This window comes from Bufo gargarizans, chromosome 6 (genome assembly GCF_014858855.1).
Source record: "Bufo gargarizans isolate SCDJY-AF-19 chromosome 6, ASM1485885v1, whole genome shotgun sequence".
In the NCBI taxonomy this organism is placed as follows: Eukaryota; Metazoa; Chordata; class Amphibia; order Anura; family Bufonidae; genus Bufo; species Bufo gargarizans.
Window position 1 is genome coordinate 43,993,228 of NC_058085.1, and position 72,089 is coordinate 44,065,316.

The 72,089-nt window shown below is 43.6% G+C and overlaps 1 protein-coding gene across 1 annotated transcript; it reads right to left on the bottom strand.

Annotated features, from left to right (window-relative positions):
- Positions 1-7,487: 7,487 nt before the first annotated feature.
- LOC122941435 (urotensin-2 receptor-like) lies at positions 7,488-35,680 on the bottom strand. Its single transcript, XM_044298690.1, has 2 exons — positions 34,464-35,680; positions 7,488-8,355 (listed from the first exon to the last, which is right to left on the bottom strand). Exon 1 carries the CDS (start codon positions 35,609-35,611, stop codon positions 34,526-34,528), a length of 1,086 nt encoding a protein of 361 aa, XP_044154625.1. The 5' UTR covers positions 35,612-35,680; the 3' UTR covers positions 7,488-8,355; positions 34,464-34,525.
- Positions 35,681-72,089: the final 36,409 nt, after the last annotated feature.

The following is a 72,089-nucleotide window of genomic DNA, read 5'->3' on the forward strand; positions in this document are numbered from 1 at the left end:
TGCACATCTCGTATCTTCACAGCATAGACAATTGCCTTCAGATGACCCCAAAGATAAATGTCTAAGGGGGTCAGATCGGGAGACCTTGGGGGCCATTCAAGTGGCCCACGAAGTCACCAGACATCAACACAATTTCTATCCGCTCCGCACGTGTTACCCTCGGCGACATGTCAATGGCTGTAAACAAAGAGAAACTTGTAAATAACTCATGAAAGAATAAAGTTGCATTAAAACCAAGCACACCATTTCTTTTTCTGGGGAAATTCCCAATAAGTTTGATGTGTCACATTAACCTCTTCCTATTGAAAAAACTAAAGTTGGATTCAAAATGGCCGACTTCATAATGGCTGCCATGGTCACCACCCATCTTGAAAAGTTTTCCCCCTCACATATACTAATGTGCCACAAACAGGAAGTTAATATCACCAACCATTCCCATTTTATTAAGGTGTATCCATATAAATGGCCCACCCTGTATAATCTATCCGGTCCAGAACGTGATTCCAGGAGAGAATATGTCAAGGAAATTTTTCTTAAAGGATATATTAGGCCCTCTGTATCTCCTATGGGGGCAGGGTTCTTTTTTGTCAAGAAAAAGGACGGAAAGCTTAGGCCTTGTATTGACTATCGGGAATTGAACAAAATTTTGGTTAAAAATCAATACGCTCTTCCTTTGATTCCCGATCTGTTCAATCAAGTTCTAGGGGCTTCATGGTTCTCCAAACTTGACCTGAGGGGAGCTTACAATATAGTTCGTATTAAAGAAGGGGACGAATGGAAAACTGCTTTTAATACTCCGGGGGGGGGGGGGGGGCATTTTGAATACCTGGTCATGCATTTTGGGCTTAGTAATGCTCCTGTTTGTTAAATTGGAAAAATGTGTCTTTGGGGTTCAGGAAATCTTGTATCTGGGTTATGTTCTCACTCGTCACACTTTTAAAATAGACCCTGGTAAGGTACAGGCCATTTTATATTGGGTAAGACCAGGGCTGGCCAACCTGCGGCTCTCCAGCTGTTGTAAAACTACAACTCCCACCATGCCCTGCTGTAGGCTGATAGCTGTAGGCAGTCTGGGCATGTTGGGAGTTGTAGTTTTGCAACAGCTGGAGAGCCTCAGGTTGGCCAGCCCTGGGTAAGACCATCATCCCTGAAAGCTTTCTAGGATTTTCCAACTATTACTGCAAATTTATCAATTTCTTTTCGGTAGTTGCCAAACCTTTGACCGACCTCACTAAGAAGGGGGCGGATCTGGAGAACTCGTCTGTAGAGGCTATTGAGGCCTTCGAGACCCTTAAAAGGTATTTTAGGAACGCCCCAGTTTTGGTTCAGCCTGATCAAGAGAGACATTTCATTGTAGAGGTTGACGCTTCTGAGGATGGGGTGGGGGTGGGGGTGGTGCTTTCGAAGGGACCCTCTAATCTTACCAATTTAAGACCCTGTGCTTTTTTTTTTCATGGAAATTCTCTCCCACTGAGAGGAATTATGACATTGGTAATCGAGAACTGTTAGCCATCAAATGGGCATTTGAGGAATGGAGAAATGTTTTGGAGGGGGCTAAACATTGTATCACTGTACTCACTGACCATAAAAATGTATTGTTCCTCGAATCTGCTAAACACCTGAATCCACGTCAAGCCAGATGGGCTTTGTTCTTCATGCGTTTTAATTTCTTGATTACATTTAGACCAGGAAGTAAGAATGTAAAGGCTGATGCCTTGTCTCGAAGTTTCTGTGCATTTCAACCCCCTGACATTCCTCCTGAACCCATCGTACCAGCTAACATTATTGTGGCAACTTTGTCGGAGGAACTGGCTTCTCTCATTCAAGGGCAGCAACTTCTAGCCACAAACACCACCTGATAAGTTCTTTGTTTCTGAGCAGTTTCGTATCCGTTTGCTAAGTGAGTGTCACGACTCAGTCTTGTGCGGACATCCCGGTATTGAGGGCACCAAGGAACTCGTGTCCAGGTCTTATTGGTGGCCCACACTATCCAGGAATGTCAAATCATATGTCTCTGCATGCGAGGTATGTGCCAGGTCCAAAATGCCTAGATCACGTCCTGCTGGTGAACTACGACCACTACCCATTCCGAGTAAACCCTGGTCACATATTTCGATGGATTTCATCACTGACTTACCTCCCTCGGAAGCGAAGTCGGTGGTTTGGGTAGTGGTCGACAGATTCAGTAAGATGGTACACTTTGTTCCATTTCCTGATGCCAAGACTCTGCCTTCTGTGTTTATTGAACAGGTGGTACGTTTACATTTCAGGTATTCCTGAAAAAATTGTGTCCGACAGAGGTGTTCAGTTTGTCTCCAAGTTCTGGAAAGCGTTTTGTCAGAGATGTGATATATCTTTGTCATTCCCTTCAGCCTTTCATCCTGAGTCAAATGGACAAACCGAACGCCTTAATCAAGCCATTGAGCAGTTTTTAAGATCTTACATCTCTGATAACCAGCCACTATGGGTGAAATATCTCCCTTTAGCAGAGTTTGCCATCAACAAGAGGGTGAACTCCTCCACATGGGTTTCTCTGTTTTTCTGCAGTTTTGCTTTTCACCCGATATTTAGTTCTGTTTCATCTGTTCCATCATCTAATCCTGAGGCTGACAGTGTAACTGTAAGCCGTGTACCAGGGAGGGCTCCCCAGAATACAGCGAAGTCACAGACAAGGAAAGCGACACTGACACCAGCTTAATATGCAAGAACAGAAAACTTGCACCTCATTGCCTAGGACGAGTGGTGCAAGAAGGCAGGGACAGGGGTGTGGGTGGAGCCAGTGGTCACTACCCTTTACCCCTCTTTGTGACAGTACTGTTATATATGTATTATGTCCAGAGACCTGATTGTACATTATAGCATCGCACAGTACTGTTATATATGTTTAATGTCCAGAGAACTGACTATAAACTGTAGGATTGCACAGTACTGTTATATATATATATATATATATGTATAATGTCCAGAGACCTGACTGTACATTATAGGATCGCACAGTACTGTTATATATGTTTAATGTCCAGAGACCTGACTATAAACTGTAGGATTGCACAGTACTGTTATATATATATATATGTATAATGTCTAGAGACCTGACTGTAAATTATAGGATCGCACAGTACTGTTATATATATATATGTATAATGTCTAGAGACCTGACTGTAAATTATAGGATCGCACAGTACTGTTATATATGTATAACGTCCAGAGACCAGACTGTAAATATAGGATCGCACAGTACTGTTATATATGTATAACGTCCACAGACCAGACTGTAAATATAGAATCACACTGTACTGTTATACAGTTGCCAGAAAAAGTATGTGAACCCTTTGGAATGATATGGATTTCTGCACAAATTGGTCATAAAATGTGATCTGATCTTCCTCTAAGTCACAACAATAGACAATCACAGTCTGCTTAATCTAATAACACACAAAGGGTTAATACGAGAGGTTCCAGATAGGTGACGTCAAGGTATTCAGATAAAATATACCACAATATGCAATGTTCTGGTATAAAATAATATGCAATGTTCTGGTAAATAGTAATAAATACTAGTACAGGTGATCAGTCTGTCTAGTACAGTGATGGCGAACCTTTTAGAGACCGAGTGCCCAAACTGCAACCCTACCACCCACTTATTTATCGCAAAGTGCCAAGACTGCAATGGCAATGAATACCAATATAGTATATCTTCAATGTAATTCATCATTTAGCTATAACATCCTGCCTACCCTCAGTGCGCTGCCTGTGCTGTTCATAGTGCGCCCTGCGCTGATGAATGGCAGGAAAAGTCTAAGGTATATTGGTACACCATAGACTTTTTCCAGGGTGCGAGTGCCCACAGTGCCCACACCCGTGCCATAGGTTCGCCACCACTGGTCGAGTATATCGTCCAAGGGATGCCGAAACGGAGAGAGACGCAGGACACGTGCGCCCCAACGCCCCCCAGGACCAGACCACCGTCAGGATACAACGTTGATAGCCACCACTTGGGAGACACCACAAAAGGGGTAAGACTGTTCCAGTCTCCATATACAGCTGACTTAAATATATTTGGACATAACAAGGGATTGTATTACCCACAGTCAGAGGAACCATCTGATACCATCTGATTTGATTTTAACCTCATTATTTTTTGGGGATATCCGCATACCTACGTCATTACTAATTGTGCACCAAGGACCACACACTGTGCACATTGACGTAAATTTTAGAGATATACTAGACAGACTGATCACCTGTACTAGTATTTATTACTTTATACCAGAACATTGCATATTGTGGTATATTTTATCTGAATTCCTTGACGTCAGCTATCTGGAACCTCTCGTATTAACCCTTTGTTGTATACATATTTATATTTTTATTTCTATTAATCAACAATTTACTACATACAACCTGTATCCACCTATGTATGTACCTTGGCCATATGAGTGCCCTCCACCTCACAAATCCACTTGTTTATCTATTACTTTGGCAGGATGCGCTGCCATCTGGAGAGAGCACCTATCCGTGAATTGTTGACAGTAGAGCCTCTGTCATTTTCTATCTAATAACACACAAAGAATTAAATGTTACCATGTTTTTATTGAACACACCATGTAAACATTCACAGTGCAGGTGGAAAAAGTATGTGAACCCCTAGACTAATGACATCTCCAAGAGCTAATTGGAGTGAGGTGTCAGCCAACTGGAGTCCAATCAATGAGATGAGATTGGAGGTGCTGGTTACAGCTGCCCTGCCCTATAAAAAACACACACCAGTTCTGGGTTTGCTTTTCACAAGAAGCATTGCCTGATGTGAATGATGCCTCACACAAAAGAGTTCTCAGAAGACCTACGATTAAGAATTGTTGACTTGCATAAAGCTGGAAAGGGTTATAAAAGTATACTCCTACCCAAAGTTTCATGCACTATAATATCTATAGGCAGCTTTACAATAGGGCCGCCCACCATCAGACTTAAACATGGTGGCTTGATATCGGATGCGATCGTGTCGAGCAGATATTTAGAAGTCTCACAAAGTTTTTTTCCCAAAAAAAGAAATTTATTTTAGAGTCACTGATGTTGATTTGGAGGGGGACTCTGCATAATAAGACATTTAACGTTAATTAGTTTTTTAATAACTCGCTAATTTTACATCATATCACAAAATACATTTGTTACGTGTGCTTTCACAGACACCCCTTCATTGACCACTGGCCTATATCTAGATGTACTATATGCAAAATTTAAAATGTTACAAATTTTTGCAGAAAATGACCGATAGCCAGTACTCCTCAGCAAATGTGCAAATTTTTTCCACCCTAAGTAAAGCCTCTCTATTTTACATGAGATCTTAGTGCTGATTTCCAGGACTATGGGTTCCGCCATGTTGGTTTTACTTTCAACACCTTCTCCAAGATGTGGGACATTTTGTGAGAGTTAGAACCCGCTTGGTTTGGGACAACAGTTTGGGAAGAAGGAGGCAGAACTTACACACATTATGGAATATAGAAGTGATGCCCCTTTAAATACCCCGATTATGGAAATGGTTGTATAAACGTAGGGTGGTAACATTGGTCATTGGGCGTTAGGAGGATTTCTAAACCTCACCCCTTTAAAGCAATCCTCTTTCATTTGCCACACTTCTATGACCTTGGGAAGGCAAATAAGGAAGAGCTTTAATTTAGTGGGTAGGCTCAAAGGGCACCAATCAGCAGGGTCAACTCTATGAAACAAAACATGCTGTCTGGATGGGTTGATCCTGCTGATTTAAGTGAAAATCGGTTTCCATGAAAAAAGAGACTTTTATATGCAAATTAGGGCTTCAGCACTGAAAAGCTGGGGTGCACCCAGGGGATAGGCTCCCTGCTACTGCCATTCCACCACTGCCTCAGTCCCCTGCAGCTCTCTATCTCCTGTTCCTTTGTGCACAGGAAATGCCAGCTCAGCCAATCACTGGTTGAGGCGGGTCACATCTGTGGCCAGTGATTGGCCGAGGGCATATCCAGTTATTTTCTGTATGTCTAGACAAAATCAGGAAGTAGTGGGGACCTGGGAGTCATCGAAACAACACGATTTTAAGCCACCCTCAGCCCGCTGCCACTAAGTTTTTTGTTGCTCTGGAAAACCCCTTTAAGCAGATTTGGGTGGAGTTATGGTAAATAGGGGGCAGGATCCAGACGTATCACAAATTTTGGTTCCTGGAAAACATTTAAAGGGATCGTGTTAGAAAGGCAGTTGTCAACAACCTGTGGCTCCACCAGAGCATGTTGAGAGTAGTAGTGTTGCAACACCTGGAGCTGAAGAAATGACATCCACTCTTTAACTGTACCTTGAACTAAATTACTGTTGGTTGGTGTCAATAGTCCTGGACTCAAAACACAGAGTCCTCCAGGTGTCTGCTCCTCAGTCCATGTCTATAGGAGATCTGTCCAAATTTTGCATATTGAGTGATCTGTGATTACAACCACGAGGCGGTAAAGGGTCTGTGTCTGTCCCCTGATATTTTCTAACAGTTAAAAGGCGGCCATATTGAATTTTGTTTTTTACAAATGATGAAAACGTGCAAAATGTGTCAATTCCTCCCCAAACATAACCAACGTATAGTAGTGAGAAATCTTCTATCCTATTCATATGTGCACCATATGTCAGCATAGATCAACGTATAATGGCATTCATATAATAAAGAGCAAATCCAGTCACATCATAAGTTTCTATCTGTTTAAGTCCATCGAACTGTGCATAGTGGACAGTATTAGGGTATGTTCACATATACTGCGCTGATATTCTTTTATATAGGGGCAGTATTATAGTAGTTATATCCTTGTACATAGGAGGCAGTATTATAGTAATGATATTCTTGTACAGAGGAGCAGTATTATAGTAGTTATATTCTTGTACATAGGAGCAGTATTATAGTAGTGATATTCTTGTACATAGGGGGCAGTATTATAGTAGTGATATTCTTGTGCATAGGAGCAGTATTATAGTACTTATATTCTTGTACACAGGGGGCATTATTATAGTAGTTAGATTCTTATACTTAGGAGGCAGTATTATAGTAGTTATAATCTTGTACATAGGAGCAGTATTATATTAGTTATATTCTTGTACATAGGAGGCAGTATTATAGTAGATATATTCTTGTACATAGGAGCAGTATTATAGTAGTTATATCCTTGTACATAGGAGGCAGTATTATAGTAGTTATATTCTTGTACATAGGAGCAGTATTATAGTAGTTATATTCTTGTACATAGGAGGCGGTATTATAGTAGTTATATTCTTGTACATAGGAGCAGTATTATAGTAGTTATATTCTTGTACATAGGAGCAGTATTATAGTAGTTATATTCTTGTACAGAGAAGTATTATAGTAGTTATATTCTTGTAATATTATAGTAGTTATATTCTTGTACATAGGGGGCAATATTATAGTAGATATATTCTTTTACATAGGAGCAGTATTATAGTAGTTATATTCTTGTACATAGGGGGCAATATTATAGTAGATATATTCTTTTACATAGGAGCAGTATTATAGGAGTTATAGTCTTATAGATAGGAGGAAGTATTATAGTATTTTATTTTTGTACACAGGAGGCAGTATTATAGTAGAAAAATGGTGGAAACAAGTCCAGCACAACTTTCTTCTGAATCAAATGGAATATTTTATTGAATTCCTCTAAAACTGTCTGTGTACAGAAGCAAAAAACTTGTGATGCGTTTTGAGCCTCTACGATCTTATGAAATGCGTCATGCAATTTCTGCTTTTGCATGTACGCAGTTTTAGATGATCTCAATAAAATATTCCATTTGATTCAGAAAGAAGTCGTGCTGGACTTGTTTCCACCATGTCCGTGACGCACTTCCCTCAAGGCTATGGTGCTCTGCAGCTGACCCTCATCTTTTGCCGTATTATAGTAATGTTCTTGTGACTGGAATTGCTCTTTATTGTCTTCAGTTTATTCTTTCCTCATTATTTTCGTCACGTTTTACGTCTGTCCTTGAGTACTGTTCGTTGCTTGTAGATACACCTTTATATACTGTAACCTGTTGCTGTTTTTCCCGCAGTATATACTGGCATTGTTGGCATTGTTACATTCAGTATCTGTCTGTGGTTGGTGGGATTGATACTTTATGACTCCTATCCTTACATTCGGGCTTACACCTTTTGATTGACACATAAATTGTGAAGAATTCCTCTAGTCTTGACTCCTTTTTTTTTTAAGAATCACAGCTTTTTTTCCATATTCCAGACAACGCGTTTCATTTCCTTCCCATTGTCCTGAAATGAGGTAGTGAGTGAGTTTCCCTGGTAGCAGAGACGGCTTCTTCTTTCGCTGTAGAAAAATTGTGGGTTTCCTATAGAATAAAGGAAATGATAAATTAGTATAAGGATATATTTAGGATTTAAGGGGAACTCTCACCTTGAGAGGCCGGTGAAGTTCCCCTTTAAATGGACATTCCCTTTAAGGTTATGACATGAATGATATGGCACTGCTCAAGGGGACAACGCCAATAGCTTGAAACCACCATAAATTTCTATATTGACTGTATAGCAGTATTATTTACACATTGTATTGTGCGGTAATTACATTACATTCTGTATGTAGCTGTTATTTGGTTGGTCTATGCTGGTATTTGAGCACTATATGGCGGTGTTTGCTTAGGCACTGTGCAGTTTATTATTTTTGCAGTGTATGCTTTTGGCAGCATTGTATAGCATCTTATATTGGCAGTGTGTGCCACTGTATGGCGCCATTAATTAGGCATGGCTATTTGTACGCACGCCATAAGGGAGCATCACTAAAAATTGCTGCAGAGCTCCACATCTAATATGATTTTGCTGACTCTAGAGTCAAATGGGTCTGGCTTACACCTCTTTTTTTTACCCCAAAAATGGCACTTTGGGGGGGGGGGGGGGGGTTAGTTATTGGGTGCGAGCATGTTTCCTGTATGGTTCTGATTGATTACCAGTCTATCTAAGGTGTTGGTGTTGAATCAATCCCCCAATGCTCAATGTTGATGTCGTTTCACTTAAAGTGACCCCACACTAAGTGTGCCCCAGTCGAACCGCCTCTTAAAGAACCTACCCTTTAATCCTAGTGTTCCTTAACCACACACTACCCAGTGGACGCTGTCTCTTTAAGCAGAACCGTTCTTTTACGCTTTTCTATTCCTCTTGAATTTTCCTCGTGGCGGCTCGTCCATCTTCGGCCATAATTGAGCCCACAATTCAATTCCCGCCCCTCAATAAGTGATTGGTACTTCCCGGTAATCTGATCTGGTACCGCCGGACGCTGTAGGCTCTATTTTCGGCTAGATGCAAGCGGGTTTGTTGGGTTAATGATATTTAAGGGCATATAGGACAAAGACTCAGGTCAGCAGGAGGCAGGGAATTACTAGCCGAGCTCCTTCAATGCTTTCTTCTGCTATTTCTTAAAGGGGTTATACTATGATTGATGTAACAAAGCTAGGACCCTCCCGTTACCTCACATGGATCCAGAGATCTCCCCATTTATTGTTCCAAGGCCATACATAGTAAGCCATGTCCTTTCTGCTGCAGCTAAGGGGTGTTCTCTTTCTAAGGGGGCATGTCCTTTCTGCTGCAGCTAAGGGGTGTTCTCTTTCTAAGGGGGCATGTTCTTTCTGCTGCAGCAGCTCAGGGGTGGCTCTTTCTAAGGGGGCATGTCCTTTCTGCTGCAGCAGCTCAGGGGTGTGCTCTTTGTAAGGGGGCATGTCCTTTCTGCTGCAGCTCAGGGGTGTGCTCTTTATAAGGGGGCCTGTCCATTCTGCTGCAGCGCTCTCCCTGTATCTGGCTGGTGGCAATTGAAGAAAGGAACTGAGCATGTGCGTCCACCTCAGTAGGTGGACGTGCACCTTACTATGCAGATTAAACATCAGAGGGCGCCATGGATCTAAAGAGAATAATTCACACCTGGAGCACTTTTGTAGCAGAATATATATTACAGAAGTAACTCGTTTTTCATGCAATTATATTAAAATAACATTTAATGGTGGCACAGCCCCTTTAAGATATTTATCACTTTCCTGGTACCATAATATTTTAAAGGGGAAGTACGCTTTTTAGGCAGTCTCTGCAGTACCTAATGCATCTGTATAGAAAGTGTTGCTCGAGTTGCAGATACAACACCTGGCACAGCGCCCCCTATGTTTAGAACCTGGTAAAGATCCCACTTCATGAACCCCCCCTTGATTTTATCTTCTATATGACAATATGTGGCGGGGGGCTGGTTGGCATTTACAAAAATATTCCTACCCCAATTTTTACTAGTTACATTGTAACATCTCATGGTAGATTCAGATTTTTTCCCCAAAAAATAAAAATCAATCTGTAGGAGGGGGCGTGAATGAAGCATAATGCTTGTTTCTGCTTGCTGTCAGTGAACGGGAACATTCTCTGTTCACCTCCAAAGGAAAATCCTGACGTACTGCACGTGAGAGCTGCGGGTTTGTTACAAATGTATCCAGCCTAGAAAAACTCCCCTGTGAGGTCAATAGGACTGCCGCCGTCCAGTTTGTTACAATGTATCAGCGCAGGCTGATGCCTCTTTTATCACCGGTGAGCGTCCTGTCCCTATGAATATTTCATGACCGTGTAGCTGCGCAATTAACAAGCCCTTAGGGTCACTCGTACCGGAGAGAGGAAGCAATTACGTGTTTTTTTTTTTTTTTTCTGCAGAGCGTCCTGTTTATTTTGCAACGCTCTGCAGAAAAACATCACGCTGCGGAATTACGATGACGCGTTCTGCTAGACCTCATCACTGTTAATTGTCTGGGGATCGCAAACCTGAATACACCTAACCGCGCGAATTCTTCTGATCTCTCTTTTGCTCCCAAAGCAATAGATTGAATTGCTAATTTAAAGGGGAAGTACATTTTATTTCGTCAACATGTTCTTAAAGGGCACCAGTCATGACACAGGTCAGGTCAGCACTGCAATATGAGGGACTATACTGCAGTCTGTGGTCTAAAGCCTCTTGCACTCAAACATTTTTTTTCCGTTTCTGTTCAATTTGTTTGCGATCCGTATGCGGAACCATTCACTTCAATGGATCCACAAAAACAACAGAAGGTACTCCGCGTGCATTCCATTTCCGTAAAGAACACGTCCTATTATTGCTCACAAATCACTTTCTGTGTCTCCTTTCAAGTCAATGGTTCCGCAAAAAAAAACGGAATGCATCCGTATGTCTTTCGTCTCCGTTCCGTTTTTGCAGAACCATCTATTGAAAATTTTATGCCCAGCCCAATTTTTTATTTTTTTTGTACTTACTGTTTAAACATTATTGGATGCCTCCGTTTCCGATTTGCAAAAAACGGATCACAAACAGAAACCAAACGGAATGGCAAAACGGAACAGAAGCGGAACAGAAACGGAAACACTGAAACGGAACTGAAAAACAGATCCGTTTTTAAAATGGGCCGCAAAACCAGCCTAAGGCTACTTTCACACTCTCGTTTTGGGCGGATCCGTCATGGGTCTGCAAAAACGGATCCGTTACAATAATACAACCGTCATGAACGGATCCGTTTGTATTATCTGTAACATAGCCAAGACGGATCTGTCATGAACTCCATTGAAAGTCAATGGAGGACGGATCCGTTTTCTATTGTGCCAGATTGTGTATAGAAAACAGATCCGTCCCCATTGACTTACATTGTGTGTCAGGACGGATCCGTTTGGCTCAGTTTCATCAGACTCTGCAGGCAGTATTTTGGTGTTCGCCTCCGGAGGGTTATGGTGACTGATCGGAGGCAAACTGATGCATTCTGAGCGGATCCTTTTCCATTCAGAATGTATTAGGGCAAAACTGATCCGTTTTGGACGCTTGTGAGAGCCCTGAACGGATCTCACAAACGGAAACCAAAACACCAGTGTGAAAGTAGCCTTAGGAAGTACTTTTCTTCAGCCTAAGGGGGCATGTCCTTTCTGCTGCAGCTGCTCAGGGGTGTGCTCTTTATAAGGGCAGCTGTATACAGCACTCCCTCCCTGCTTCCTCTATACAGTGGTATGGCCCTGGTTGCAGGGTACTACTGGTAGAAGAACGTGAAAGTGGTCTCCAGAATTCACCTTACAGATTACTGGATCCACGGTAGACCAATTTTTGGCAAGGCAAGCAATGGTCTTGGTGCAGGGATCCTTAGTGGTCCCCAAGGATGAGAACAATCATAGCAATAATAGTAATCCAGCTTTATTTATAGGCATATGGCGGTCTTATTTAGAAGTGGATCTGCTTGATGTTGAAAGCAGTATAGGACAGTTTTATTTGGATAACATTTGCATATTTTGGACATTACTGTTATACAACTTATGTATGGCAGTATTATCCTGGTACTACATAGTGGTGTTATACAGAATGTGTATGGCAGTATTACCCTGGTACTGTATAGTGGTGTTATACAGGATGTGTATGGCAGTATTATCCTGGTACTATATAGTGGTGTTATACAGGATGTATATGGCAGTATTATCCTGGTACTATATAGTGGTGTTATACAGGGTGTGTATGGCAGTATTATCCTGGTACTACATAGTGGTGTTATACAGGATGTATATGGCAGTATTATCCTGGTACTATATAGTGGTGTTATACAGGGTGTGTATGGCAGTATTATCCTGGTACTATATAGTGGTGTTATACAGGGTGTGTATGGCAGTATTATCCTGGTACTATATAGTGGTGTTATACAGGGTGTATATGGCAGTATTATCCTGGTACTATATAGTGGTGTTATACAGGATGTGTATGGCAGTATTATCCTAGCGCTATATAGTGGTGTTATACAGGATGTGTATGGCAGTATTATCCTAGCGCTATATAGTGGTGTTATACAGGATGTGTATGGCAGTATTATCCTAGCGCTATATAGTGATGTTATACAGGATGTGTATGGCAGTATTATCCCAGCGCTATATAGTGGTGTTATACAGGATGTGTATGGCAGCATTATCCTGGTGCTATATAGTGGTGTTATACAGGATGTGTATGGCAGCATTATCCTGGTGCTATATAGTGGTGTTATACAGGGTGTGTATGGCAGTATTATCCTGGTACTATATAGTGGTGTTATACAGGGTGTGTATGGCAGTATTATCCTGGTGCTATATAGTGGTGTTATACAGGATGTGTATGGCAGAATTATCCTGGTGCTATATAGTGGTGTTATACAGGATGTGTATGGCAGTATTATCCTGGTACTATATAGTGGTGTTATACAGGGTGTGTATGGCAGTATTATCCTGGTGCTATATAGTGGTGTTATACAGGATGTGTATGGCAGCATTATCCTGGTACTATATAGTGGTGTTATACAGGGTGTATATGGCAGTATTATCCTGGTACTATATAGTGGTGTTATACAGGATGTGTATGGCAGTATTATCCTAGCGCTATATAGTGGTGTTATACAGGATGTGTATGGCAGTATTATCCTAGCGCTATATAGTGGTGTTATACAGGATGTGTATGGCAGTATTATCCTAGCGCTATATAGTGGTGTTATACAGGATGTGTATGGCAGTATTATCCTAGCGCTATATAGTGGTGTTATACAGGATGTGTATGGCAGTATTATCCTAGCGCTATATAGTGGTGTTATACAGGATGTGTATGGCAGTATTATCCTAGCGCTATATAGTGATGTTATACAGGATGTGTATGGCAGTATTATCCCAGCACTATATAGTGGTGTTATACAGGATGTGTATGGCAGCATTATCCTGGTGCTATATAGTGGTGTTATACAGGATGTGTATGGCAGCATTATCCTGGTGCTATATAGTGGTGTTATACAGGGTGTGTATGGCAGTATTACCCTGGTACTGTATAGTGGTGTTATACAGGATGTGTATGGCAGTATTATCCTGGTACTAAATAGTGGTGTTATACAGGATGTGTATGGCAGTATTATCCTGGTACTATATAGTGGTGTTATACAGGGTGTGTATGGCAGTATTATCCTGGTACTACATAGTGGTGTTATACAGGGTGTGTATGGCAGTATTATCCTGGTGCTATATAGTGGTGTTATACAGGATGTGTATGGCAGAATTATCCTGGTGCTATATAGTGGTGTTATACAGGGTGTGTATAGCAGCATTATCCTGGTGCTATATAGTGGTGTTATACAGGATGTGTATGGCAGCATTATCCTGGTGCTATATAGTGGTGTTATACAGGATGTGTATGGCAGTATTATCCTGGTAATATATAGTGGTGTTATACAGGATGTATATGGCAGTATTATCCTGGTACTATATAGTGGTGTTATACAGGGTTTGTATGGTAGTATTATCCTGGTACTACATAGTGGTGTTATACAGGATGTATATGGCAGTATTATCCTGGTACTACATAGTGGTGTTATACAGGGTGTGTATGGCAGTATTATCCTGGTACTATATAGTGGTGTTATACAGGGTGTGTATGGCAGTATTATCCTGGTACTATATAGTGGTGTTATACAGGGTGTATATGGCAGTATTATCCTGGTACTATATAGTGGTGTTATACAGGATGTGTATGGCAGTATTATCCTAGCGCTATATAGTGGTGTTATACAGGATGTGTATGGCAGTATTATCCTAGCGCTATATAGTGGTGTTATACAGGGTGTGTATGGCAGTATTATCCTGGTACTACATAGTGGTGTTATACAGGGTGTGTATGGCAGCATTATCCTGGTGCTATATAGTGGTGTTATACAGGATGTGTATAGCAGCATTATCCTGGTGCTATATAGTGGTGTTATACAGGATATGTATGGCAGCATTATCCTGGTGCTATATAGTGGTGTTATACAGGATGTGTATGGCAGTATTATCCTGGTACTATATAGTGGTGTTATACAGGGTGTGTATGGCAGTATTATCCTGGTGCTATATAGTGGTGTTATACAGGATGTGTATGGCAGTATTATCCTGGTACTATATAGTGGTGTTATACAGGATGTGTATGGCAGTATTATCCTAGCGCTATATAGTGGTGTTATACAGGATGTGTATGGCAGTATTATCCTAGCGCTATATAGTGGTGTTATACAGGATGTGTATGGCAGTATTATCCTAGCGCTATATAGTGGTGTTATACAGGATGTGTATGGCAGTATTATCCTAGCGCTAGATAGTGGTGTTATACAGGATGTGTATGGCAGTATTATCCTAGCGCTATATAGTGGTGTTATACAGGATGTGTATGGCAGTATTATCCTAGCGCTATATAGTGATGTTATACAGGATGTGTATGGCAGTATTATCCCAGCACTATATAGTGGTGTTATACAGGATGTGTATGGCAGCATTATCCTGGTGCTATATAGTGGTGTTATACAGGATGTGTATGGCAGCATTATCCTGGTGCTATATAGTGGTGTTATACAGGGTGTGTATGGCAGTATTACCCTGGTACTGTATAGTGGTGTTATACAGGATGTGTATGGCAGTATTATCCTGGTACTAAATAGTGGTGTTATACAGGATGTGTATGGCATTATTATCCTGGTACTATATAGTGGTGTTATACAGGGTGTGTATGGCAGTATTATCCTGGTACTACATAGTGGTGTTATACAGGGTGTGTATGGCAGTATTATCCTGGTGCTATATAGTGGTGTTATACAGGATGTGTATGGCAGAATTATCCTGGTGCTATATAGTGGTGTTATACAGGGTGTGTATAGCAGCATTATCCTGGTGCTATATAGTGGTGTTATACAGGATGTGTATGGCAGCATTATCCTGGTGCTATATAGTGGTGTTATACAGGATGTGTATGGCAGTATTATCCTGGTAATATATAGTGGTGTTATACAGGGTGTGTATGGCAGTATTATCCTGGTACTACATAGTGGTGTTATACAGGATGTATATGGCAGTATTATCCTGGTACTACATAGTGGTGTTATACAGGGTGTGTATGGCAGTATTATCCTGGTACTATATAGTGGTGTTATACAGGGTGTGTATGGCAGTATTATCCTGGTACTATATAGTGGTGTTATACAGGGTGTATATGGCAGTATTATCCTGGTACTATATAGTGGTGTTATACAGGATGTGTATGGCAGTATTATCCTAGCGCTATATAGTGGTGTTATACAGGATGTGTATGGCAGTATTATCCTAGCGCTATATAGTGGTGTTATACAGGGTGTGTATGGCAGTATTATCCTGGTACTACATAGTGGTGTTATACAGGGTGTGTATGGCAGTATTATCCTGGTGCTATATAGTGGTGTTATACAGGATGTGTATGGCAGAATTATCCTGGTGCTATATAGTGGTGTTATACAGGGTGTGTATAGCAGCATTATCCTGGTGCTATATAGTGGTGTTATACAGGATATGTATGGCAGCATTATCCTGGTGCTATATAGTGGTGTTATACAGGATGTGTATGGCAGTATTATCCTGGTACTATATAGTGGTGTTATACAGGGTGTATATGGCAGTATTATCCTGGTGCTATATAGTGGTGTTATACAGGATGTGTATGGCAGCATTATCCTGGTACTATATAGTGGTGTTATACAGGGTGTATATGGCAGTATTATCCTGGTACTATATAGTGGTGTTATACAGGATGTGTATGGCAGTATTATCCTAGCGCTATATAGTGGTGTTATACAGGATGTGTATGGCAGTATTATCCTAGCGCTATATAGTGGTGTTATACAGGATGTGTATGGCAGTATTATCCTAGCGCTATATAGTGGTGTTATACAGGATGTGTATGGCAGTATTATCCTAGCGCTATATAGTGATGTTATACAGGATGTGTATGGCAGTATTATCCCAGCACTATATAGTGGTGTTATACAGGATGTGTATGGCAGCATTATCCTGGTGCTATATAGTGGTGTTATACAGGATGTGTATGGCAGCATTATCCTGGTGCTATATAGTGGTGTTATACAGGGTGTGTATGGCAGTATTATCCTGGTACTATATAGTGGTGTTATACAGGGTGTGTATGGCAGTATTATCCTGGTGCTATATAGTGGTGTTATACAGGATGTGTATGGCAGAATTATCCTGGTGCTATATAGTGGTGTTATACAGGGTGTGTATAGCAGCATTATCCTGGTGCTATATAGTGGTGTTATACAGGATGTGTATGGCAGCATTATCCTGGTGCTATATAGTGGTGTTATACAGGATGTGTATGGCAGTATTATCCTGGTACTATATAGTGGTGTTATACAGGATGTGTATGGCAGTATTATCCTAGCGCTATATAGTGGTGTTATACAGGATGTGTATGGCAGTATTATCCTAGCGCTATATAGTGGTGTTATACAGGATGTGTATGGCAGTATTATCCTAGCGCTATATAGTGGTGTTATACAGGATGTGTATGGCAGTATTATCCTAGCGCTATATAGTGGTGTTATACAGGATGTGTATGGCAGTATTATCCTAGCGCTATATAGTGGTGTTATACAGGATGTGTATGGCAGTATTATCCTAGCGCTATATAGTGATGTTATACAGGATGTGTATGGCAGTATTATCCCAGCACTATATAGTGGTGTTATACAGGATGTGTATGGCAGCATTATCCTGGTGCTATATAGTGGTGTTATACAGGATGTGTATGGCAGCATTATCCTGGTGCTATATAGTGGTGTTATACAGGGTGTGTATGGCAGTATTACCCTGGTACTGTATAGTGGTGTTATACAGGATGTGTATGGCAGTATTATCCTGGTACTAAATAGTGGTGTTATACAGGATGTGTATGGCAGTATTATCCTGGTACTATATAGTGGTGTTATACAGGGTGTGTATGGCAGTATTATCCTGGTACTACATAGTGGTGTTATACAGGGTGTGTATGGCAGTATTATCCTGGTGCTATATAGTGGTGTTATACAGGATGTGTATGGCAGAATTATCCTGGTGCTATATAGTGGTGTTATACAGGGTGTGTATAGCAGCATTATCCTGGTGCTATATAGTGGTGTTATACAGGATGTGCATGGCAGCATTATCCTGGTGCTATATAGTGGTGTTATACAGGATGTGTATGGCAGTATTATCCTGGTACTATATAGTGGTGTTATACAGGGTGTGTATGGCAGTATTATCCTGGTGCTACATAGTGGTGTTATACAGGATGTGTATGGCAGCATTATCCTGGTACTATATAGTGGTGTTATACAGGGTGTATATGGCAGTATTATCCTGGTACTATATAGTGGTGTTATACAGGATGTGTATGGCAGTATTATCCTAGCGCTATATAGTGGTGTTATACAGGATGTGTATGGCAGTATTATCCTAGCGCTATATAGTGGTGTTATGCAGGATGTGTATGGCAGTATTATCCTAGCGCTATATAGTGATGTTATACAGGATGTGTATGGCAGTATTATCCCAGCACTATATAGTGGTGTTATACAGGATGTGTATGGCAGCATTATCCTGGTGCTATATAGTGGTGTTATACAGGATGTGTATGGCAGCATTATCCTGGTGCTATATAGTGGTGTTATACAGGGTGTGTATGGCAGTATTATCCTAGCGCTATATAGTGGTGTTATACAGGATGTGTATGGCAGTATTATCCTAGCGCTATATAGTGGTGTTATACAGGATGTGTATGGCAGTATTATCCTAGCGCTATATAGTGATGTTATACAGGATGTGTATGGCAGTATTATCCCAGCACTATATAGTGGTGTTATACAGGATGTGTATGGCAGCATTATCCTGGTGCTATATAGTGGTGTTATACAGGATGTGTATGGCAGCATTATCCTGGTGCTATATAGTGGTGTTATACAGGGTGTGTATGGCAGTATTATCCTGGTACTATATAGTGGTGTTATACAGGGTGTGTATGGCAGTATTATCCTGGTGCTATATAGTGGTGTTATACAGGATGTGTATGGCAGAATTATCCTGGTGCTATATAGTGGTGTTATACAGGGTGTGTATGGCAGTATTATCCTGGTGCTATATAGTGGTGTTATACAGGATGTGTATAGCAGCATTATCCTGGTGCTATATAGTGGTGTTATACAGGATGTGTATGGCAGCATTATCCTGGTGCTATATAGTGGTGTTATACAGGATGTGTATGGCAGTATTATCCTGGTACTATATAGTGGTGTTATACAGGGTGTGTATGGCAGTATTATCCTGGTGCTATATAGTGGTGTTATACAGGATGTGTATGGCAGCATTATCCTGGTACTATATAGTGGTGTTATACAGGGTGTATATGGCAGTATTATCCTGGTACTATATAGTGGTGTTATACAGGATGTGTATGGCAGTATTATCCTAGCGCTATATAGTGGTGTTATACAGGATGTGTATGGCAGTATTATCCTAGCGCTATATAGTGGTGTTATACAGGATGTGTATGGCAGTATTATCCTAGCGCTATATAGTGGTGTTATACAGGATGTGTATGGCAGTATTATCCTAGCGCTATATAGTGGTGTTATACAGGATGTGTATGGCAGTATTATCCTAGCGCTATATAGTGGTGTTATACAGGATGTGTATGGCAGTATTATCCTAGCGCTATATAGTGATGTTATACAGGATGTGTATGGCAGTATTATCCCAGCGCTATATAGTGGTGTTATACAGGATGTGTATGGCAGCATTATCCTGGTGCTATATAGTGGTGTTATACAGGGTGTGTATGGCAGTATTACCCTGGTACTGTATAGTGGTGTTATACAGGATGTGTATGGCAGTATTATCCTGGTACTATATAGTGGTGTTATACAGGATGTATATGGCAGTATTATCCTGGTACTATATAGTGGTGTTATACAGGGTGTGTATGGCAGTATTATCCTGGTACTACATAGTGGTGTTATACAGGGTGTGTATGGCAGTATTATCCTGGTGCTATATAGTGGTGTTATACAGGATGTGTATGGCAGAATTATCCTGGTGCTATATAGTGGTGTTATACAGGGTGTGTATAGCAGCATTATCCTGGTGCTCTATAGTGGTGTTATACAGGATGTGTATGGCAGCATTATCCTGGTGCTATATAGTGGTGTTATACAGGATGTGTATGGCAGTATTATCCTGGTACTATATAGTGGTGTTATACAGGGTGTGTATGGCAGTATTATCCTGGTGCTATATAGTGGTGTTATACAGGATGTGTATGGCAGCATTATCCTGGTACTATATAGTGGTGTTATACAGGGTGTATATGGCAGTATTATCCTGGTACTATATAGTGGTGTTATACAGGATGTGTATGGCAGTATTATCCTAGCGCTATATAGTGGTGTTATACAGGATGTGTATGGCAGTATTATCCTAGCGCTATATAGTGGTGTTATACAGGATGTGTATGGCAGTATTATCCTAGCGCTATATAGTGGTGTTATACAGGATGTGTATGGCAGTATTATCCTAGCGCTATATAGTGATGTTATACAGGATGTGTATGGCAGTATTATCCCAGCACTATATAGTGGTGTTATACAGGATGTGTATGGCAGCATTATCCTGGTACTATATAGTGGTGTTATACAGGATGTGTATGGCAGCATTATCCTGGTGCTATATAGTGGTGTTATACAGGATGTGTATGGCAGTATTATCCTGGTACTATATAGTGGTGTTATACAGGGTGTGTATGGCAGTATTATCCTGGTGCTATATAGTGGTGTTATACAGGATGTGTATGGCAGCATTATCCTGGTACTATATAGTGGTGTTATACAGGGTGTATATTGCAGTATTATCCTGGTACTATATAGTGGTGTTATACAGGATGTGTATGGCAGTATTATCCTAGCGCTATATAGTGGTGTTATACAGGATGTGTATGGCAGTATTATCCTAGCGCTATATAGTGGTGTTATACAGGATGTGTATGGCAGTATTATCCTAGCGCTATATAGTGGTGTTATACAGGATGTGTATGGCAGTATTATCCTAGCGCTATATAGTGATGTTATACAGGATGTGTATGGCAGTATTATCCCAGCACTATATAGTGGTGTTATACAGGATGTGTATGGCAGCATTATCCTGGTGCTATATAGTGGTGTTATACAGGATGTGTATGGCAGCATTATCCTGGTGCTATATAGTGGTGTTATACAGGATGTGTATGGCAGTATTATCCTGGTACTATATAGTGGTGTTATACAGGGTGTGTATAGCAGTATTATCTTAGCACTATATAGTGGTGTTACACAGCATGTTAATGGCAGAATTATCCTAGTGCTATGGGGGAGATTTATCAAACTGGTTTAAAGGAGAACTGGCTTAGTTGCCCATAGCAACCGACCAGATTATTTTCCAAAGGAGCTGTAAAAAAATGAAAGGTGGAATCTGATTGGTTGCTATGGGCAACTAAGCCTGTTCTGCTTTACACCAGTTTGATAACTCTCTCCCTATATGTTTGTGTTATACAGGATGCGTATGACAGTATTATCCTAACACTATATGGTGGCTTTATACATGATGTAAATGCAGTTTTTTCTTAGCACTATATGGTGGTGTTATACAGGATATATATGGTAATATTATCTTAGTACTATATAGTGGTGTTATATGGGATGTTAATGGTAGAATTATCTTAATTCTATATGGTGCTGTTATACAGGATGTGTATAACAGTATTATCTTAGCACTATAAGGTGGTGTTAAACAGGGTGCATATGGCAGTATTCTCTTAGCACTATATAATGGTATTGTACAGGATGTGTGTGTGGCACAATTTTCTTAGCAATATACAGTTGCAAGAAAAAGTATGTGAACCCTTCGGAATGATATGGATTTCTGCACAAATTGGTTATAAAATGTGATCTGATCCTTATCTAAGTCACAACAATAGACAATCACAGTCTGCTTAACCTAATAACACACAAAGAATTAAATGTTACCATGTGTTTATTGAACACACCATGTAAACATTCACAGTGCAGGTGGAAAAAGTATGTGAACCCTTGGATTTAATAACTGGTTGAACCTCCTTTGGCAGCAATAACTTCAACCAAACATTTCCTGTAGTTGCAGATCAGACGTGCACAACGGTCAGGAGTAATTCTTGACCATTCCTCTTTACAGAACTGTTTCAGTTCAGCAATATTCTTGGGATGTCTGGTGTGAATCGCTTTCTGGAGGTCATGCCACAGCATCTCATTCGGGTTGAGGTCAGGACTCTGACTGGGCCACTCCAGAAGGCGTATTTTCTTCTGTTTCAGCCATTCTGTTGTTGATTTACTTCTATGCTTTGGGTCGTTGTCCTGTTGCAACACCCATCTTCTGTTGAGCTTCAGCTGGTGGACAGATGGCCTTAAGTTCTCCTGCAAAATGTCGTGATAAACTTGGGAATACATTTTTCCTTCAATGATAGCAATCCGTCCAGGCCCTGACACAGCAAAGCAGCCCCAAACCATGATGCCCCCACCACCATACTTCACAGTTGGGATGAGGTTTTGATGTTGGTGTGCTGTGCCTCTTTTTCTCCACACATAGTGTTGTGTGTTTCTTCCAAAAAACCCAACTTTGGTTTCATCTGTCCACAGAATATTTTGCCAGTACTGCTGTGGAACATCCAGGTGCTCTTGTGCAAACTATAAACGTGCAGCAATGTTTTTTTTTGGACAGCAGTGGCTTCTTCTGTGGTATCCTCCCATGAAATCCATTCTTGTTTAGTGTTTTACGTATCGTAGATTCGCTAACAGGGATGTTAGCATATGCCAGAGACTTTTGTAAGTCTTTAGCTGACACTCTAGGATTCTTCGTCACCTCATTGAGCAGTCTGCGCTGTGCTCTTGCAGTCATCTTTACAGGACGGCCACTCCTAGGGAAAGTAGCAGCAGTGCTGAACTTTCTCCATTTATAGACAATTTGTATTACCGTGGACTGATGAACAGCAAGGCTTTTGGAGATACTTTTATGAACCTTTCCAGCTTTATGCAAGTCAACAATTCTTAATCGTAGGTCTTCTGAGAGCTCTTTTTTGCGAGGCATCATTCACATCAGGCAATGCTTCTTGTGAAAAGCAAACCCAGAACTGGTGTGTGTTTTTTATAGGGCAGGGCAGCTGTAACCAACACCTCCAATCTCCTCTCATTGATTGGACTCCAGTTGGCTGACACCTCACTCCAATTAGCTCTTGGAGATGTCATTAGTCTAGGGGTTCACATACTTTTTCCACCTGCACTGTGAATGTTTACATGGTGTGTTCAATAAAAACATGGTAACATTTAATTCTTTGTGTGTTATTAGTTTAAGCAGACTGTGTTTGTCTATTGTTGTGACTTAGATGAAGATCAGATCACATTTTATGACCAATTTGTGCAGAAATCCATATCATTCCAAAGGGTTCACATACTTTTTCTTGCAACTGTATGGTGGTGTCATATGGATTATGTATGGCAGTGTTGTCTTAACACTATATGGTAGCTTTTTACAGGATGGGAATGCAGTATTTTCGTAGCACTATATGGTGGTCTTATACAGGATGTGTATGGTAGTATTATCTTAGTACTATATAATGGTGTTATACAGGGTGTTAATGGGAGAATTATTGTAGCACTATATGGTGGTGTTAAACAGGATGTGTATAACAGTATTATCGTAGCACTATCAAGTAGTGTTATACAGGGTGTGTATGGCAGTATTATCTTACCACTATATAGTTATACAGGATATGTATGGCAGCACAGTGGCGCAACTAGAACTGACTGGGCCCCTCAGCAAATTTTTGACTGGGACCCCCTTCCACAAGCAACCCTCACTCCTGCAGCTAGTCAAGATAGTTCTGCCAGAGCAGGCCAGACAGTTGCACCATCCATTTCCTACACGTATATCCTGTATGTCCTGTCAGTATATACTGTCACTGTATAATACTGTTGAGGGGAGCCTGATAACCAAATCTATCATTCTCCTTTCTGGGCAGGTCCCTTCTGAGTTTGGGCCCTGTAGCATTCACTTCCCTTGCTTCCACTATAGTCACGCTCCTGTAGCAGTATTATGTTAGCACTATATAGTGGTGTTATACAGGATGTATATGGCAGTATTATTACTACTATATGGCTGTATTATTGGACTGTACATACAGTATTGTTAATTGACCAAGTGTCAGTGGTATTATGTGGGCAGTATATGGCACAATTATTTGGAGACTGTATGAAGGCACTATTTTCTTTACACAAAATCTCCCCACCCGAGTCAGTCCTTATAGCGCCAAATACTTTAACCCTTCGATGATGACTTCCAACCATGAGAAGCGCTCTTACCCTACTCCAAATCAATTGACATGCTATTGCTAATGGTAGCTGCCATTTATGGGAAGGAGAAGGCAAACAATGGACCGCTTCATCAATAAGGATCTTAAAATAGCAGCGTCAGGGAAATTTCAAGGATAATTCCACTTTTGAAAAAAGTCACAAAAGTTTACAGTATAAATCTTTTCTTCTCCATTCCCATATAAAGCGACATTCAGAATTCTGCTGCCAGAGAGTAATCCTTGCATCAGATCTGAAGACAGTTACACAGAGCGAAACGAGGGTCACATGACTGGCGGTCTAGAACACCACAGTCTGTTTCTAAGGGCAACCATTAGAATCCTGAGTGTAGCTTTGGTTGTGAATGGAGAAAACATGCATGGAATAACTCGGGAGCTTTAAGGAATAAGTAAAGCTAAGTATTTAATAATGGCTCAGCATTCTTTATAGATTCATACTGGGAAAAGTCACAAGCGGAGTTCCCCTTTAAATGGACATTCCCTTTGAGTAGATGAGCTTTGTTCACTGATTAATTCATTTTACAAAGCCGATCCCTTCATTACCATGATATAGTAATTCCTGCTTAGCCGTCTATTCCAGATAGAGGGTGTCTTGAAGTGTTTAAACCGGAGAGCCGAGGAGATAATCGTGACGCTGTAAATTAATATTTCATAGTGAAGCAAGAACCACATTGGTATTTTCCAGGCAGCTTCTTAAAGAACGCCTCAAGGAGCTCCAGTGGTGTACTTACAGCAAAATAGCCATTTTAATCTATTGCTTGGGATCTGCTTAGAGTAGAGGCCACCATTTTGTGGGCGGAGCCAATAGTCTGGCAGCCTCTATCTATTGATTGCTTTTGTCTGGGATTCACCTATGATCTAGTTTTTACAGAACCTGACAAATACTCTTGTCCAACCTTACTGTAAAACATCAGCCACAATGTAGTTTGTTTTGTATATCCCTTGAGAGTTCCTCTCAGATGCTCCGCCCCTGAGCAAACATGCTAATGAGCTGGATTTTCTGATACAAACCCCTGCATAAGCATAGAGTTAAATAATACAATTCTGGCTGCTTGTAGCCACCACTAGAGGGAACATAGGAGCTTAGTGCATACTGTTTTTACTAAGCAGTAAGCTCCTATGCTCCCTCTAGTGGTGGCTGAAAGAATGACTATAACTGACTCAATGCCAAATCATTCGCTGTGATTGCTTATAAAATGTTATTATAGTATTAGATTCCACACTTAATAGGCATCGTCACAGATGTAGCAGAGCTGATTTTGTGGCTCAGTGGGAATGTATCACTCGTCCTTTGTGAACAATCGCCCTGTTTAGGTAATGGATTGGTGCATAAAACCACAGATACCACACTGTGCCAACAATCAACTCTGCTCTACTACATCTGTAGAATACATTTAAAATGGCTTCTTTTTTTTTCCAGCTCGACTGTTATTGTAGCAACTCGAGTCCTAAGGACGCGCCCAGTGGTCTGAAATTGTGACCATAACAAAATAATTATCTTGATGAATGTATTTTTTATGGGGTAATTATAGCTCTTGTGTAATTGCGGTTGCACAGAGGCAGAGTTAGTGGCAACCTCAGCATGGCATCTACACTGCGTCATTGAATTGGATATCTCCGGTCACCCGCAGACCTTCTGTAAAGGTCTCCATTTTATTTTCATGGTTATTGCATTATCTTTTTATTGTTTAGGCTGCATCCCATTATTTAAAGGGACGGTACATTATTTAAAGGAACAGCACATTTTAAATAAAGCTACTTTTTCCCGCAATATTATGCATCATTTATGAGTTATCTTGAGCAAGAGATGCCCATCTTCACTTTTTTTTTCTTTGATGTGTTTGCAAGAGTGTCAGTCTTTACTGTACTTCTGGAATTTTATTCATAACTCAGGAATGTCAGGATAAACATTGCTAGAGATCCCACCCACACAGTGCTCTTTACTGACAATGATCTACACTGTATACACGTCTTTACTGTTGCATCTCTTCATTGCCTGGTCCAATACCAAACACGATCTCGAGCTAGCTAATTAACGATGGCGCATCTAATTAGATTTTACAGCGCTTTGAAAAGTGACAACACATTCAAACTAATAGGGAAAGATAGTCGGGAAAGTCATTTCAGCAAGCAAATTATATGTGACTGCAATGTTCAGGCTGGTGGGAGGCAATTCATTGAAAGGCTTCGGAGGTTGTGCTCGTTTTTATCATTGCAGCAGGAAGACTTGATCATAAAGATGCTCACCAGCCATAACGCCTCTTGTAAAATCCATATCCCAGCAATGGAAATTAACTACACCCCAAGCATAAAAAATAGCACAAGTTTCCCCATAACAATTTATAGGGTCAACGCTTCAGAGTCAGATGCCCCATGAATGCTACAGCAATGTTGTCATAGGTGCCTCATCTTCAAATGCCAACCTTGGACTTCATTTACCCCATATATGCCTCTATAATGCCTCACCAAGAGATTCAGTGCCTGATGCTCCATAAATGCATCAGTTTTAGATGCCACCATAATTCCTTCAGCCTCAACTTCCCCCATAAGCTTCAAGTGCTCTACTGGAAATGCCTCTATAAGCGTCCCAGTCTCGGGTGCCTCATTCATCTGGTGATCTAATGATCAGTAACTTGTTTCAAATTGGTCAATGGGGTCCATGTAAAAAAATCATAAAAATTGTTTACTGTCACCCATGTCTAGTGGTTTATGAATCATTCCTGGTGATCCAGAAAACATTCATGGTGATTGAATGGTTTCTCTCTCGTTTAGTGATCCATTGCTTAGTCTCTGTTGATAAACTGGTCAGCCAGGTCCATATCTGATCATAAAAATTGTTTGGTTCCATTCTTGTTTAGGAGTTTATTGGTGATCCGAGATAATCGACTGGTTTGTCCTTTATACAGGTGATCCAGCACTTAAAGGGGTATTCTCATCTCAGACAATGGGGGCATATTGCTAGGATATGCCCCCACTGTCTGATAGGTGCGGGTGCCCACCTCTGGGATCAACACCTATCTCGTAGACTGAGGCGGCAAAGTAAAGGAGGACGCAATGCGCATGTGTGGCCATCCTCCATATAGGGCCGTCGAAAATAGCTGAGCGCTACTGCTTGGTCCCTATTGAAAAATTGGTCAAGGTCCACATTTGCTCCTACTAGGGATTTATTGTCCTTTCCTCAAAAATCTGTCAGTCTGATACAGGCTTTACATGTTGACAAACTGGTCCTTCTCTGATGATCACATGTCTATATCTGGTCATCCCTGGTGGTCATCCCTGGCAGTCAACCATAGTGATTGAATCCCTCATCTGGAGAGCTACTGCTCAGTCCCTCTTGAAAAATTGGTCAACAAGGTCCATATTTGATCCTACAGGGGATTTATTCTCCTTTCCTCATCTCATATCCATGTCTCGTGATTTATTGATCATCCCTGGGTGTCCAGCAGTCATCCATGGTGATCTAGTGGTTCATCCCACATCTGGTAATATATTGCTTCAGCCTGAATGACAAATTGGCCAGCAGGGTCCATTTGATGATATTGAAGGTGGCTCAGTATCTTTAGTTTATTGGTCAATCATGGTGATCAATGGTCAGTTGTCCCTCCTCTGGTCATCCAGTGGTTCAGGGGTCACCTATCATGTGCAGTCCCAGGAGAGGGATATCTCAGCCACTGTCATCCGACAGCTGCTCCTTTTCTCTGTGACCAGGGAACCTTACTTTGAGGTAACTGGAAGACATCTTCACATTTTGTGTCCTGATTCCTCTAAGTTATAAAAACTTGCCATATTCAGGCGCTGCTGGAAGGTGATAATGGAGGTGCATTAGTCTTCACACCCTCTCCGGTCTGATGTTTTTGCTATTTATAGATTTCCAACTCAACCATTCATCTTCCTTCTACTCCATCTGATTTAGATTGCCCATTGTCAGAGGCGAATCTGGGTGGAGATGCCCTTTAAGAGAATTAAGGCTTCAGTCTCCGATGAGAAAAGTAGTCTCCCTTGATATTGGCACATTTTATACTGGGTCGGTGGCCCTTTAAAACTGTATGACTGTCAGCTCTTGTCTGTCACAGTCTCTGACACTAAGGCCCCTTGCGACGAGCGTGAGCGGATTAGGTCTGGATGCGTTCAGTGAAAAATGCGCGATTTCGCAAGCAAGTTCATTCAGTTTTGTATGTGATCACGTTCAGTTATTAAATTTTTATCGCACGGGTGCAATGCGATTTTCACGCAGCCCTGTTCACTTCTATGGGGCCTGCGTTGTGTGAAAAACACACAATATAGAGCATGCTGCGATTTTCACGCAACGCACAAGTGATGCGCGAAAAACAACGTTCATGTACGCAGACCCATGAAATGGAGGGGTCCGGATTCCGTGCGGGTGCAATGCGGTCACATCACGCATTGCACCCGTGTGGAATACTCGTTCGTCTGCAAGGGGCCTAAGAAGTCTACATTTCCTCTCACTACACAAGGATTAAAAAGTTGTAGAGGCGTAAAATCCTATTAGATATTATATCGATCTGAAGGAGGAAAGCAGGGAGATGACTATGCTGCCGAAAATCCCACCGCGCTCCATCTATCTATCCATCCTACCAGGCAATTTCCCATTACTCTGGTTTGCTGCCTCCTAGATTACCAGGATTTCGGGCCCATTATGGGCCTGATCAGTGGGCCCCCCTTCTTCTATACCCTGGAGCCCTATAGGGGTCAGAGTCATCTACCTTCTCCTCTGATTAAAGTGCTGGAGATGTCTCCTCCATTATATTTGTATTGTTGCCTGCAGTAAATGACAGCTGATCCCAGCTGTACAGTATTTATAGAGCGGATATATATAAACCTGATGTCGCTTGCTTAATTGATCCACCTCAGCAGACATGTTTAGAATAGTAACACTGACGGCTGCACGGACGAAGAATGAAATACACAGCAAGAGAATTGTCTCCCCCCCCCCCCCCCCTCATCCCAACTTCTCCACCCCCTACAGCTTAAAGGGGTTCTCCACTCCTGTGGAAATAAGGTTGAATCATTATTTAGTGAACACTCCTATACCATTCTAATATACTGTGTGAGCCAGTTCTTCACTATTTTCAAGATCTCTGCTTGCTGTCCCTGAATGCAAGTATTTACAGGCTTAAACCCTTTACACTCCTCACAGCTGAATATTCGTTACAGTCATTGCCAGTCTAGACAATCCACATATTTTAAGTAAAATAGCACAGATCTTTTTTTCCTGTTCTGGTGGTTTGTTACTATGTACCAGCTCAGGAAAAAATGTATGTATGTGTTTTATGGACAGAGGACTGGATAGAATGGTAACAAATTCTCAACTGTGAGACGTATTAGGACAGGTTTTCAGTCTCTGGATGCAAATGGGCTTTTCTCATTCACTGACAGCAAGCAGAGATCTGGAAATTGTTGAGGAACTGAAACAGAAAAGTATATTAGAAAGTTGCAAAACTTAGAAGCAACTCTCACCCTAGTGTCTAGAGACAGGAATGAAGGGAGGGTATGCTGCCAAGTGCCCCATTTACAGTGCCAGCCACAGTGCCCCATAATAGGGCAGCCTATAGTGCCTACGTACCAGGCTCAGCCTCCCTATAACAGTCTATGCTCATATAACATTGCCATATATAATGCCCCCATATCAGTGCCAACCACAGGCAGTGCCCATATAATGGTGCCAGCTGTAGGCTAAAATACACATATAATGCCCCCATATCAGTTCCAACCACAAACAGTGCCAATGTAATGGTGCCAGCTGTAGGCTATAATACAAACATAATGCCCCCATACCAGTGCCAACCACAGACAGTGCCCATGTAATGGTGCCAGCTGTAGGCTATAATACACATATAATGCCCCCATATCAGTGTCAGCCACAAGCAGTGCCCATATAATGGTGCAAGCTGTTGGCTATAATACACATATAATGCCCCCATAGCAGTGCCAGCCACAAACAGTGCCCATATAATAGTGCCAGCCGTAGGCTATAATACACATATAATGCCCCCATACCAGTGCCAAGCACAGACAGTGCCCATATAATGGGGCCAGCCGTAGGCTATAATACACATACAATGCCCCCATACCAGTGCCAACCACAGACAGTGCCCATGTAATGGTGCCAGCTGTAGGCTATAATACACATATAATGCCCCCATATCAGTGCCAGCCACAAGCAGTGCCCATATAATGGTGCAAGCTGTAGGCTATAATACACATATAATGCCCCCATAGCAGTGCCAGGCACAGACAGTGCCCATGTAATGGTGCCAGCTGTAGGCTATAATACACATATAATGCACCCATATCAGTGCCAGCCACAGACAGTGCCCATATAATGGTGCCAGCTGTAGGCCATAATACACATAATGCCCCCATAGCAGTGCCAGCCACAGACCGTGCCCATATAATGGTGCCAGCCATAGGCTATAATACACAAGTAATGCCCCCCATACCAGTGCCAACCATAGACAGTGCCCATGTAATGGTGCCAGCTGTAGGCTATAATACACATGTAATGCCCCCCATACCAGTGCCAACCATAGACGGTGCCCATGTAATGGTGCCAGCTGTAGGCTATAATACACATATAATGCCCCCCATACCAGTGTCAACCATAGACAGTGCCCATGTAATGGTGCCAGCTGTAGGCTATAATACACATGTAATGCCCCCCCATACCAGTGCCAACCATAGACGGTGCCCATGTAATGGTGCCAGCTGTAGGCTATAATACACATATAATGCCCCCATACCAGTGCCAACCACAGACAGTGCCCATGTAATGGTGTCAGCTGTAGGCTATAATACATATATAATGCCCCCATAGCAGTGCCAACCACAGACCGTGCCCATATAATGGTGCCAGCTGTAGGCTATAATACACATGTAATGCCCCCCATACCAGTGCCAACCATAGACGGTGCCCATGTAATGGTGGCAGCTGTAGGCTATAATACACATATAATGCCCCCATATCAGTGCCAGACACAGACAGGGCCCATATAATGGTGCCACTTGTCTGTGCCTATAAATGTGCTCAGACAAGTGGACAGAGCACTGGAATCTAAAGTGCCCAATCTCCAGCTCCACTGCCCTAAGTAGATTGGTGGGATACCCAGGATCACAAGAGCTGCTGCTTCACTTGCTATGCTGGTATGGGGCACCCGCAAGCCATAGTACCCCTTTAAATGAAATGGCATCCCTTTTTTAGTGGCCTTCACAATTTCTGTTTGGTTTGATAAGGATTTATAGTGTCTACTGGTTCCTGAATACAATGCCAGAAATACAGTGGAGACTGACACCCGCACAGGCAGGTCAGTAGGAGAGATATATATGCCATTCAGCTCAGTCACATCCCCTGAGGCCTGTGAATGATGGCTCTCTCATGGTAGTCAGATATTCGTGCCATAAAGTGACTATATAATAGCGCCATATAGTAGACACATAAAAATAATATAATATAGTCATATTCCGCCCAAGTCACAGTGAAATACAGTAATTACTGTACAGGTAGTAGCATTGAGATCCACTGGCTGTGGAAGGGTTAAGCAGGCAGGTACACGGTGCGGAGAAGGCTTGGTCTTGGCAAGGATGTTCATTATGTCAATGAAAGAGGCCTGGAAACCGTAAAGCAAAGAGCAGAGATAGATGGTAAGGAGATAGATACCGTAGATAGATGTTCTTCACCTTCTGTTTTTCTCCACATTTATCTGAAGAATGTACAAGTCTGCAGAGGCTTACGTGAAGGATGGCTTAAACCTTGCTTGGTCCTGATTGTAGGCAGAACTATTGCAGGAGGTTTCTGCTGCGGGAAGCTGCCTCTCAGACCAAGGTCAAACAAGCCTATGCCTCTCATCTTTCTCTAACCTACTCTTCACCTAGCTGTATCCCTGAAGGGTAATGAAGATGAGATAATACCTCCTGCAAAGTATTCTTTGGCCTTTACATTTGAAACAAAACATGAGAATTTTTCTTGGCCAATATTAAGCCATGTTCTAGTGAAGAACTTCAAGAGGTAGCAGGGACCAGATGGTGGGTGGGTTTCATGAAGCAGAGGAAATTTATAGAAACCAGTAGAAGGAGGTGTTATTTGGAATGTGTTGGTAAGCTATAGAGAAACTTTCTTGAGGCAATCACCTATGGAAATATGGTCTTCAGGAGGGGTGGTCCTCTTATAGAAGATGACCATTGTGCATAGGATCTTCTCAAACAAGGCAGCCCTAAATGTCTCAATATCACCTATGACCTCAAAAATGGGTCTGACCTCATTTCTTACCTATCGAGGATGTTCCTTTATCAGTTACAAAATTAGAAAAAGACCCATCTTAGGTTCCATGTCTGGTCTTCCATGAAAAATCCCCTTAGTTTAGTGGACCTAAGGCCTCATGCACACGGCCGTTGTTTGGGTCAGCATCTGAGCCGCCGTTTTGGCAGCTTGGATGCGGACCCATTCACTTCAATAGGGCCGCAAAAGATGCGGACAGCAAAAAAAATAGAACATGTCCTATTCTTGTCCGTTTTGCAGACAAGAATAGGCATTTCTACAATGGGCCGCCCGTTCCGCAAAAAACGGAACGGCCGTGTGCATGAGGCCTAAGGTTGATGTTCCATCATGACCATACTGGCTGGGCAAGAGGAGGCCTGGAAAATTTGGAATGGCGTTCGAGAACTTCATTGGTCTACACCAATGTCCTGACCTCAGTACCATTCAACCCCTAACCAAAGCCCAAGACCAACAACAACAACGCCTAACCTCTTTTGGCCCAATGGACATAGAAATCCTTCCGAGAAGAGTGGAAGCTGTTTTGGTAGAATATGTTTGGCCATGTGATGGTATGAGAAGCTGCCATCTGTGGTGGGATCCATAAGTAATCCACTTGTTCTTAAGATGAGTTCAGTTTACTTTGGAACCCCTACTGATATCCTTGCTGCTTTAACGCTCCTGCCTGACACTGATTTCACTGAAGTCCAAGACTTTTCCCTAGAAGCACCATGTTAATGTTTTTTGTGTTACCTAATGTACATCATTACTGTATGTAAGCTTTGTATGGCACTATTACAACACTTTTTGGGAATATTACTGTAGATATGTCCCTTATGACGGTATTATTTATATATATATATATATATATATATATTTGTCACCTTCCAAAACAAAACGATGGTACGCACACACACACCCCCCCCCCCCAAATAAATTTTTATACATTTTTTTATTTTTGGCCTCCAATATGGAGGTCGTAGGTGAAAAAGTCGCTCATGTTAGCATTATGTTCAGCTCTTTTTATATCCCAGCTCACGCACTCTATTGATTTCATGTCTGGGAATAAAAGTGGAGTTCCCCTAAAAGTTTGAATCTCCACCATTAACACTACCACTACATATATTATGGAATTGTATTATGAGTGATTCCCTCATATACATTTATTATGGCCCTTAGGGCATAGGGGAGAAACTAGCCTTTCTGCTGCCTGAGGCGAAAGCTGAAACAGTGGACCCCCCCCCCCCCCTCTACCCAATGCCAATTTCTTAACCTAACCCCTTCCCTTCAGCCCATGGCCCTTCCGCTGCCCCCTCTTTCCCCTACCTGGTGCTGCCTGAGGCGATTGCCTCACCTGGCCTCATTGGTGGTGCACCCCTGTTAGGGCAGGTGGTGACACTTTAGTGGTCTGGTGCCAAGAAGAGCAGTCATAGGGAATTTTGATTTCACCACCGCTGCTCTTGGATTGCTTCTCATTGTTAAAGGGATCACTTGGCCTTGATCGATGTTTATTATTAAAGCTGCTTACAATACAATTCTATAATGTGGTAGGAAAATGTTTAGCTTCACTTCAAGGGTCAAGAGGGATAAGCCTAGTATTGGGAAACCAATGTCTACGAACCTGCTATAACCAGAGCCCTGGTTAAGGACTGTATATGAGGGTGACTGACTATTGTAAGCTCTTAAAGGGACAGTAACCAATAAATATGCTGATTGCTGCATCGACTGCAAAAATCCTGGCTTAGATTCCTAAGTCTGAAGTAGCCTCCATGTCTATGGCAATGTAAGGGTTACACACAAATCACACAACCGGCCGGTATCTCTCATGTTTATTGCAGAGCAGTGCAGTGATAACAGGATACATTGCTATGAGCAAGGAGCAAGCGCTGGAGGGGTTAAATCATCTTGGCTGCCTTGCTGTCACTTACCAGAGTCAGAGGTCCCCCTGCAGTGAACCTGCAGCCAGTGCTGAACCTGAGACAAGCGCCTATCACTTGATGTCCCTGACACATGTCATGCCGATAGACTCTGACACATAGTCATACTGGTTGCTGGAGGACATTGAACGACCCCATGAAGAACACTGCAGGTTAGAGCCTCTCTTCTTGAAGGAGGAGGTGAACCTGTAGAACTTCTTGTGCCTGTTTTTCAGGTATTCCCTGTAGTTCTTGGTGAGCAGGGTGTACAGGAAAGGGTTAATGCAGCTGTTGCTGTAGGTCAAGCAGGTGACCAGGTAGTTAATGCACTTTTGGGTTTGAGAGGAGAGTGGAGGGGACATGTCGTAAAGTCGTATTAGCTGCCAGATCCAGAAAGGCAAGAAGCAAGCCCAGAAGACGAGGACAATACTGAAGATCATAATTAGCACCTTCTGTTTTGGTGACCTCTTGTTCTCTTTCTTATTGATGGGGTTCCTCTGGGATTCAAGATAAGTCCTGGCCAACCTGGTGTATAGGTACCCAATGATCAGGCCCGGTGCCATGATGCTCGTGCTGAAGAGTACCGTCAAGTAAGTTCTGTAGGCATCCTCACTCCAAGTTGGGGCACACATTCTTTTCACCCCTTTCCCTTCCACTTCTCTTAGGGTCATCATGATCATCATTGGCAAGGTGAGAAGAAGAGACAGCAGCCACACGGCAATGGCCATGGACTTTCGGTAGCCCTTGGACCTTCTGACCGTGTCCAGAGGTTTGGTGACGGCCATGTACCTCTCGGTACACATGACGGTAAGGGTGAATATGCTGGCGTGCATGGTAAAGAGGTCCAAACTGAGCAATATCCGGCACCCTATGTCCCCAAAGTACCAGTCTTTGACAAAAGAGGTGCAGACGATGAACGGGATGCTGGACAGGTAAAGGAGGTCCGCCAGGGCCAGGTTAATAATGGAGATGTACATAGATGCAGCATATCTCATGGAGTGACACATGACCACCAAGGTGTACACATTCCCCACCATTCCAGCAACATACATCAAAGACAGGATGGTGCCAAACGTTGCCGTGATAATTAATTCCTCTGTGCTGTAGCCCCGAAGGTCCAGGTTGGAAAAGTTCCCCGGGCCGGAGGAGTTGGTCTCCATTTGAGTGTCGGTGCAGCCGGCCCGGGGAAGGGACCGTCTTGTGGAGAAGACTGAGGCTTCTTAACAGCTAGAAACTGCAAAGGCGAGAGAGAGAGAGGACGGGAGGGAGGGGGAGGAGGGAGGTGGTGACGACAGCACTGCTCTCCCTCACTATCTTCTCCATCCTTCTCTATCTCCTTACTTTACGGATCCCCCGTTACTTCCTTTGTGTCTGGCTCTTGTTCAGCTCTGGATCCATCATGTTTCCCTTGTGTCAGGTTTTCCATCATCCGTCTGCTTCTTTGTATTCTTCTGCAATTGCACTTGTCTTGTTCTTCTCCTTTTGTCTTCCACTTGCTTTTTGTAACTTTTTGAGATGCCACCTTTCTACCCCTATTTTTTACCCGTTTCCCTTCTACTCTTCACAGCCAGCAATGAGTATTGTTTGCTGATGGAAACTTTGGAATGCAGATGTAGCAGGCCTGAGTTTGCATGGTGATATCACTATAGGTTATTTGTGTGTTTCTAAAATGACAGCCAGAGGTCGTAGATATTGGAGGTAGCAGTTGCACCCATTCCCTGCTACCTGAGAGGAGCCCCAAGGTCCCTCTGTTACATAAGAAAGCACCAATATTGTTCCATGGCAGAGGTTTTGCACTGGAGGTCAGGGGCTTATACGTCTGCCTTTAGGGAACCGTTCAAGAGCATCTGTCAGCAGTAGCAACCCTATGGTCATCAGTAGTCACCTGCTTTCTGGGGAAGCAGAGACGGATGCGCTGTGCATGCGCCAATAGCGGGTGCAAGATTACAGGGCCAGAGGAGATAGCTGGCCAGATGGGAGAATGGTTGTAAGTGAGGGAGAGAGCTCTGGTGCTCTGATGGGCTCAGGCCTGTCCCTTGTTGATCTGAAGACCTAATTAACATATTAATAAAATGCTAATTAATAACATGAGACAGGCTTTGTTTTACTTATCAGTATCAACCCTACCATACAGTGTGTATTTTTTAATAGGGTTGATCCTGCTAGCAGGTGCTCTTTAAAGATGTAGCCACAAGTAATAAACTCACCTGTGCTACACCGGAACATTCCTTGAATTTACTCTGTATCCCAATAGTCCTGAATTTACAGGGACTGTCCCTAATTTTCAGATACAATCCTGGCAAATTTAGGCTGCCTCTAGATAAATGGGAGGTACTTATGAAAGCCCAGCCCATGAGCAGCCGGTTTTGGTGGATTTGGGGCATTCCCAGGGGTGGGGCTTAAATGCTCAAAATGTATCAATAAGAACATTGTTAAGTATACAATACATAGATTTTTTTAATCCCATTAACTCTTTATTATATTCTAAACAATCTTTATGGTAATCCAGAGAGGGAAGTCCTTCCAGGATGACCCCTTCCCCATAGTAATAGGTAGAGAAGCAGCAAGGCAACATGTCTTCAAAAAGGGAAGGGTAAAATGTGTGGTGGTGTCAAGCAGCTCTTATAAAGCCCCCATCCTGTCTTCTGTGCACATGACTGACAAGGTCCCTTATGAACATTTCTCCAGTCTCTCCTCACTATGTGCTGTCTTTCATATCCTCCACGACACGTCTCTCCCTTCCAGGTCTCCTACCATCTTGCGTCAGTCCAAGCTCATGTATTCATACATCCTGTCAAGTATAAATTATTCACTTTACACTTTCCATATCTTTACACTCTTTCACCTGTTGTGCCACCCCCCCCCCCACCATCTCCCAGACTTCCACCTTCACGAAGACTGTTACTTTCACCTTTTCTTGAAACGCTTCCTTCTAATACACAGTATATGCCTGAGGTCTGATTCATATGGACGTTCTGATTTATGCCCCACAAATATCGGAGGGTTTGGCCGACATTCATCTAATGTGTATGACCAACGATGATTGTCCTATACTTGAGCCATGTTCTACTCTTGAGTTTTTGGAAAGAGGTCCACTTGTTCTGGTCATACTTCTCTTCTCTTTCCCGGATCTTTAAACAGCTACACATAGTAACATAGTACATAAGGCTGAAAAAAGACATCTGTCCATCCAGTTCAGCCTGTTATCCTGCGACGATGATCCAGAGGAAGGCAAAAAAACTTCATGAGGCAGAAGTCAATTTTCTTAAAATTCATTATCCGAGTCCAATCAAGCAATCAGAATAACTCCCTGGATCAACGACACCTTTCTAGTAGCTATATTCTGTGATATTATTACCCTCCAGAAATACATCCAGGTCCCTCTTGGACTCTTTTAGAGAACTTACCATCACCACATTCTCAGGCAGAGAGTTCCATGGCGTACAAACCTTCTTTCCTCCAGACGCAGAGGATGTCCCCTTGTCACAGTCCTGGGGATAAATAGATGATGGGAATGATCTCTGCAGAGACCCCTGATATATTTATTCATAGTTATTAGATCTCCCCTCAGTCTTTTTTTTTTTTAAAACTGAATAACCCTAATTTTCATAATCTTTCTGGGTTCTGTAGTCCATCCATTCCAGTTATTACTCTAGTTGCCTCATTTGCCACTTCTCTGCCCTAGCCTCCAACCTATCCAGATCCATTTGTAGCAGTGTACTGTCCTCTGTAGTATATACAGACACCTTCCCACACTGTAACACCACCACCAGATTGGGGGGTGGCTTAGCCTGACTTAGAAGTTGATTTTTAACTAAATTTTTTCAATCTCAGTCGGCTGAGGAGTGGGAGGGGGCGTGGCCTAACCGGATCGGGAGTGTGTCCTTTTGAACAGCTCATTCTAAGACAGCTTCACTGTACTGTCTGAGTGTGAGCTGCAGGGAGAAAGTCGCCCTCTCTCCCACCCCTGCAGCTGACAGAAGTAGATTTTTACCTTCATTTTTCCAATCCCTTTCGGCTGAGGAGTGGAGGGGCATGGCCTAACCAGATTTAGGCGTGGCTTAGTGGGACCTAGAAGTTGATTTTTTCCTTCATTTTTTCAACCCCCGTTGGCTCAGGAGTTAGAGGTGGCATGACCTAACCAGATCAGGGGTGTGGCTTAGTGTGACCTGGGGCGGGCTTTTAAGTCTTTTAAGGGTGGACACATTGTGGTAGGGGGCGTGTCTGGGCTCCTTCCTGCAAGAGTGACGCCCCTCTGGGCACCTTACTGGCTCATTTGCATACCAAATAAACCGGATTTTCAGAGGATAAAAACATCTATTGCTGGAACAAAAGCACATCTGTAAATAAGGTACTAAGTGCTATTAGGCCATGGCTTTACTTTAATAGCAATTATCCTTGTGACAGATTTCCTTTAAAGCTCTCCTACAGCAGTGAAGAAAAATGGCTGGGTTGTTATGGAAACCTGGAGTAAAACTGTGTATGTGGAGGCTGGAGGACCTGAAAGCTTCTATTGGCTCAATCTCCGTCGGCTGTGGAGTGGATTGAGGGAATGGCTTAGTGGGACATGGAAGACAGGGGTTTTAAGTCCATTTTGTCCAAGTCTGTCTTTTGAGGGTGGCCTGAATTGCCAGTGAAGAAAAATGGCTGAGTTGTTATGGAAACCTGGTGTAAAACTATGTATATGTGGAGACTAAGGGCCTGCAAGCTTCTATTGGCTGATAATGGTCATGTGACCAAGCTTCTATTGGCTGTTGCCTTTTTTGGGGGTAATATCTCAGGAACGGTAAGTCTTAGAGCCGAGACCTGGTCTAAAACCTTCCCGGACACCTGATGTACCTGTGTGACAAATTTCATGATTGTAAATGTGACGGTACAGATTCCTTTAGCGGACATACATACATACATACATACACACATACACTTAGTTTTATATAATATATATATATCAGGAAAAATTAGGCTTTATTTACCAGACCGCTATAAGTCACTGCTTACCCACAAATGTAGATGGAAACGGACAGCACATCCAGTAGAAAAATAAATAATTTATTGGGCCACAGTGGCACAGTGCGGCGACATTTCGGCTCAAAACACAGAGCCTTTCTCAAGCATCAAACATAAGGGAAATACACAGTATAAATACAGGGAGTGCAGAATTATTAGGCAAGTTGTATTTTTGAGGATTAATTTTATTATTGAACAACAATCATGTTCTCAATGAACCCAAAAAACTCATTAATATCAAAGCTGAATATTTTTTTAAGTAGTTTTTAGTTTGTTTTTAGTTTTAGCTATTTTAGGGGGATATCTGTGTGTGCAGGTGACTATTACTGTGCATAATTATTAGGCAACTTAACAAAAAACATATACCCATTTCAATTATTTATTTTTACCAGTGAAACCTATATAACATCTCAACATTCACAAATATACATTTCTGACATTCAAAAACAAAACAAAAACAAATCAGTGACCAATATAGCCACCTTTCTTTGCAAGGACACTCAAAAGCCTGCCATCCATGGATTCTGTCAGTGTTTTGATCTGTTCACCATCAACATTGCGTGCAGCAGCAACCACAGCCTCCCAGACACTGTTCAGAGAGGTGTACTGTTTTCCCTCCTTGTAAATCTCACATTTGATGATGGACCACAGGTTCTCAATGGGGTTCAGATCAGGTGAACAAGGAGGCCATGTCATTAGTTTTTCTTCTTTTATACCCTTTCTTGCCAGCCACGCTGTGGAGTACTTGGAAGCGTGTGATGGAGCATTGTCCTGCATGAAAATCATGTTTTTCTTGAAGGATGCAGACTTCTTCCTGTACCACTGCTTGAAGAAGGTGTCTTCCAGAAACTGGCAGTAGGACTGGGAGTTGAGCTTGACTCCATCCTCAACCCGAAAAGGCCCCACAAGCTCATCTTTGATGATACCAGCCCAAACCAGTACTCCACCTCCACCTTGCTGGCGTCTGAGTCGGACTGGAGCTCTCTGCCCTTTACCAATCCAGCCACGGGCCCATCCATCTGGCCCATAAAGACTCACTCTCATTTCATCAGTCCATAAAACCTTAGAAAAATCAGTCTTGAGATATTTCTTGGCCCAGTCTTGACGTTTCAGCTTGTGTGTCTTGTTCAGTGGTGGTCGTCTTTCAGCCTTTCTTACCTTGGCCATGTCTCTGAGTATTGCACACCTTGTGCTTTTGGGCACTCCAGTGATGTTGCAGCTCTGAAATATGGCCAAACTGGTGGCAAGTGGCATCTTGGCAGCTGCACGCTTGACTTTTCTCAGTTCATGGGCAGTTATTTTGCGCCTTGGTTTTCCACACGCTTCTTGCGACCCTGTTGACTATTTTGAATGAAACGCTTGATTGTTCGATGATCACGCTTCAGAAGCTTTGCAATTTTAAGAGTGCTGCATCCCTCTGCAAGATATCTCACTATTTTTGACTTTTCTGAGCCTGTCAAGTCCTTCTTTTGACCCATTTTGCCAAAGGAAAGGAAGTTGCCTAATAATTATGCACACCTGATATAGGGTGTTGATGTCATTAGACCACACCCCTTCTAATTACAGAGATGCACATCACCTAATATGCTTAATTGGTAGTAGGCTTTCGAGCCTATACAGCCTGGAGTAAGACAACATGCATAAAGAGAATGATGTAGTTAAAATACTCATTTGCCTAATAATTCTGCACTCCCTGTAGATGTACAAAATTAGGGGGTGGAGAAATCAGTAAGTACAAGCAATTAAGTAAAAATGAATATACAGTGATTGTAAAGTGAAAAACACCACAAGAGACTCTTGTAATAAAAATTGTGATACATGATTGTGTATATAAATTACAGACATTCACCATACGATAACATAATCGAAGTACAAATATAAGTGGCGCCAATGTGAATCAGCTGCTTTGCATAAATTTCACTACATTGATTTAAAAACAGGAGGAGCTGGATAAAAAGATGGTGACATACCATATAGAATCGGCGTACTCCCACATGTCGGCAATGGCCAAAGTTGGCGTCTAGCTCTAGAGAGTGCGCAAGCGTCAGGGTGCGTCTCAGCAAAATCACGTCACGCTACGTCTAAGGTAGGCGCCTCGCGTCACACCTCATCAATGGGATGCAGCGGGATCAGGCTGGTCTATCCGCTCTCCAGTACACATGCTCACAAGGCTCATGTACAAACACGCCATATTAGATGCTTGCAAAGTTACCCACAGTTGCTTAATATATATAATACATGGCTCACGGGAGGCAAGAAGAGGAAACCAGACATCCCTGCCAAGGGAGTATAGTATCCCCATACTGGGCAAGCAATATGAGCCCGATCGGCACTGCCGTGTCGATCGTGCATACAAGTACCGCCCCAATTACGCCTCCTGATAATGCCACAAGCAACCATAGGATATATATATACTATTATTCTATTTATATATACAGAATCTGTCGAGACGCAACCTGAGCCGGAGCACAATACAATCAGAGTATAAAATGATAAAAAGCAGACGTGGGACCATGTTGACTCTTAACATGGCAGGCCAGCATCATCATCGTACCACTCCTCTTCTTATATTATATACAATCATCTACAAAAAGAGATGAAAAAAAAAAGAGAAAGAGAATTGAAATTGTAGGTTAGATCTTATATGAACACGTATGTCTAATTAACATCACCTACAATAGGATATAAGACAGAGTAAAGAATAACCCAGGACAATCTGGGGCAAACCACCTCTTATGTATAAACCCCTAAATTATAATCTACATTTAGACCATGAGATCTCAAAGTATTAAGAGTGTATATCCAAAATAACTCCTCCTAGGTTTCTATTGCCTCCGTGTCTGGGCAGTGGAATATGATCAATTATCCAACATTTTAATTGATTTTCAGTATGGTTCATCTCTACAAAATGTTTAGGAATAGGTAGGTCCTTGCGTTTTTTTTTTTCTGATAGTGGAGCGGTGGTTGTTTAAGCGAGTTTTAAGATCGGTGGATGTCTCACCTACATACAACAATCTGTATGTTTGCAATTGACACAGCTCGCACTAATTGATCTCGTAGATTCCTAGATCTCCTATATGAAAATAGAGGAGGGGATCTAAATTCAGGGACTTGACTCAGGCAACCTCCTAGAATACCCCAATGTTTACTGATAACTCGATGAATTACACGGCTATGTTCCGTGTATTTTGTAATAAAGGGGATCCTATTGTGAGGACCCTTCTTCTCTTTTCTCATCAGTGTGTCGCTTCTGTCAAGGTCTTGGACCCAATCAATTTGAGATTGTAGTAACTTGGGGGGGATAGCCCCTATGTTTGAATTTTTCGACCTTGATCTCCAATGATTCATCCAACGCCTCAGGGTCATAAACAATCCTTTTGGCCCTGAGCAATTGGGAAAAAGGGAGGTGCTTCACCATATTTTTGTGGATGGCTACTCTGATAGTGTAGGAGGGTGTTTTTGTCAGTTGGTTTGGTGAATAACCTAGTCTGCAACTGGCCCTCCTGGTAAGTAACAGTAGTGTTCAAAAATTTAATTTCTGTATTAGAGTATACTAGGGTAAATTGTAACTCATTGCTAATACTATTAAGATAACCCTGAAGATCTAACAGCTCAGAGCAGTCACCGGTCCATATGAGGAAGATGTCGTCGATGTATCTCCACCACCTCAGGATTTTGCTGCGGTGGTGGGACACATGGACGACATCTTCCTCAAAACATCTCATGAATATATTGGCGTAAGTAGGGGGCCACATTTGACCCCATCGCCTTGCCCCTAATTTGTTTATAAAATTATCCTGGAACAGAAAATAATTCTGTCTCAGGATAATGTTAAGAAGATCAATCACAAAATCACATGTGTGTGCAGTCAGGGATGACAAATCTAGCATACGTCTAACCGCTCTGACACCAAGGTCATGGTCGATTGACGTATATCGAATGATGCTAGAATGATACTATCTGTGTCACCAAGATCAACATTCTCTAGTTTACATAAAAAAAATCTGTATATAATCTGTAAAACCTGAATATATGATTCCGCCCCACATGCATAATTATGTAACAGTTTATCCCAAAAAATTTAGATATTACTGAAAATGGACTCTGAACCCGATACTATTGGACAACCTGGAGGGTCGACCAATGATTTGTGTACTTTTGGAAGTACATAAAGTACCGGTGTGATCAGATGGTTAACAGTACAAAATTCAGCGAGATCATTGTCAATGATGCCAACTATGACCGCATTGGTCAAACATTTTTTGATAGCTCTAGCAATATCAAATTTCGGATCAGTCTGAAGTGCTAGATAAACTTCAGTGTCGTCGAGCTGTCATCTGATCTCTGCGATGTATTTGGAGGTATCTAGAACGACAATCCCACCCCCCTTATCCGCGAGTTTCACAGTAAGGAGGGGGTAATTTCTCAACTGTTCATTCGCCTCAATCTCCAGCCGAGTGAGATTGGGGCTCTTGAGTACATTAGTATCACAGGACAATTTGTAGTGTGATAGATCAGACTTAACTGCAGTTATGTAGGCATCAATGGCAGACTCGCTGATCACAGGAGAAAAATTATTTTTAAGATGCAGACCAAGACCGCCCAACGTGAGTTCACTCTGTTGGGTGGTGTTGGTCCGCGTCTTATCGTGGAACCAAACTTTAAGCTTGATCCTGCGAAAAAAAGCAGATACAGATCAACATCCAAATCAAACACATTCAGTGGGGTCGACGGGCAAAAAAGTGAATCCCCTATTCAGGACACTTACTTGCATAGGAGTAAGTGTCTTGGAAGACAAATTAATTACAGTTTTTTCCTCTTTGGCATCTGTGCTTTGACACCCTGTACATACATACATATATATATATATATATATATATATATATAAAAAAAAAAAAGAAGGAGGTATATATGTGTGTATGTATGTTCCGTGATCACTCATAGATTTGAACGAAACTTGGCATACACATCCCTTGCTACCTGGAAAGAAATCTTGTGGGGGGGTCTCAGCTCTCTAGGACGTACCGTTCCTGAGATATTCCCCCAAAATAACCCTGCATTAGCCAATAGAAGCCTGCAAGTCTTTCTCTTCATATCCCAACTGCCATACACATGGTCACATGTCACTTATCAGCCAATAGAAGCTCGCAGGCCCTTAGTCTCCACATACACACAGTTTTACTCCAGGTTTCCATAACAAACTAGCCATTTTTCTTCACTGCTGTAGGTCAGCTTTAAGCTAGGGCTACACAACAATAAGTCGCACGACACATAGGGCTTAACTGCACTGCTACATGTGTCTCGCGACATTGATGTCACACCAATGTCACGCTACAATTTTTATAATGATAGTCTATGGTGTTGCACTGCGACGTGTGACATGCTGACAACATGTGACAACTTATCTTGGATGGATTTTTTGCAACTGTCGTGTCGCAGTCGCAGCATGTCACATGTTGCAGTGCAACACCATAGACTATCATTATAAAAATAGTTGAGACAAAATGTCGCCCAACACATGTCCGGGAAGGTTTTAGACCGGCTCTCAGCTCTCTAGTACGTACCGTTTGAGATATTCCCAAAAATGCATTAGCCAATAGAAGCTTGGTCACATGACCCTTATCAGCCAATAGAAGCTCGCAGGCCCTTAGTCTCCACATACACACAGTTTTACACCAGGTTTCCAGAACAACCCAGCCATTTTTCTTCACTGGTAATTCAGGCCACCCACTAGGCTATGCCCTCAATCCACTCCGCAGCTGATGGGGATTGAAAAAATGAAGGTGAAAATCATCTTTTGTCAGCTGCAGAGGTGGGAGGGAGGGTGACTTTCTCCCTGCAGCTCACGCTCAGACAGCACAGTGCTGCTGTCTGAGAATGAGCTGTTCAAAAGGACATCCCTGTGTCTGTTCAGGCCCTGCGCCGGACGGATGACAGGGAGTCTGAAATCCGTTTTGTCCAGCCTAAAACTGGACCTCTGGCCACCTTTAGGGTACACTCTAGAAGTTTGCTACTGCTGCTTTCTCCGATAAGTCTTTCCCTTTATTTGTGTTTTCCTGTTGGCTTGATTCTAGGTGACCCCGACTCCCTCTGGTGGTCGTGTCCCCTCACTATTATAGGGTTTTCAGGTGTCACTCAGTCTAGGTACGTGGACATGCAACTTTCTATCACAGAGATCTTTGCATGGGCTGAGCAGTCAGGGAGAGCTATAGGGCTTTAATAGGGCTCACCCTTTTGTTCCTTAGTTTGGGATCAAGTCAGTCGGATCTTTTTTTGTTACTTCTTGTTTTCTGCAACACCATCCGTGAGAGATACGGTATGGGTGTATGCCATCTAGTTCTGGCAATTTGTCCATTTCAATCTTTCTAAGATGCTGCTGCACTTCTTCCAGAGTCAGACAGGCCACATTTAATGGGAAGTTTACTTTCATACTCTGCATTTCATCTCACAGTTAATTTTCCTCAGTGGAGATTTTTTTTTTTTTTTTTTATTACCTTTCTCCTCATCACTCTCTACAACTCCTCCCTCATCTCTCTTTAAAGGGGATTTTGATACTGATGACCTATCCTAAGGATAGGTCATCAGTATCTGATTGGTAGTCCGACACCCGGGACCTTCGCTAATCGCACCCTTCTCCGTGCTCGCCAAGCACAGCGCCTTTACATTGTATAGCGGTTGTGCTTGGTATTGCACTCAGCCCCATTCACTTCTATGGGAATGAGCAAGATACTAAGCACAGCCGCTATATACAATGTACGGTGCTGTGTTGGTCAAGTGAAGACCATGGTGCTCACAGGAGTGCTTCTGCCTTCTCAAACAGCTGATCGGCGGCGGTCCTGGGTGTCAGACCACCACTGATCAGATACTGATGACCTATCCTGAGGATAGATCACCAGTATCAAAATCCCAGAAAACCTCTTTAAAGCGCTGACATTTTCAGGTTGAAACTTTTTACCATTTATATAATTGAATAACATTTTAGGGTTAGTTTTACTGTCTTTGGCAATGAGCCTCTCTGCTTTCCGCTTGGCTGCCTTTATCTGTGTTTTATATATTGTATTTTTTCCTTATAGTTTTTTAGTGCCTTTTAGCTACATTTCTGTTTAAATGCATTCTTTTTGTCATTTATTGCCTCCTTTACAGTGGCGTACATAGAGAAGTAAGTTCCTCATACCAAGGATCAAATCAGGCCCCCCACACAGGACTGAAGGGTTTCTGCCTAAACCCTTTTCAATGACCCTTGGGCCATTTTTCCACTGCTTACTTTGCTAAAAGTTGTTCCTTTTAGAGGGTAGAGTCCTGACCATGTTTTCACCTCCAGTAGAAGAGTAGATAATCCCAACTAAGACTGTGCCCCATAGCAGTCGTATGGTCTGCCGCTGTGGTAGTTATGCCCCTGCTCCTTTACATTTGTATTTATCCACATAGTTTTTTCTCTTGTTCCTCATCCTTTTATTCACATAAAAGGTATGCACCTCTAACATTTAGAGTTAATTATGATGCTTTTAAATATATCTCATTTTGTGGCTGTATATTTATTTTTGAGGACATTGTCCCTTGTATTGAGACTAATGTCTTCTCTAAGCTGCTCAAATATTGCTTTTTGGAGCTTCAGCGTTTTTGTGCCTCCCTGAATAAACACTTTTTTACAACAATTGATGCATTAACCATTATCCGAAAACCCAATGACTAGAGTAATCAGTAAAGGCTGAATTGGTCGGCACGCCTAGTCGTCGTGGGTGGTGCTCAGTGGTAAGTATAATGTAGAATCAAGACCAGGAAACCACGGCACTCAAATGTAGTAGTGAATATTATTTATTCCATCCAAAATTTATTAACAAGGAGCCATTGGCCAACGTTTCGGTCTATCCTGGACCTTGTTCACGGCCTAAACAATACATATACAAAGACAATAGTTTATAAATAATGACATGGAAGGTCTTCATAGTAAGTCTATAATGTAATACAATGAGGTTGTCCTCCCAAGGATATTTTCGGAAGTACGTTTCAATTGTGGTAACCAGGGTTACTGGGAATACAGTGAAGGCAAATATATTAATGAATATGCTATAATTTATTATAAGCAGTTAAAATCCCCATCTATATATAGCTAGACAGTGCAGCCAGAGATGGGCGTAAAATATATACTGGTCTGTAGGTATGTCAGGATATCTTCCAAACAATTGATTGTTAAGGTAAGTATGGTATATACATTGTGTACAGAGAAAATATAGTTTTAGTTGTATACAAATTTAGTTGTATATCTAGACATAAGTAACAAACACAAATTGAAGTATGGACGAATCCTATATAGAAGTATGAACAAATCCCATATAGGATAGGATATAGCAGCATTGATGCTCAGTGAAAATACAAGTAAAAGTAAAAAGGCAGTAAGGTATAAAGGAGAGAGTATCATGTATATTACATAAAGTAGAATATAACAGCATTGGTGGTCAGTGGAAACTTACCAGAGATGCGGCTGCCGAGAGTCTGTGTTTCAGGATGGCGTATCTGCTCTCTGATGTGCGCATCATTTTAAAGTCTGCCGGGCGGATGGCATCTGACGTCACGTCTGATCTGTCCAGCGGCGCGCATGCACTTTAAAGATAGTGAGGATACAGAAGTATAAGCACTCTCAGACGGGCAGAGTGAGATCTCGTGTCCGGCCTGCGCATGCGTAGTGGATGTTATATGATTTGCCAACGTACTGGCAATGTCAGAACGTCATCTGAGGATAATTTAGAAGGCTGAAGGATACAATAGACTTGCGATTGTGTCTGTACTGGCAATTGTGTATGTTCTGGCTGCAATATCAGTGTCACCGCCAGTTCTGTGAGAAGGTCTGACAGATGTTCTTCTCTACCTCTTGTATGACGTTCTTTGTTTTGGTTTCACTTGGTCTTGATTCTAGGTGACCCTGACTCAGTCTGTATTAAGTGCAGGGAGCCGGTGGTCATGTCCCCTCACTATTATAGGGTTTTCAGGTGTCATACAGTCTTAGGTACGTTGGCATGCAATCGTCTACCATTGAGACCCTTGCATGTGCTTAGCAGTCAGGGAGAGCTCTTAGGATTTTTAAGGGCTCACCTATATGCTCCTTAGTTTGGGATCAAGCCAGTCGGTTGTTTATTTATAAAGTCCAGCTATATGCGACTTCACCCGTGACAATCAGCTACATTGAACAGGGGGATGTTACATAAATATTACATAGTTAATACAAAAATAAAAATTAAAAAAATTACAAACACTGCAAAAACACTACAAAAACATAAAGTACAGAAATACAAGAGAAATTACCAAAATGAAATAAAATCAATGAGAAGTGACACAGATTAGAGGGATTAGAAACCGTAACTGAATACACTAGAGTCACTAGAGACCCGCTTATTTATACAGAATCATGTGTTAGTATTAGCGACTGGATATACTACAATCATTGAGACCCGTTTACTTATACAGAATCATGTGTTAGTATTAGACATATAGTCATATTTAGGCAGGTATATAGGTACCTACATAAATATTTAGAGCGACAAATTAGTGGGTTTTAGATATTTGAAGAGACATTACAGATATATATTACCTGTCTGAGAAATACTTTTATTTAGTCTGTAAGAAATAAAGCAAAGGAGAATTAAGCACATAGGTATAACATTTAGATACAAAAATCAGAATCCCTATTCAGTCCCCGGGGTGAAAGAGTACCGAGTTGAAAAATCCAATATGCTTCACGTTGTTTTAGGCGTATTGTCCTATTCCCTCCCCGTCTTGCCAATGGAACATGTTCCAAAATCTGAAATCTCAGTTGGTTAATTTGATGCTTAGCAGATATGAAACGGTGCGGGATAGGTAACTCTTGTTTTCTGACACCGTATGTCTGATTTGTGTTTGCAAATGCGGTCTCGTATACGAAACGTATGCGAGACTGCATGGACAGCGAATTGGATAAACTACATATGAAGTAGTACACGTGTAAAAAGCTTTGGTATAATAAATCTTACCCGAATGTGGATGAATTACACGATTGCCTATAATGACATTTGTGCATTGTGCACAACTCAGACATGGATAGGTTCCTGTTCTGGCCGGTGCTAAAGTTGTTTGTTTTAAAAAAAGGTGTAAATGAACCAATGTCGGCTTTAACTAAATTATCTCTGAGATTCTGTGGTCTCTTGTAGCACATTCTAATGGGATATGATCGTTGTAGCAAAGACCAATGCTTCTGTACAATAGAACAAATCTTAGGAATGATGGGATGATAGGTAATAGCTAATGGTAGGCGAGGAGGAGATGTAATACTTTTCTGGGTGGTGGAGGTATTAGGGAGAAAACTTTGTTCTCTCATTAAAGGAAACCTGTCACCGGGATTTTGTGTATATAGCTGAGGACATGGGTTGCTAGATGGCCGCTAGCACATGCGCAATACCCAGTCCCCATAGCTCTGTGTGCTTTTATTGTGTAAAAAAAAAACTATTTGATACATATGCAAATTAACCTGCGATGAGTCCTGTATGTGAGATGAGTCAGGGACAGGACTCATCTCAGGTTAATTTGCATATGTATAAAATCGTTTTTTTTGACACAATAAAAGCACACAGAGCTATGGGGACTGGGTATTGCGGATGTGCTAGCGGCCATCTAGCAACCCATGTCCCCGGCATCGAGCAGTTCGTGCTCCGATGCTCTCCTTTGCCCTGCACTAAAATTTGCAGGGCAAAGGAATTTTTTGGAGATCCGGTGACGTACCGAGCTCTCCATGGGGCTGCCAGGAACCCCGGTGACGTCACCGGCACTGATGGGCGGGATTTAGCACTGCCCTAGCCAGTAAAACGGCTAGGGCAGCGCTAAAGCCCGCCCATCAGAACCGGTGGCGTCACCAAACACACTGACGGGCGGAAGCTTCCACCCGGCAGTGTGTTGTAAACAAAAGAGCCCGTGCCCTGCGATTTACCGCAGCGCAAGGAAGCGCATCGGATCATGAGATGCTCCGATGCCAACATCAGAGGGGCTTCCTGGGTGAAAATAAGGGTATGTCTGGACTTTGAACCCGGACAACCCCTTTAAATCATCAGAATCCCTTACCCTACATGACTTCCGGGGGGTGTGTGACTCTGCGCAAGCAAAGTACCACAGCACGGCACCTCCACGCAAGCGCAGTACCAGGGCATGGGTAAGGTAAAATTACAGGGAGCAAATGACATGTCATAATTTTATTCTGGCCACCTCTAGGATTGTTTGCCGCGCTGACGCCGGAACTCTGGCCCGTCCCCATTATAGTCAATAGGGCCGGAGCGGACCTCCGGTGGCACGCGTGCACTAGCGGCAGCATGGATCCAGCAGGCTGTTCACCCACCAGAACAGCCTGCCAGAGAAAGCTTAGTTTGAAAGTAGCCTAACCAAGCCTATTTTATAGAGACCCATATTCTTATGGAGTAGGCCCTTCAAGCCCTTCAGTGGTAGACCACCATTTCAAACTTATTACTTATGATATATTTTCAAGTAGCCAGTACTTGGATACAACCAGGGGCATAGCTAGAACTGACCGGGCCGCACTTAAATAAAACCTTTGAAAAAAACTATTTGTCTTTGATATGAGGCAGGCGGCAGGGCACATACTGTACCTGGCAAATTTGAATGAAAGAAGCAGTGGCATGCCTAGGGTATCACCCGTGGTGGGTCCTTTCTCTGGCACCCCCCCATACTTTAAAATATTGTGCCCCTAACATTTGTTATGCCTTCATTATTCCCCCTCACATTAGTAATGCCCCCTCTGTCTGTCCATTTCACAGTAGTAATGCTCCCTATGCATCCCCTTTACAGTAGTAATGCCCTCTCTGTGCCCCCTTCACATTAGTAACGCCCTCCCTGTGCCCCCTTCACAGTAGTAATGCCTTCTCTGTGACCTCTTCACATTAGTAATCCCCCCTCTGTGCCCCCTTCACAGTAGTAATGCCTTCTCTGTGCCCCCTTCACAGTAGTAATGCCTTCTCTGTGCCTCCTTCACAGTAGTAATGCCCTCTCTGTGCCCCCTTCACATTAGTAACGCCCTCCCTGTGCCCCCTTCACATTAGTAATCCCCCCTCTGTGCCCCCTTCACAGTAGTAATGCTCCCTATGCATCCCCTTGACAGTAGTAATGCCCTCTCTGTGCCCCCTTCACATTAGTAATCCCCCCCTCTGTGCCCCCTTCACATTAGTAATACCTTCTCTGTGTCCCCTTAACAGTAGTAATGCCTTCTCTGTGTCCCCTTCACAGTAGTAATGCCTTCTCTGTGCCCCCTTCACAGTAGTAATGCTCCCTATGATTCCCCTTGACAGTAGTAATGCCCTCTCTGTATCCCCTTCACAGTAGTAACGTCACAGTCTGGCAGTGCCTGCAGGGCTGAATGGTGAAGCAGCCGGCCTGGAGGAAGGAAGGAGCGTGGAGAGCTGAGAGGTCAGTAAGTGACTACTGGCACCCGGAGCGGACTGCCCCCCCTCCTTCTTCCGGAAGGGCTGCACCTAGCCTTTGTGCTGACTGAGATGAAAACTAAAATTGCAACCCCCCTCCAATTAATCATCAATATCTGATTGGCTGATCAGCTGTTTGAAGAGAAGGAAGTGCTCCATGTCAGTGCTTACTTGGATATAGGGAGTACTTGTAATTACACTACGCCCACAGCGGCAAAGGAAACAACACGCTTTGTAATGACCAGGAAACAGTGGATGCATGGAGTGTCACCTCCACTTCAAACTGTTTATCTTCGGGGGTGACGGCTGAGGAGAGGTCATCAGTATATAGAGCCTTCACAGTCCCTTTAAAGGAGTTGTCCGCTTTTTACTATTGATGACCTATCCTCAGATCGGCGGGGGACTGAAACCTGTCATCTCCGCCGATCAGCTGTTTGACGTATAGCGTCCCCATTCACTTCTATGGAACGGCTCCGTCTGTTCAAATGAATACTAGGAAAATCAGTGCACAGGGTCTAGCTCAGTGAAGGCTTAACCAAAATACTCCCAAGAGTCAAAAACAAATGGACTGATCCCCTTGGATGGGGACAGAGGGAATAAAAAGTAACATTTAATAAATGATAATTAGAATAAATGGCACCAAAAAGAAAATATAAAAAAATAAACACATATGAGACAAGCCCGTGTGGGCCTAGACAAGGCAAGGTGTTGCCAGTATAGAAAAGGAACGCTCTCACCCAAGATGGACGCGATGAATGGAACTCATTCCAGGATAGGCGTCTTCCAATTCTTTCAGCTGGTAGTTACTGGAAACCATGCGAGGAGGATGTCAAACGAGAAGTTGCTGTAGGCATAGGCAGTGGTCAGGAACAATTACCCTAGTCAGACCCTAAAACAGGGAAGGGGCTAGTAAGACCCTGCCTACCTACATGGAGTACTTGCCCCGCAAGGAGCGACCCCGTCCGGATACCTGTCCCTGGTGGAGGCCGGTATCCCTGATGTACCCTAAAAGGTTCCCGACGTGTCACGTTTCATTTACATAAAACTCATCATGGGAAGTGTGGATTTGAGGGCATCAGGCAAATCAGGCCTTTAATTAAAGGGGAAAATTAGCAACAATTAAAGCCAGGTAGGCTAGAAACTTTGAGCTGGGCCATTAAGGCCGATATGGCTCAAAACAGGCACTAGGATGGACCAGTGGGACCAATCAGGCTCAGAAGACAGTGGTCGTGTCAGTGGGACCGAACAACACAATTGCAAACACAGGTGGACCTATAGTGCCGGCGTACCAGTGGGTCGCATCAGCACAGTGGCATACAGCAGTAAAGCGTAGCAAGGTCCCTGTGGGGCCCAAAACGTTTGGTACGTAATATGGGGCTGTTGGCGAATAAATACCTTGGAAATGCCACTTCTAAAGGCAGAGCGCAGCGCGCCAGTTATCCGGGACCGCCCTCCGAGGTCACGTGAGGTCGGGTATCCCCAATCATGTCACCCAGGCCTGCGTGCCATGGAATGCGTTGCACGGCACCGCCTGCGTCCCACGTCCCGCCCAGGGAGCTATATAGATGGAGGTGTGCTCGAAGTGAGGAGCACGTAAAAGGGGCTGGAATACGTGGAACGCAGCGCGGGAGCCGCTGCACCGGGCTGACACCCAGGTCGGGGGAGGGACGGAGGTTTACATCCTGGAGGTGGGATGGTTGCCAAGCAATCAGGATGCCGAGAACTATGCCATGGAGTGTCAACGATTACAGGGGAGACCAACAATCAAATGGATCTCATATTTAAACAAAGCAATGTAATGCTTAAATCACAGAGCTACATATGTGCAGGTTAAGGAGACAACAGACTTATTGTAAGACAGTTTGACTAATATTAGGGCTAAATTATGAAGTGGATAACTATGGTGACCAGATGGTCACAGAAAACGGCTATAATTAAGCTGTTCATTAAGGCCCAATGGAGCCATGGTTTTTAGATAATAGATCCAGCGGGTTTCACGCTGTAGGATCGCCCGGTCCCTGTCCCCCCCCCCCGACGCGGAGGGAGGACCCTGTCGATGCCCATGACCGACACATGGGCAATACTATTATGATGGTTGTGGATATGGTTGGCCACTGGTGAGTCCTTGGCCTTGGAAATGTAATTTAGATGTTTGCCCACTCGTCTGCGGAATTCGCGAATGGTCTTACCGACATATTCCTTGCCGCATTCGCAGGCAAGGCGGTAGATCACCCCTCGGGTCCTGCAGTTTATGAAGTGATGAATGGTGTATGCTTTCCCAGTGATGTTGCTGCGGAAAGTCTTGCCAGTTTGCATATGGCTGCATGCAATGCATCCACTGCATCTATAGCAACCTTTTGATGTTGGATTGTAGCCACATGGAACCAGAAGGTGCAGGGGGTCCTCTACGGTATGTGAGATGAGGGTACTCCCCCACCACCTCTCTTAGATCTGGATCCATGAGTAAAATACCCCGGTTGTTACGTACAATGTCTCTGACCTCAGGTGCTGCCCGATCAAAGGTGCTGACCAGGCGAATGAGGTTCCCAGTCTGTGCCTGGTTAGACTTAGGGACTAGGAGGTTTGTTCTGTCTTCTTGTAGCGCTGACCTGAAAGCTCCCCTCAACACCTTGTCAGGATATCCTCGCTGACGGAATCTAAGCCACAGATCAGCGGCCTGCTTAATAAATTCTTTTTTAGAGGAGCAGTTTCTCCTAAGGTGGAGGTACTGCCCCTTAGGAATACCCTTCTTAAGTGGGAGAGGGTGACTGCTCTCCCACTTCAGCAAAGTATTGGTCGAAGTGGGTTTCCTATAGACCGTCGTAGTCAGCTCTCCCTCCTCTGTTTCGGAGATGAGAACATCTAGAAATGGCAGGCGCGATGCTGGCAACCTCGACTGCTCAAGAAAAATACCACAGCCTTGAGACCCAAGGAGTGGGGGATACTTGAGTATAATGCCTCTATGTCTATACTTGCAAGCAGACTGTCTGCCTCAGTATAAATGTCCTCCAGACACTTCAGGAGATCTCTGGTGTTGCAGGTATAAGAGGGAAGGGCGGTCACAAAGGGGGCCAAGATTTTGTCAACGTATATTCCTATATTTTGACATAGATTGCCCACTTCCTATACTATGGGGCATCCCTTCAATGGATTTATTCCCTTATGAAGTTTGGGGAGGCAATAAAAGGTTGCCATGCGGGTGCAAGAGGGTAATAGAAACTTGAACTCCTCATCAGAAATAATCTGTGCCAGCTTAGCCTCCTCAAGTATGGTTTTCAATTCGGACCTGAAATCATTAGTCGGGTCCCGAGGTAACACCTCATATGTGGAGGGATCATGCAGAAGAGATTCACACATCACTCTGTATTGGCCTTGATCCATGACCACCGTGTTTCCCCCCCCTTATCCGAGGGTTTAATTACAATGGAGCGGTCACGCTCAAGGTCAGAAATCACGGTGGTCTGGATCCGGTCAATATTGGAGTGGTGCGATGGTCTAAGCTCTTCAGTCTGTTGTGAGACCAGGTCAAGAAAGACATCCACACAAGATGGATCTGCAGACACTGGTAGCATTTTGTTACTTTTTATTTTCAAGTTGGTGAAAGGACCCAAACCCTCTTGTTGTTCGGGTTCCCTGTCAAGATCATAAAGCAGATGTACGTCCGAGAGGATCTCGAGAGGGATGCCGAGTTCACGGCACTGTTTCCTTTCTTGCAACCTGAAAAATTTGTGCCAACTTAGTTTATGGACAAACAGATTGAGATCTTTGATGATCTTAAATCTGTTAAAATTGGGAGTGGGTACGAATGAGAGACCTAGTTGAAGGACCTGGGTCTCACTAACACTGAGAGGACGTGATGACAGATTGACAACCTGGGGTCCTAGGGGTTTTGAGGAGGTGGTTGGGCACGGTTGCATAATGGGTAGCCTTGTGGGGGATTGGGTTGGCCTGGCTAAGGGGTCCCCCCTAAAAAACGATGATCCTTCCCGCGTAAACCACCTCTTTGTCGACCATGGCGATTTCCCCCCCGGGGTGATTGCCTATTACCTTTCGGTATACTAGCGGAATCTGAGAATTCCGTTTTGGTTGAAGAGAGGTCGGTATGAACACCCCCAGTCTCCCCTTGGTTGGCTATGGTGGAATAGATCCTATTCTCTTTGAAATCTGGCAGATCCCTTACAAATTGGCGGTGTTTGCATTCTTTTAAATGATATTGGTATTTATCAAGATAATTCTGGAGTTGTTTCTCCTTAGTAGCAAAATCCGCCTCATATGAGAGTCTGGGCAGCTTCAATACTTTCAGTTAGTTTTTTGTTTAGAGCTTCCAGTTTGTTCTTCTCTTCAGCTAGAAGGAGACTCATAAAATGTAGAGAGCTATTGGTGGCCTTCTGTTCCCACTTGCTGAGGAAGCCAGGGCTCCTAAATTTCGCCTTGTCCCCGTGGGACGATATTGTGTTTTAAATAGCTCTCCAGGCTCTGCGTCTCCCACCAAGATAGAATTTGGTCTCTATATATGTCTGTCAAGTCCTTAAAGGCTGCATTGAAGGATGGAGTGTATTTCTTTTGAGAGAACTCTTTTATCAGAGAACACTTCTTGAGCCTGGAGAGCTATTTAAAACACAATATCGTCCCACGGGGACTTCGACTCTCGCTGCTGCCCGCGGCGAGATTTAGGAGCCCTGGCTTCCTCAGCAAGTGGGAACAGGAGGCCACCAATAGCTCTTTACGTTTTATGCGTCTCCTTCTAGCTGAAGAGAAAAACAAACTGGAAGCTCTAAACAAAAAACTAACAAAGTATTGAAGCTGCCCAGATTTTCTCAACTGAGGCAGATTTTGCTACTAAGGAGAAACAACTCCAGAATTATCTTGATAAATATCAATATAATTTAAAAGAACGCAAACACCGCCAATTTGTAAGGGATCTGGCAGATTTCAAGGAGAATAGGATCTATTCCTCCATAGCCAACCAGGTTGTCAATCTGTCATCATGTCCTCTCAGTGTTAGTGAGACCCAGGTCCTTCAACTAGGTCTCTCATTTGTACCCACTCCCAATTTCAACAGATTTGAGATCAAAGATCTCAATCTGTTTGTCCATAAACTACGTTGGCACAAATTTTTCAGGTTGCAAGAAACGAAACAGTGCCGTGAACTCGGCATCCTTCTTGAGATCATCTCGGACTTACGTCTGCTTTATGATCTTGACAGGGAACCTGAACAGCAAGAGGGTCTGGGTCCTTTCACCAACTTGAAAATAAAAAGTAACAAAATGCCACCAGTGTCTGCAGATCCATCTTGTGTGGATGTCTTTCTTGACCTGGTCTCACAGCAGACTGAAGACAGACAGTCTGCTTGCAAGTATAGACGTAGAGGCGTTATACTTAAGTATCCCCCACTCCTTGGGTCTCAAGGCTGTGTATTTTTTCTTGAGCAGTCAGGGTCGCCAGTATCACGCCCACAGTCTCTTCATCCTCCGTCTGTTGGAGTTCACACTCACCCGTAACGTGTTCTCCTTCAGCGGCAGGGTCTGCCACCAGCTCAGGGGCATCACGATGGGGAGCCCCTGTGCCCCATCGTATGAAAATCTGTTCCTGGGCTGGTGAAAGGAGACTCTGGTATTCACAGATGTGGGGTCCGCCACAATGGACCCAGTGGGACTGTGGGCACGATACATAGATGAGATTATCATTTGGAATGGTGATGATGTCTCGTTCTGCTCTCTGGTGGAGACGCTGAACAACAACAGCATAGGTCTCCGGTTCACTAGTGAGAACAATACCGCCTGCCTGCTGTTTCTAGATGTCCTCATCTCCAAAACAGAGCAGGGAGAGCTGACTACGACGGTCTATAGGAAACCCACTTCGACCAATACTTTGCTGAAGTGGGAGAGCAGTCACCCTCTCCCACTTAAGAAGGGTATTCCTAAGGGGCAGTACCTCCACCTTAGGAGAAACTGCTCCTCTAAATAAGAATTTATTAAGCAGGCCGCTGATCTGCGGCTTAGATTCCGTCAGAGAGGATATCCTGACATGGTGTTGAGAGGAGCTTTCAGGTCAGCGCTACAAGAAGACAGAACCTCCTAGTCCCTAAGTCTAACAAGGCACAGACTGGGAACCTCATTCGCCTGGTCAGCACCTTTGATCGGGCAGCACCTGAGGTCAGAGACATTGTACGTAACAACCGGGGTATTTTACTCATGGATCCAGATCTGAGAGGTGGTAGGGGAGTACCCTCATCTCACATACCGTAGAGGACGCAGATAGACTGGTCTTGAGCGAATTTATACCCCCTGCACCTTCTGGTTCCATGTGGCTACAATCCAACATCAAAGGTTGCTTTAGATGCAGTGGCTGCATTGCGTGCAGCCATATGCAAACTGGCAAGACTTTCCGCAGCAACATCACTGGGAAAGCATACGCCATTAATCACTTCATAAACTGCAGGACCCGAGGGGTGATCTACCGCCTTGCCTGCGAATGCGGCAAGGAATATGTCGGTAAGACCATTCGCGAATTCCGCAGATGAGTGGGCGAACATCTAAATAACATTTCCAAGGCCAAGGACACACCAGTGGCCAACCATATCCACAACCATCATAATGGTATTGCCCACGTGTCAGTCATGGGCATCGACAGGGTCCTCCCTCCGCGTCGGGGGGGGGGGGGGGGGGGGACAGGGACCGGGCGATCCTACAGCGTGAAACCCGCTGGATCTATTATCTAAAAACCATGGCTCCATTGGGCCTTAATGAACAGCTTAATTATAGCTGTTTTCTGTGATCATCTGGTCACCATAGTTATCCACTTCATAATTTAGCCCTAATATTAGTCAAACTGTCTTGCAATAAGTCTGTTGTCTCCTTAACCTGCACATATGTAGCTCTGTGATTTAAGCATTACATTGCTTTGTTTAAATATGAGATCCATTTGATTGTTGGTCTCCCTTGTAATCGTTGACACTCCGTGGCATAGTTCCCGGCGTCCCGATTGCTTGGCAACCAGCCCACCTCCAGGATGTAAACCTCCGTCCCTCCCCCGACCTGCGTGTCATCCCGGTGCAGCGGCTCGTGCGCTGCTTTCTACGTATTCCTGCCCCTTTTACGTGCTCCTCACATCGAGCAAACCTCCATCTATATAGCTCCCTGGGCAGGACGTGGGACGCAGGCGGCGCCGCATTCCATGGCACGCAGGCCTGGGTCACATGATTGGGCGTACCCGACCTCACGTGACCTCGGAGGGCGGTCCCGGATAACTGGCGCGCTGTTCTCTGCCTTTAAAAGTGGCATTTCCAAGGTATTTATTCGCCGACAGCCCCATATTACATACCGAACGTTTTGGGCCCCACAGGGACCTCGCTATGCTTTACTGCTGTATGCCACTGTGCTGATGCGACCCACTGGTACGCCGGCACTATAGGTCCACCTGTGTTTGCAATTGTGTTGTTTGGTCCCACTGGCCCGACCACTGTCTTCTGAGCCTGATTGGTCCCACTGGTCCATCCTAGTGCCTGTTTTGAGCCATATCGGCCTTAATGGCCCAGCTCAAAGTTTCTAGCCTACCTGGCTTTAATTGTTGCTAATTTTCCCCTTTAATTACAGGCCTGATTTGCCTGATACCCTCAAATCCACACTTTCCCTGATGAGTTTTATTTAAATGAAACCTGACACGTCGGGAACCTTTTAGGGTACATCAGGGATACCGGCTTCCACCAGGGACAGGTATCCGGACGGGGTCGCTCCTTGCGGGGCAAGTACTCCGTGTAGGTAGGCAGGGTCTTACTAGCCCCTTTCCTGTTTTAGGGTCTGACTAGGGTAATTGTTCCTGACCACTGCCTATGCCTACAGCAACTTCTCGTTTTGACATACTCCTCGTATGGTTTCCAGTAACTACCAGCTGAAAGAATTGGAAGACGCCTTTCCTGGAATGAGTTCCATTCATCACGTCCATCTTGGGTGAGAGCGTTCCTCCTTTTCTGTACTGGCAACACCTTGCCTTGTCTCATGTGTTTTTTTTGAATATTTTCTTTTTGGTGCCATTTATTCTAATTATAAATGTTAAGTTTTATTCCCTCTGTCGCCATCCAAGGGGATCAGTCCATTTTCAAATAAATACTACAGAGCTGTCCCATAGCTCATCACTCTTCAAACAGCTGATCGGCGGGGGTGACTGGTGTCGGACCCCTATTTATCTGATATTGAAGACCTATCGTGAGGATCAGTCATCAATATTAAAAAAACAGACAACCCGTTTAAGTATGTTGCACAGACGGCCTCATACTGGTCATACGTACCCCGATTCCCGGCACCTGAATCAATTCTGATACCCGCATGGCCACAGCTGCATCTCCCCGTTGCGCCTGATGTTTTGATCCACGTGACGGGAAGATGCAGCGGCAGCCTTCAGAAGCTATGCGGGTGCCCAGGAGTGAGCTAAGTACGAGGGGCCTGGGCATTAGGGGGGAACATTATAGGAGTTGGATAACCCCTTTAAAACCTTAATCTTGATAAATGTCCCCCATGTTCTTTATATACGGTATATACACAAACACTATATATATATATATATATATATATATATATATATATATATATATATATATATATATATATATGAGCAGTACTACTCATATCTGGATATTTAGGACACTAATACTGAGATACAGATACTTGTTCTCCTCTGGTATCTTTTGGATGCTAAAGGACCTGCAATCATGTGAAATGATTACCTCAAAAGGTCCTTTAGCCTACCATTACTATTTCTTAAAGGTCCTTATATATTCTGGTATATACACCAATGATAGGCACAGGCCCCTAATGTGACTGGAATGGGCCCAGCCTGAATTGTACTAGAAAAGACACTGCTACCAGACCCCCTCTCAACTCAGGCCCCAAAGCACCCGCTTCCCCTGTAGTTATGCCACAGGATACAAACCCCTTGATCTTAGACCATGGGGAGACCAGGATCTTTCTATCCCATCATCTTCCAGGTTCAGTGATCTAAGCATTTGATTTATGGACTCTGGTGGGGAAGGTCTTCTTGATGCAGTAAGACTATAAAAGCTTTAGGAGCAAGCTTTTATGATATCAACACCAAACCTGTTCCCAGCAGTATTATTTGTTCATCAGGCAATGCAATTAAACGGCTGGATAAAGATTTATGTTCTTATGCAGAAGGTTCATCAGTGGTAGACCACTATTAGAGGCTTGCTACTTACAGGAGTTTTTTTTACCAATGTGGATGGACATTTGGAGTTGGAAAATAAAAAAAAAGTTTTACCAGAAACAATCCCATACCAGAGAATTTACCCAGGCTACTGGGTGCCATAGGTACTACCAGCAAGGAAAACCTAGCTATGGCACTAGTGTTCCCTACAGGTATTACTTGTCATAGGCCCAGCAAAGCAATTGGACTATATGGCCACCAAACAATGCAACTGGATCTGTTTGTTTGAGATATTCTTATGCATCAAGACCATCAATGGTAAATTACCTGCTTATCGATGCTTCTCCATTTTAAATATATTACCCCAAACAGTCAAATCTTTTTATACAGGTCCTTCTAAAAAAATTAGCATATTGTGATAAAGTTCATTATTTTCTGTAATGTACTGATAAACATTAGACTTTCATATATTTTAGATTCATTACACACCAACTGAAGTAGTTCAAGCCTTTTATTGTTTTAATATTGATGATTTTGGCATACAGCTCATGAAAACCCCAAATTCCTATCTCCAAAAATTAGCATATTTCATCCGACCAATAAAAGAAAAGTGTTTTTAATACAAAAAAAAGTCAACCTTCAAATAATTATGTTCAGTTCTGCACTCAATACTTGGTCGGGAATCCTTTTGCAGAAATGACTGCTTCAATGCGGCGTGGCATGGAGGCAATCAGCCTGTGGCACTGCTGAGGTGTTATGGAGGCCCAGGATGCTCCGATAGCGGCCTTAAGCTCATCCAGAGTGTTGGGTCTTGCGTCTCTCAACTTTCTCTTCCCAATATCCCACAGATTCTCTATGGGGTTCAGGTCAGGAGAGTTGGCAGGCCAATTGAGCACAGTAATACCATGGTCAGTAAACCATTTACCAGTGGTTTTGGCACTGTGAGCAGGTGCCAGGTCGTGCTGAAAAATGAAATCTTCATCTCCATAAAGCTTTTCAGCAGATTGAAGCATGAAGTGCTCCAAAATCTCCTGATAGCTAGCTGCATTGACCCTGCCCTTGATAAAACACAGTGGACCAACACCAGCAGCTGACATGGCACCCCAGACCATCACTGACCGTGGGTACTTGACACTGGACTTCAGGCATTTTGGCATTTCCCTCTCCCCAGTCTTCCTCCAGACTCTGGCACCTTGATTTCCGAATGACATGCAACAGTCCAGTGCTGCTTCTCTGTAGCCCAGGTCAGGCGCTTCTGCCGCTGTTTCTGGTTCAAAAGTGGCTTGACCTGGGGAATGTGGCACCTGTAGCCCATTTCCTGCACACGCCTGTACACGGTGGCTCTGGATGTTTCTACTCCAGACTCAGTCCACTGCTTCCGCAGGTCCCCCAAGGTCTGGAATCGGTCCTTCTCCACAATCTTCCTCAGGGTCCGGTCACCTCTTCTCGTTGTGCAGCGTTTTCTGCCACACTTTTTCCTTCCCACAGACTTCCCACTGAGGTGCCTTGATACAGCACTCTGAGAACATCCTATTCCTTCAGACATTTCTTTCTGTGTCTTACCCTCTTGCTTGAGGGTGTCAATGATGGCCTTCTGGACAGCAGTCAGGTCGGCAGTCTTACCCATGATTGCAGTTTTGAGTAATGAACCAGGCTGGGAGTTTTTAAAAGCCTCAGGAATCTTTTGCAGGTGTTTAGAGTTAATTAGTTGATTCAGATGATTAGGTTAATAGCTCGTTTAGAGAACCTTTTCATGATATGCTAATTTTTAGAGATAGGAATTTTGGGTTTTCATGAGCTGTATGCCAAAATCATCAATATTAAAACAATAAAAGGCTTGAACTACTTCAGTTGGTGTGTAATGAATCTAAAATATATGAAAGTCTAATGTTTATCAGTACATTACAGAAAATAATGAACTTTATCACAATATGCTAATTTTTTTAGAAGGACCTGTATTCTGACTTTCCTTTACCGACTGGTGTTCCCACTTATCGTTTTCTCCATTCATGACTCACTCTTCTTCTACCTCTTAATCACATTCTTCATGACCATCCAGCCAATGCAGTTATTTCCCTGCTACGACATAAAGTCTTCATCTCTTCGTCTCATGACCTTATTATCGTCAAGCAAAGGCTCCTGCTAGGCACTGACTTCTTGCCATGATTACAAAGAAGTCTCCTTAAAAAAAAGGCTTTGCCGAGTTACCAATAATAAAGGCAATTCTTCTCCTGGGTCAAATTTTCGAAAATTCAGCTCCAGGCACACACATTGTGTACTGACCTCAGCTTGTGAAAATCTGTGAAATATAAATGATGAGGTCTAGGGTCGGTATTGAGTAGCAGGTGTTCGGAGGAGTTTGTGAAAGGGTTAATCTTTCCATAAAGATTAATAGGATGGAAGCAAGATGTAAACATTGTAAAGAAATGAGTGACACAAAGTAACAAGTCTTCCCCTTTTATTGTAAGGGATTAGCAAGGATCCATTTCAGCTTTGTAACCATCCTCTCACACTGTATAACCTCCAATGGAGAGACCAAGATCATTCTAACCCATCATCTTCCAAGTTCGGTAATCTGGTCTTAAGGTATGGGGCTTTATAAAAATGATATTAAAATTTGACATCTTCCCATATTGGTGGGGGGAGTGGTGGCTTGTGTCTCATTGCTAGATGGAGGTGGGATGTCAACCCACTACATTGTCTTGACAAGGGTATTTTGATACAGTGCTAAGGCAGTGAACTGAGCCTTTACCCAAGCTGAAGGAAAGCTTAACTATGGTGCGGTTGTTTCCTATCTCTACTAATTTTCATAGGCTTAGACTATAGGTGGGCTACATGAAGATCTAGCAATGCAACCAAGATCAAGGTTCGAGGTTGTTGGATCTAGGTTAATATTCTTATGCAGAAGGTCCAAGACTATCATCAGTAGGCCACCATTACTTGACACAGACTTGAGGTATGGAACATTATCAGAATATTAGAACACATTGTGTTCACTACAGATACCACTGGAGGCTTACAAAATCAGGTAGGCTTCATGGCTACCACCAAGCAATGAAAACAAGACTGTTAGGTCAAGATTCATATTCTTATACAGAAGATCCAGCAAGAAATCAGTGGTAGACTACCATTGGAGACATATAATGGTACAATGTTCCTTGACCTTCAAATATTGGGCCAATGTGAATGGACATGTGGAACTGGCCAAATACAAAAGACTTTAGCACATGCTCTCTTGGCTGAGCAGACACCACCATCAACCTAAAAAGGTGATGACCCTTAGAAAAAGTTCTAAACATGAGCCCCATTCCTTTCAAAGCACCTAGTAAGTCTTCTTTCCGTTGCTAGGAGAATATGACCATGTGAAGTTCAGGGCCCAAAAAGTAGGCATTTGCCAGATCAAGGCCAGGTCTAGATCAATCAGGGTTAGCTGTTTATAATGCTGGTACCTGGGTCTTCTCTGCTACATTTGCCCCCCAGCTTCACATATGTCATTGGCTTTGACCATTTTGACCCTGGCCATGTCCTACTGATTGAATGAATATTGGAATCGCAAAGTTCCATCCAGGATAGAAAATTAATATTGATTATCATCATGGTGCCGTGGTCCTCCTTCCCTTACCCACTCAAAAGTAATTTCATATCTCAGGCGTTGATACAATTGTGTCCAGCCTGGACAGTCCTCATCAGCAATCTCTCTTGTCCTGATAGTTTGTTTCAATGTATCAGAGCAGGTAAAATGCACACAAAGGATAATCTAGATTGCATACAATTGTAAAAAATCCTCAGCTGTGAGAATCTGATCTGTACAGGTTTTTAATCTCTGAATGTAAAGAAGAAAGTTCTCATATCAACAACCAGAGATCTTAAAAAACAAAGTATGAAAAATGAATACATAAAATTTCTTTTAGTTGGTGGCAATATAGCTTCGTATTGGTGATCGGAAGTCGTTAAACCTATGACTTTGATGGTCACTACTAGGTCAGCTGTATTACTGTCAGTGGCAGATGGCACCACACCGGGTAGGGACAGACATTAATGCTGATAAGCCGGGCTGGCACAGTAAGACTAAACAGATAAAAAGTCATTTATCAGGATGACAGTGATTTCTCTAGAGCGGAATTGAATCTCACGCTGCTCTCAAGCTGTAAAGATGAGAGAAAGATGGTGTGAATATTCATTACACTTAAATGCTAAAGGCCATGCTTTATACTGCGGGAAATCCCAGTAACAAATTATATTAATATCACTGCTGCAGAAATCATCGATATATTTAGGGAGTAATAATGCTTCCTACTTTTCTAATATTCTGAATGTCACTCCCATCATGCCTCAGGAGGGAGCAAAGCTTTCATAGCCCAGGGAGTAGCTTTAAATAACTATTATATCAGCCCTTTTGTACAAGAATATAATTACTATAATACTGCCTCCTTTGTACAAAAATATAACTACTATAATACTGCCTCCTATGTACAAGAATATAACTACTATACTATTGCCTCCTATGTACAAGAATATAACTACTATGGGGGCGGAGCTTGACCTCGGAGCTGAATGGCTGCGTGTTCCTGAGCTCCTCTCCCTGGCAGCTATTATAACCCCTTTTATTAGCTACTTACTCGGTGCCAATGGGGAAACCAGGCAAGGATCGCCACTCTGAGACACCAGAGCCGACAGGGGCCCGTTCCAGGCAACCGGAGATGGATAAATACCTCAAGAAACAGTCCAGGACTCCCGCTGCTGAAGCGTCCAAGATGGCGCGGCAGCTCTCTGAAGCAGAGGACAGCTCTGAGGCGGGAAGCGCCTCCGATGTTTCCGATCACAGACCACTGCGGGAAAGCTCCTCACTCTCCAAAGCAGCCCTCAGGGACATCCTGGAGTCTGCTCTTGCACCTCTTAAAAAGGACTTGGAGGAGATAAAAGGAGACCTGCGGCAGATTGGGAACCGTGTGGAGTCCCTGGAGCTAGCACAGGAAGCCATCCTGGTGCATGAGGGTAAGACCAGCGCAGCCCTGCAGACCCACAGAGACTTGCTAAACGACGCGCTGTCGCGCATAGAAGATCAAAAGGATCGGAGCCGGAGGCGAAATATTCGCATCCGCGGCTTACCCGAAAATATAGCGATTGAAGCGCTTCATTAATTTCGCATGTGAAATCTTCTCCTCCCTGCTGGGAGCTGAAAGAGCAGCTCTGATTGTGATGGAGCGCATTCATAGGGCCTTGAGGCCCAAGCCGAAACCTGGTGAGCCGCCGCGGGATGTAGTATGGGCATCCTAAGCTATGTGGACACTGCTGCACTGCTTAAGGCGGGAAGGGAGGCCGACCGCATCATGTACGGTGAGACACCAGTCCTATTCTTCCAGGATCTGGCCCCCTCCACCTTAGCCAAGAGGCGCATCGTGAAGCCGCTCCTAGAGGCCCTTAAACCCACAGCTACGCCATTCCGATGGCTCTATTCCTTCGGTCTGGCCATCTTGAAAAATGGGAGGCAGTATACGGTGCGGACCCCGGGAGACCTGAAAGCTATTTGGGGCCCTCTTGGGATTGCACCCATCACAGTTCCCTCGTGGATGCCGGCTGATTAAGGGGATCCCCTGCCCTCCCCCCGGGGGTAGATTCGTTGCAGCAAGTTTCACCGTCCAGATCTGGGAAACAAGGAAAAGGCCGGTCGCAAGCACCTGATACGTGACTTTGTTCTGGGAGACGCTGAAGTCGCTTATGCTTACTCTCCACTGAGTTCAATGTTCTGCGACTTTTCTAGGTCTCAAGACGAAGGAACTCTGTTTGGCTCTGTCGGAGCTGTAGTTTACCTGTTTGTTCATTGGTTATGGACTTACTTTAGGTCGTAACCCACTGCCCCGTTCTCATGGGATTTGGGTTTGACCCTTTACCTTGCTACCTTGCCTGCATAAGATGCAGGTTACGAGCTATGTACTAGCGCACTGACTGCACTGTTAGTTGTGCGGGGTTATATGTCTGCATTATTGTCAGTTATGTTACTGATTATTTCTTCTCCCCCATCCCCTTCCTTACAACCCCTGGTGGCCCCACAGGAGCCCCCCTCTGATAGATCCCGGCTGTCCGCCGCCATGAAAAAGGATCTCCATCATGTCAGATGCTGGGTGGGGTCACGTGCTCCCTGTCCATGGGGAGACATTCACTGTTACATGGATTGTGTTACTGTCTCTTCTGTTATGTCTTTTTTTTTTTCTTTTGACTTTCCCTGTACCCTCCTTCCTCTCCTTCTCCTTACTCCGTCCGTCGCTTTCCAGACTGGATGTCCTCTTGCTCTGGGCCGACAGGCCTCATCTGTCTTCACTATGGCCTCTGTTGTAGTTGCCTCACTGAATGCCAAGGGTCTGAACGAGCCATGTAAGCGGTCTCATATGCTCTCATTGTTACAGAAAGATGAGGTCTCAATTGTATTCCTCCAAGAAACTCATTTTAAATCGGGAAAAATCCCGAAGTTGTCCCCAAACGCATTCCCGCAATGGTTTCAAAGCTCTTTTGCCTCGGCTAGCAGGGGTGTCAGCGTGGCCATCCACAAGCGCCTACCCTTCAAACACTCCACTGTCCTTGCAGACACATACGGTCGCTTCTTGTTTGTTAAGGGGCACATCGCTGACGCGCCTGTTACCTTGGCTAACATATATGCCCCTAATAGGGGTCAGATCCCCTGGCTCGTTCGGACTCTTGAGCAACTACAGGCTTTTAGTGAGGGTATGTTTATAATAGGAGGTGACTTTAATGTAACTATGGAGCCAGGCCTTGACTCGTCCTCTCAGAGGTCTGAGTTGTCCCACAAACTTTTGCGCCGTCTGAAGATTGCGCTTAAGAGGTTGCGGGTTATTGACGTGTGGCGCACTATGCATCCCTCTGGTAGAGACTACACATTTTATTCTAACACAAAAAAATCCTTCCATAGGCTAGACTACTTATTCTTGTCCTCCCCCCATATTTCCCAGGTTGTAGACACAAGGATTGGGAACATCACGCTTTCTGACCATGCCCCAGTATTTCTCCGGGTGTCCCTGACCGCTCTTCCTAAACGTGAGAGAATATGGCATCTTAATGACACATTGACCTCCGACCCTACCAATGCAGCTAGAATCTCCCGGATTATGTCTGAATTCTTCTCTCTTAATGCAGTGGGCAACCCTCCTCCCTCTCCTTCCATCTTGTGGGAGACTCATAAGGCGGTGGTTAGAGGAGAGTTAATTTCCCTGGGCATGCATGTTAAAAGACAGCGCTCCAAGGCTGTAGATGACCTGCTGTCCTGCATAGCGAGTCTTGAACTGACTCAAAAGCAAACCCAGGCTCAGGCTGTGGCTGCTGAATTAGCAGAGGCCAGGACGGGACTGAAAAACCTGCTTAACGCCAACTCTGCGAAACGTATATTCCGCTCCAAGTTTAAAGCTTATGCCCATGGGACTAAAGGGAATAAACTGATGTCTGCCATGGATAAGCAATGCCACATGGATTAATTTATCCCTGCTATTCTAGATGCAAAAGGCAATAAGCACAAGTCGACTCATGACATAGCAAAAGCGTTTAGCGCTTTTTATGCGGATCTATATAACCTCCCCACCCTAGAACGTCCTGGTTCAGCCTCTATTGAGCAAGCCACAGATGAGTTCCTGTCTACTCTGAAGCTGCCCTCTGTTAGTCCCCTACAAGCTTCCCAACTAGTCGCCCCTGTATCAAGGGAGGAAATTGGCAAAGTCCTTTCCTCCATACCTTCAGGTAAAAGTCCTGGCCTGGATGGACTCCCTATATCATATTACAAGACCTTCAAGGACGTTTTTACTCCTCATTTTCAGGCACTCTGTAATTTCCTCCTACATGGGGGCTCTCTACCCTCCCAAACGTTAGAGGCCCACATAACTATAATCCACAAGGAAAACAAAGACCCCCTCCACTGTGGCAGTTATCGCCCAATTTCACTGCTAAATGCGGATGTCAAGTGGTGGGCCAAGATTTTGGCACAGCGCATACAGCTGATCCTGCCGGATCTTGTTGATAGCGAGCAAGTGGGGTTTGTGCGTGGCAGACAGGGCTGTGAAAACACGATACGTTTGCTCCATCTTATGGAATGGGCTAGAAGCTCCTCCACGCCTCTGGCTTTGCTGAGCACGGACGCGGAGAAGGCCTTCAACAGGGTCGGTTGGCATTATATGTCGCGGGCCCTGTCGAGGTTTGGTTTCCCAGATTCGTTTAGATCTGCGATCTTCACTCTGTACTCAGCCCCGTCTGCCAAACTCAAAATAAATGGTACACTCTCTCCCTCCTTTTCCATATCTAATGGGACGAGGCAGGGATGTCCTCTTTCCCCATCTCTATTCGTCATAGTGATGGAGACTTTGGTGTGTAAGATCTGGCAGGATCCTGCAGTTAGGGGCCTGACCATTAGTTCTCGGACCCACTTGACAGCATTTGCTGATGACCTACTTATCATGACTTCCAATCCTGAAACATCCTTCCCTAGGCTTTAGTCTCTTTTTGAGGAGTTTGGCTATGTGTCAAACTTTAAAATCAACTATAGCAAGTCAATGGCCCTTAACGTCACTTGTCCAGATTCGGTTAAAGAGGCTCTTCAGAATACTACCCCCTTTCACTGGGCTACAAAAGACATAGTATTCTTAGGGGTGCATGTCCCGGCTCAAGCAAAGGACTTATTTGCTCTTAATTATGCCACCTTATTATCCTCAGTTAGGAAGCAGCTGCACTCTATTAAACTGCCGTTTATTTCTTGGTGTGGCAAGAGGAACTACCTTAAGACCTTTATTGCTCCTACATTTTTGTACCTTTTGCAGGTTTTGCCTATCTGGTTGCCGCACTCATTTTTTGTAGACATTCACAGAGTTTTCTCCCTCTTTTTGTTTGTGGAGAAGTAAACCCTCAAGAATTGCATATTCAGTGTTGACCAGAGAGAGGAGGCTTGGCGGCTTTGGTCTGCCCGACATGCGTTCCTACTATGTGGCCTTTCAACTATTTTGAGGTTTATCCCTCCTTAATAGCGCTTATAGTGCTCCATATGTGTGTCTTGAGCGCTCTCTGCTTTCCACCAGAATGAAGCGGATTCTCTGTCCCCTTGTTCTCCGGGTAGTTCCTCTTTGCCACTCCTATGGAAGAGTATGTTGGTTGAGTGGGCCAAGCAGTTTAAGGATAGAGCACTTGAATTCCCCATACCGGGTACTCCACTCTCCTCTTTGCAGTTTTATGTCCATCCGGAAGCCGAGAAGCCCTCAGGTATCTGGCCTCTTTTAGCTGAGATCCCTTTAAGTGAGATTCAGATGGGACCCTGGATTGGTCCACGGTCTTGAATGACCCTAAAGTCAAAAGAGCTCCCTTCCTACAGAGTTTTGCCCTGCAGAAGGAGATTAAGTTGATTAAGCTACCGCCCCCCACCACCTCTGGACCCCCCTCTTGGCTGGTTAGGAGGCTATCAGACACTCGTAGGATCCCTAAACCGCTGTCTACCATATATAAGGAGTTACTTTCGGCTTCCCCCCCCCGAGCTACATTTCCTTGCTTCATGGGAAAGGGAACTGTCCATCCACCTTACGGACCCGGAAAGGACTTTTGTCCTTACACACTCTCACGGCTTTAGCCGCTGTATTAAGATACAAGAAAACTCGTATAAGCTGCTTACAAGATGGTACAAATCCCCGGAGTTCTTGCATAGGCTTAATGCAGATTTTCCAAGTGAGTGCTGGAGGTGTAAAAAAGACATAGGCTCTCTGTCACACATTTGGTGGCACTGTGAAAAGATTAAAGCTTTCTGGTCTAGTATAGAAGCTCTGATAAATGAGGTACTTGCTAAGCGGGTTAAGCTGGATCCTAAACTGATCCTGCTTTGGTGCCCTAATGACTCGCTTTCCCCCTGTAGATCTGATCTCCCTACTATGCTTATCACGGCGGCGAGACTGGTCATCCCGCTGCTTTGGAAGGATACTGAACCTCCTACTATTTCGATGTGGAGGGATAAGGTGGATCAGATCTATAGATTCGAAGAGCTGGCCCACGCGTTCCCGCTTTCTGAAAATCTGGTCACCCTGGAAGACATATAGGAAGTTTCCTTGACTGAGTTGGGAAAACTCCCCAACCCTTCCCCCCCCCTCCCGTCCCCTTCCTTCTGCTCTCTTTTCCTCTTATTTGTGTTATATTTGATTTTCATTGTTTGTCACATTTGATGTCTCTCTTTGTACAACATGTGTTGCACTGACATGCAATTGCGGTCACGTCCATAGACGATTTGTGGTTATGCCTTGCCATTAATGCTACGATGGTTTGTGATTGAATGATATGCCTTAGGCTCCTTTCACACTAGCGTTCGCTGGTCCGCTCGTGAGCTCCGTTTGAAGGGGCTCACGAGCGGACCCGAACGCAGCCGTCCAGCCCTGATGCAGTCTGAATGGAGCGGATCCGCTCAGACTGCATCAGTCTGGCGGCGTTCAGCCTCCGCTCTGCTCGCCTCCGCACGGACAGGCGGACAGCTGAACGCTGCTTGCAGCGTTCGGGTGTCCGCCTGGCCGTGCGGAGGCGTGCGGATCCGTGCGGATCCGTCCAGACTTACAATGTAAGTCAATGGGGACGGATCCGTTTGAAGATGCCACAATGTGGCTCATTCTTCAAGCGGATCCGTCCCCCATTGACTTTACATTGAAAGTCTGGACGGATCCGTCCGAGGCTATTTTCACACTTAGCTTTTTTTTTTGCCATTTTAATGCAGACGGATCCGTTCTGAACGGAGCCTCCGTCTGCATTATTATGAGCGGATCCGTTCAGAACGGATCCGCCCGAACGCTAGTGTGAAAGTAGCCTTATTCTTTGAATAAAAAGAAATTTGGTTAAGACTATAACTACTATAATACTGTCCCCTATGTACAAGAATATAACTGCTATAATACTGCTCCTATGTACAAGAATATAACTACTATAATACTGTTCCTATGTAAAGAATATAACTACAATAATACTGCCTCCTATGTACAAGAATATATCTACTATAATACTGTCC

What these genes read in the sequence shown, in the direction of transcription:
- LOC122941435 (XM_044298690.1), bottom strand. Translation starts at nt 35,611, where the DNA reads ATGGAGACCAACTCCTCCGGCCCGGGGAACTTTTCCAACCTGGACCTT.